The sequence below is a fragment of the Streptopelia decaocto genome (genome assembly GCF_964273445.1).
Source record: "Streptopelia decaocto genome assembly, chromosome: 10".
Taxonomy (NCBI): Eukaryota; Metazoa; Chordata; class Aves; order Columbiformes; family Columbidae; genus Streptopelia; species Streptopelia decaocto.
Window position 1 is genome coordinate 157,892 of NC_138665.1, and position 55,094 is coordinate 212,985.

Sequence of the window (55,094 nt, forward strand, 5' to 3'; positions counted from 1 at the left end):
GAGCTGCCTGTCTGGCCGAGGTGGGCGCGGGGCTACAGAACCCGGCGGCGGCACAGCGATGGCGCTGTCTGTCCCCCTGGGCCCCGCACCGCTCCGGGCAGGGGCGGCCCCGGGCGGGGGTCGAGGCGCCTCCCCCGCGCCATGTGTCGCACCGAGCGGCGCGGCACGGCGGTTTGAAGTTTCTCACCGGCCCTCGTCCGCGGCACTGGGGCCCGCAGGCCCCGCGGTCGCCGCACCCCCCGCAGTGCCCGGCCCCGCAACCGGCCTGCTCCGGCCCGGCCGCCTCGGGGGACCCGCCCCGCACCGCCCCAGCGACTGACAGCCGAGCCCGGGGCTGCGCCGCCCCCGGCCCCCGCACGGGCCTCGGGGACCGGCGGCCCCGCAGCGCCTTGGCACGGCCCCTCTGCCGGTCCCCGGCCCCTGTCTGTCACCGGCCCTGCTCACGCCGCCCTGGGCCGTGCCCCGGCTGCCCGGCCCTGCCCGGCCAGGCACCGCCCCGCTGCCCTCTCCTCTGTCCCGCTGCCTCAAACGGGCAGCGCTGCCTGCGCCCTGTCTCTCCGCCGGACCCTCGCTCCGGCCTTTCCTCGGCTCCGTCCCCCGACCCCGCAGCCCCATCCTCTCTCTCCGGCCCCTTGCGCACGGGCAGACCCGCCGCCTCCGCGACCTTTCGCTGCCGCCCGCCGGGGAGGCGGGGGGAGCGCGGGTTCCCCGTTCCTGCCGGCGCGGACGGAGCGGGGCTGGATCCTGCTCCCGGGCTCCGCGGTGCGGGGCCTGCGGGCGGAGCGTGCAGCCCGGACCTGTCCCGGCGCTGCCGGGTGCTGGAGCGTCAGGCTGGGTTTGGACCGGGGCGGTGCTGCGCCCGCACCGCAGTACCCCGAGCCCATCGTGAGTGCTGGAGGGGCCGGCTGGGTCACCTCCCCGTGCCCGTGGGGATCCATGCTGCTCTAAACCCCCGCGGTGTTGTGCTGTTCAAGGGAGTGTGTCTGGCACCGACCGCTCTGCTCCAGTGGCCATTTTCTCCCCAGGATTTGGCTTGTCAGACAGCAAAGTTTCTTCTCAGCTCGATGTCCAGGGCCCTCCAAAGAAGTGGGCTATCCCACAGGGCACAGGCGACTGTGCTGTCCCCCCGGCTGGCACCTGCACCCTGCTGTCACCTGCTGCTGCCGGGAGCATCCTTCTCAGACTCAGCAACAAACCTTTCCTCTACCTGAGACAGGGAAAATCATCTTACAAAGGGATCAAGGTCTGATTTTGGCCAAAAAGGCCACAATGGCCGCGGGCAGGAGATGGCACATGGCCCTTTGGGGACGCAGGCACGCTCGGGGAGCGGTTCAGGGCGCGGGTCTGCAGACAGGATGGCGCTGAGTGTGCGGGTTGGGACGAGGTTTGGTAACTGCAGACAGCGCTGCAAAAGGTGAAATGCAAGGGGCTGGCAGCACGAGGTGAAGGTGGAGAGCAAAGGCTAAGCTGAGGAAGGCTGGGAGGGAGGAAGCTTCCTGCAGGGGGGAATTAGTTTCTCCTCCATTATATTCATACCTTCTCCTACCTGTTGCCTCCAGACAGGCTGTGGACAGAGAAAATGCTCAAAAAAGTGTTTTGGAGGCTGGGTAGATGATTAGGAAGCTGGGCTGGCATCACCTGCAACAAGCGCATGACTGGCCCCAGGCTTATAAGGAACTACCTTATTTGCACCTTAGTGCAATTAAAAACAGACCATTTGAGTAGTGGCCTCAACCCATCCCTGCAGGAATTGCACTCGGGGATGTATGGTCCCGGCCAGGACACGCTGCATCCCACAATCATATCCTCTAACACCACTCTGCTCCTTCCTGGTTTATTTAGAACCTACTAATGCTTTGACATCTTCGGGATGGGATAATTTGCACCCAGGGGCTTCGAAGGGTGGTGCTGAAAAATTCTGTGGCTCTCGTGTTAGTGTTCCGGGGAAACAGGAAAGCCTGGGGAATAAGGAGCATCCCTCATGGGGGAGCGTGATTAATCGGACACCAGTCACGGATTAACTTGCAGAAAGGCCAACGTGAATTATCTATCAATATGTCCTGCAAAAATATGATTGGGAACACCCACCAGAAATGTCTCAACAGATAAAAGCCAGGCTGCCCGCATCTCAGGGACACAGCCCCCGGAGCCTACCTGGGCACAGGCAGCGCGGGGTGGGGGGAACCCTGGGCTGCTGCCTGGGCGCCTCCCCGCCCTGCCGGCCCCGGCAGCGCGGCCCCTGCCCAGCTCCGCGGCTCTGGTGCCACCCGAGTGCTCTCTGAGGGGCTGTGTGTCCTCTGCCGGCCGCGGTCACCGCAGCCATCAGGGCTCTAGCACTCGGCTCTGATCTGGCCTACAGCCAATGTTGCTGCGCCTTTTATTACTACTGCTTCATTTTGTTTCTTTTTATTTTTTTTTAATTATTATTATTTATTCTGCTCATTCCCTGTGTTTTTTTGGGGCAAGGTCTGCACTACTCCTCTTTCCACAAGCCAGAAACAGAAACACGTTGGCTAATGCACCCAGCCAAGCTGCAATGCTGCTGGTACATGGCACGCTCCACTCACTGCCAGGCTGCGGGCAGGGAGATCTCAAACCCTTCTCAGGACCATTTGGGTCTCTCTGCCCAGCCCCAAGCAGCTCTCCACATCTCCAGCTGGGCTGGTGGGCCAGGAGGTGCAAATGGATCTTTCAGGTTCAGTGGGGCATCTCAGAGCCTTTTCCTCCTGTGGTGGCAGCTGGTGACAGCGAGGATGGCTTCATGGCGCCACCAGAGGAGTGATGGGGGTGATACCTCACGTTTGCTGCAATGCCACGTCCACCGCGGACAGACAGATCACCTGATGTAACGCTGATGAGATGCATCAGCTCTGACTACAGATCTTGTATTCTCACTTTCCGCAGGCCAGCCCCACGCCAATGGCAAACACCTTTTGCACCATGTTTGAAGGTGCAGTTAAAGACGACAACTCTTTTGGAGCAGCTGTCTTCTCCGCCTGCCAGCTCATGCCTGTGGGACGGAGAAGAGTGGGTAGGAAGGCCATGAGTCCTCCTGGGGCCAGGCTCCTGCATGCTTTTGTACTGCATGGCCTGTCTTCCCCCAGCTCCCCAAAGGGGCTTGCACCAGGGACTAAGGAGGGATGTGTGATGGAGTCCCACCTCCTGCATGAGAAACTGAATCTCTTTGTTATGAGCTCAGAGGTTGAAATTTTGAACCCAGCCACTGGGGCTAAAACAATGCTGCTTCTGTGTTGGGAAGGGGATTTCATGGCTTGAGGCTTTGGATTGCTTCACCGTGGACCTTCCATGGGGAGCTCAGGGCTGGGGTCTTCCTTCCCACATTCTCCAAAGGGCTTTTTTGGGACTGGCCTCTGAGCTGGCTGGAGAAGTGAGACATTGGCTCCGGTGAGCATTGCAGACAGGAGTCTGTGCTGCCTCTGCTGCCCTTCTCCACAGCATCCCCAGGAGAAGCTCTGGGCTGGGGTGACACCACCGATGAGTGAGAATTTGGGATCATGGGGTAAGGCGGGAAGGAACCGGACTGTGCCTGGGAGCTGAGGAAGAGCTGGCAGCTTGGGCAAGAGCAGGCAGGATAGAGTGAGAAGGATTCAATGGGTGAGCTGAGCTTGGGGTGCCTGAGGAACCCCAGAAAAGAGGCAAGGAGCCCAGCGGGCTCCTCTCCAGCCCCTTCCAAGCCTCTTGCCCCAAGACCGTCACACCAGTTTCCTGGCTCCTTTATTGTCCGTCCTTCAGCCCTGACCCCCCACATCCAGCTTTGGGAGCTGCTGAGGGCTTCTAATAGTAACCAGAGACAAAGAGCTGGTCTTTGTAACACACGTTCCATCTGGCAGCCTGGAGATGCTGAAAGCACTGCCAGCAGCCCCAGGGATGGGCAGGCTGCATGGGGGCCTATGGCCCCCCAGGAGCTGAAGGCTGGGACGGCCACTGATGCCCAGCCACAGTCACCCCCTGGCACCCTGTTGCAGCTCCCCACCGCTGAGCCACAGGGGTAAGGGCTGCCGTGCTCTGCTCGGGGACGCAGGGAGGACCCGGCTGCTGTTGCTCCTGAGCGGGGAAGCCCCTGCGGAGGCTCAGGACTGGCCTTGGCTCAGGGCAGGACGTGGGCAGACAGAGGAAGGTCAGGCGGGGAGCTGAGGTGGTGGAGTGGGGAGCACAGAGGGCGCTGAGGTGGGGAGAGGGGTGCAGGCTGAACCGGCCCCATGTGTCCTGCAGGCATGAGCATGTCCCAGCAGTGCTTCCGCGCTTTTGTATCATTGTCTTTGCAGCCAGAGCTCACTTTTAATCAGGATTTCGCTGTGTGCAGAACGAATGGCTGCGACCTCTGCAGTAGCTGTGTTTAAATGAAGGTTGCTTTTGTAGCACTGGCCAGGATACACATACAACACAGCCGCTTGCCATGAGGACATCTGTCTGAACAGCCTCCACTCACCCCTCTCAAACCTGCCTCTTTGGGGACCCTCATTTTCCCCCTGGAAGGTTTTTGGTGCAGTGGCTCTGCTGGGACCTGGCCAGGGACGCCCCAGCTCTGGGATGCTGCTGGTTTGGGGCTTGGCTACCTGGTTTCTCCAGGTGTGGGGTACAGCGCGGTACCCTGCCCCCTGCCCCTGACATCCCTCCCTGGCCCTGATGTGCCCAGCACAATGCTGTGGGAGTTGCAGGGTAGAAACTGAGACAAAGTCATCGGGGGCATATGGGGACTTTCCCCCCCTCCTCCCCAGGCAGCTGAGGACAGACAGGGACGTGTCGCACTCGGGAGACCCAGAATGACATTACATCATGACCCAAGTGACCAGGTCCCCACCCCAGATGGGTGACAAGGCCAGCAGCTGCTCCAGCCCCAGAGACTGTTTCAAGCCAGCAGCTGCTCACATCCCAGCACATGTCACCGAACTTAGGGTGAGAAACAGTTGGGTACCACCACATGCTGCCCTGGAAGCTGTGGACCCTGGCCACTCGTCTCTGTGGGAGCGGCCCTACTGTGGGTGCAAAGGTCCCGGCTACAGCACCTCGGCAGAAATCTCTTGCTCAGGTTGTGCGTGTTGGATACAGCATCTCCATGGAAACCCTCCTGCTCAGGCTGTGCGGACTCAGGAGATGCCATCTCCACGGAAACGCGGCTGTGGCGGCTGTGCAGGCTGGGGATGCGCTGGCCGGGCACGGGGTGCCCACGGTGGGAGAGAGTTGGGGTGCCTGGGGTGCTCCTGGCTGCGGGGTGACGGAGGACAGCTGGGTGCACCTCTGAGACTGAAGGTGCTCCAGGAGAGCACGATATGGAGCTCAGGCCACCCCTGTTGCTGGTACAGGGGCAGGAGGGACAGGGAAATTGCAGCGAGGACTCCTGTGCCTAAAATACTAACTCAAAATCTGCCTCTGCTACCCCATTCGCTCTGCGCTGTGCCAAGCAGAGCCTCCTGCCTCCACCACCTCACCCCATCTCTCACCCCAGGGCTAAGTCAGGCCCGTTCTGGGAAGGACCGTTTCCTGCGCTGTGGGGGCCAGAGGTGTTCGAGGACATGGAATTCCACCCACCCCAGTGATCAAGGGTGCAGGTCACCCTGACAGCCGTGAGGGCCCCATGGTGGCCCCAGCGCTCACACTCGCATCCCACGGCACAGGAATCCAGAGGGTCAAGATTTCACCCTCAGAAATAGCCCAGACAAAATATTTTACAGGTTATTTATAGCCTGCTCTTACATTAAAAAACAAAACAGAACAAAACAAACAACTTTTATTTGTTGATTTTAAATCTGCCTTTTCCTTTCATTCAGCTCCCGCTGGTCGCCCGTGATGGCGGGTGCAGGAGCCCGGCTGCACAGGCAGCTCCGCAGTGGCTGGAGTGGCCCTTGGGCTCAGGCACCGGCTGTCCCCGACTGGGTTCCTGCCCTGGGGGGACTCAGGGGAAGACACCGGCGGTGGCTGTGCCGCTTCCTTGGCACGGCCCCCGCCCTGGGCGCACGGCGCCGGAGGCACAGCCGCACTGCAGCACCGCGCGGCCCGGCCCGGCCACCCCACGGCGTCCTCTCCCCGGCCCAGCGCCCGTGCGTGCCGGCCGGGCCGCGCTGCCCAGCCCGGGAGCCGCCGCCACCATTCATGGCCAGGATTAGCCACCGCTCCCTGCTGGCACCCGGAGCAGCTCCGCCGCCCTCGCCGAGGCTCCCGGCTCTGTAAGCCTGGCTTTGACGTAGCCCAGAAAGTAGGCCAGTAAGAGCAAACTGCAGCTGCTGGCAGCTCTCTCAAGGGACGCGGTGGCCGTGCGGATGGGGAAGGTGTGTATTCTCACACCATGGCTCCCCAGGGGCTGCTGTCGCTGAGGAGGCAGCCAGCAAGGAGCAGGGTTTTCTCCCGGCACCAGAGCTCCTGGTACCCACTGACTCACACCTCATGTGGCAGCCGGAGACCAGTCCTGCCGCCACACCGGGACGGGAGCCAGGCTGGAGCAGGCCGTGGGAAGGGCAAGGATCAGAATGGGGAAGTCCCCACGGGGAGTGTCTGCTCCATGCCAGGGTCCTGTGGGGCTCCCTGGCCCATTTCTGCCCTGCCTGCAAGCAAAAATCCCCTGCAAGGGGCTCCCCAAGCCACAGCTCCTCTCCCCACTTCTCCCTGCTGCCCCAGGAGCTGCCAGCAGACGTACCCAGCGCCCCCTTTTCCTGCAGCAGTTTGCAGACCTGCAATTGTTTTTTCATTCAAAACAAACCCGCAAGCACTGATATTCTTTGGCCCAGCAAATTTATTTCTGCAGGGAAGTCAGAGGGACAACCATTGCCCTTGATGCAGGAGCACAGCAGCTCTGGAGGAGCCTGTGCCGGAGTGGGCAAGCTGGACCGGCAGCCTGGAGGGGCCAGCACAGCAGCACCAGTGGCTCTGCTGCACCTCAGCCCTCCTCCAACTCACCCCCAGCAGCTCATGCTGATGCTTTCTGGGTTTATTTTTGAAGGATCTCAGATACTGGAAGCCCCAGTTCTAGCCCAGTCCAACCCAGTGCTGCCCTTCCTCGCAAGATGAGGCACATCCAGCTTTCTGGCTTGAAGCTGTCCCCTCCCAACAATGGCTGAGCATCAGCCACACTCACACTGCAGGACCCACCAGCCAAATTCATTGTGAGGCAGCCTCTGGACTGGGCTGCATGTCAGCGGGTTCTGCTTACTGCTTCAGGTGGTCTCAGCTATAAACCCGCCTGTTCCACCAAGGCCTGAGCTGGTTTCAGGCCCAGTGGCCTCCGTCCTTTGCAGGGTCATGCACTGCGCTGGTGCCCCCATCGCCCCAGCCCCGCAGGGCGCTCGCTCCCGCTCTGGGGAAGCTGAGGAGGTCGCAGCCCAGCCTGGGCCAGGACGAGCCCCCAGCGGGCTGCATGGCCCCCCCTCGGGGCTGCAGGGGACACCACACACAACAGTGGGCACAGCGTCCGGCAGCAGACGGCCCTTTGCCATTGGGTGGGTCAAATGTGGGGACAGAGGGGTGCGTGGCGCCCCCCGTCCTTGCAGAGTCAAACAGTGGGACACCGCTCTGAAACCCCTGGTCCAGGCCTGAAGCCAGCTCTGATCTGACTAGTACTGGACCTTCAGGCCTCTCAAGACGCTTTCCAGCCCAGGTATTCTGAGCAACCCAGGGCTGGGAGCTGGGCGAGGTGGCCCAGCCACTGGTGCATCCCATTGAGCCCAGCCGGGCACCATCTGGGACTGGGCAGGAGGCAGAGCCCTGGGTTGGAGCAGATGAGGAAGGGCCCCCACGAAGAGGGACAGGGACAGTGGTCCCACAGGGGTCTGGCTGGCCCCAAAAACTGGAGCTGCAGGGGAGCCTGGGCTGACTGTGAACAGGTGGAGGGGCAGGCAGAGGGGCTGCACACACCCCAAGCGGGGCACTGCCTTCCCCCGGCTGCAGGGCACTTCAGCTTTTACTAAAACAAACCAGAAATCCACCCTATGGCCTGTGACAGCCCCGGGGTCCAGGGGCGAAGGCTTCCCGTGGCTTTGGGGAAGACAGGGCAGAGGGAAGCTGGTCTCGGAGCTGGGGCACCAGCCCAGCAAGGGGCTCTCCAGCATCATGGCACAGAAATGCTCTCAGCTTCCTTTTCTTTTTTTTTCAGCCCGGCCTAAATTAATACAATGCAACCACGAACCTGTCTGCAGGCAAGCGCTGTCAGGGTGCTGTGCAGGGCCAGCAACATCCAGCCCAGGTCCCTGAAAGGTCACGGTGCAGGCAGAGCTGGCGCCCACAGCAACCCCCACCTTCCCCCCCGCCCCGGGAAGAGTGTCAGAGCTGGCGCCCTGTGTGGTTTTGGGGTCGGGATCGGGGAATTGCAGGGCACTGACTCTTCAGCCCTGTGGGTGCCTGTGCCCCAGCCCGGCAGGACAACCCCCCCTGCCCTGGTACCCCCTGGCTCCAGGGCAGAAGGGCGACCACGTCGGCTCCCTGGGGCCGGCTGGGGTGCCAACAGCGGAGGAGGCGTCTCTGGTGAGGGACGCATTTCCTGGCAACAGCAGCAGCTCCAGCTCCTTCGCTGGGGCTGGGCAGTGTTCCTCAGGCTGGGCACGGCACATGGAGAGACCTGCGGCCTCCCCACCCCCTGCTGTGTCACCATAAGCCTCCAGCCCAGCCTTCCACCAGTGCTGGGCACACCGAGCACCGGGCTGTCACCTCGGAGGGGCGGGTGGGCAGGGGGGCTGGGCGCAAGAGCAGAAGAGGCAGACGTGGGCAGGAACAGGGCAGGGTGGCTGCACCGGGGCAGCACCAGCTCCCAGCACGTGCAGAACAGCAGCAGCACCGCACAGACCCATTTTCAAACTAATCGGGTTTATTAGAGCTGAGCAGAAACTACCCTGGAGCCGCAGGCGGACCTGAGGAGCAGTGCCCCACTGCCAGTAGCGTGAGAAAGCCCCTTTAGCCACGATTTAAAAATATATATGTTAGTCTATTAAAAAATGGAGGTATGAAAGAGCAAAATCCCAGGGCAGGCAAAACCCAGCCCTGCCAGAGCACTGGTGGCTGCTGCACAGCTCTCACCCCTCCCTCCCAGACCTGACCAGCTTGTTCACATTACACCAGGCCAAGCCCCACAGCTCCCGTGGGGCTGAGAACAGGCAGGAGGGCACCAGCTGTGCCATACCCGGGGCAGCCATGCAGACGGCACAGACAAGGCAGCCCGGAAGTTTTATTGTGGGGGAAGCAGTAGAAGGTACTGGACAGAAGCCGGAGTCTCCCCCAGTTCCTCTGCCGGCTCCAGTCCGAGCATCAGAGCCACAGGGGCACAGAGCTATCGCGCTCTCCCACGTGGGTGGCGCAATGGCTGCCCTTGCCCCTTGGGCACAATTTCTAGTGCTGGCTTGGCTCCATTGCCAGCTGCGGTGGCCGTGGTGGGGACATCCTCGGCAGAGATGGGCTGGATTATGTGGCCTGCTCGGGTAATGACGCGGGGTGCAGTCAGCTTCTGGAAGGCACGCTGTGTGTTCCACGTGGGGCCCAGGGGTGTCTGGATGCTCTGCTCAAACTGCTGGTGCCTCTCAAAGGGGAAGGGCAGCTCACTGACCTGCAACGAAACAGTGCAGTTGGGTAACTCCCCAGCAACCCAGCCCAGCCCACCAGGGCTGCTTTCATCCCAAACTACTGCCGACTCCCACTTGTCCAGGACCCACTCATGCTCCACTTCCAGTCCCTGCTCCACCGACTGCCTTGCTCCATCCCCTCCTTTAGCAGACCACAGGAGGGCTGGCACTGCAGCAGCAGCCCTTAAGGGAGCAGTCCAGAAAATTCCTCCTCCCTCCATCACCCTGCTGGCCTTGGGGCTGTCAAAGCTAGAAACGATGTGGCTGGCCAGGATGACAGGCAGGGATTCAGGATGTTTTGGGAACTGGTCACAGGAAGGTTCTGGGCCAGCCTGGGTGCTGGAGCACTTGCTGCCGCTGCTCACGGAGGCAGAGTATCACCTACCTGATGTGCTGCTGCATGGATGTTGCGCTTCTCGCTCATGATGACATGGGGCAAGTGCTGGTCCTTCCTGGGAGGCGCCGGAGGCGGCTTGAGCAGGAACCTGCCAGGCAAGCCAAGATGTCAGAGCCCGGTGCGGGGCTGAGGCACGTTGCTGCAGCTCTTCTAGACCTACCGTTTTATTTTCTTGGTGCTGGGCTTCAGTCCTGTGCCTCCCCACTCGCCCCAGCCTGGCAGCACCAAGTTCACCGGCTGCGGCTTTGTGGCCTGCTCTGCCTTGCGCTTCTCCCGGCGAAAGTCAGCCACCACATCATCCCCAGCAAAGGCCTCTGTGATGACACCTCTTTGGTCAATGCCACCCTCCTGTAGAGAAAAGAGTCAGTCCTCTGCAGTCAGCAGCACCCTGGGACCGAGTGGGAGGCCTGTCCTGCTCACCTCCTCCTCCATGACCATGGGCAGGCTGGGGCACTGAACCTCCTGCGGCTTCCCAGCCAGCACAGCCTGCAGGCTGATGATCTTCTTCTTGGCTGGTGGTTTCTTGGCACACCCGTCCCCAGCTCTGCCTTCCTCCTGCTGCTGTACTTGCTTCTTGACTCTTGTGGCCATTGGCTTCTCCTGCTCTTCCACATGCTCCTCAGAGGCCAAAGCGTCAACATCTGCCATTGACTGCACCCGGCGCAGCTGCTCTGACAGCAGGATGTCCTCCTGGGCCTGGGGAGGCTGCTCAAGCCCCACGCTCGCCTGCTCCTCCTCAGCACAGGTCGGGTGGATGGGGCTGTCCCCTGGCAATTCAGAAACTGCCTTCCTCTCATCAGCACCTATGCATGAGGCAACAGGTGAGAAACAGCCACCCACGAGCAGGGAGGGAGAGAGCAGGAATCAGGCCCACAACCCACTTCCCTCTGCCCAACCTGCAGCACACCAGACCCGCGCTGCCTGGGGCTGCAAGCTCCTCACCTGGTCCCTCGGGGCTCCCTGCCTGCTGCTGACGCACATTCCGCTTCTGCGCAAAGTCTTGTAGCAGAGCTTCCTCCTCTGACATCTCCTCCTCCGACACCTCCTCCTTGCTCTCCGCAGCACCAGGCACTGCATTGTCTCCAAGACCCTCCTGCACCTCAGGCTCTTTGACTGGGCCACTGGGCTTGCCCAGCATCCAGGGATTTGCTCCCCTGGCACCCACAGGGACGGTCACTGACGCGAGGTCCTCCTCAGGCACATCACCTGGCTCATCCTCAGGCAGCTTCACCTCCACCTTCTGCATCAACTCTTTGCTCTTGGCCAGCTGCTCCTGCATGGCCTTGCGGGCCTGGAACAGGATTGAGATGTTTCTAACACAGGTCAGAAATAACACACTCTCTCTCATTGTCCCAACTCAGCTGTATCCCCCTTCCCCAATCTGCATTAGAGACCTTATTGTGGTATTTCAATATACAAAGGCTGCTTCTAAGACAGATACTTTTTACCAAGGCCTATAGTGACAGGATAAGGGGCAAGAGTTTTAAACTGAACGAGGGTAGGTTTAGGTTGAACACAGCAAGAAATGTTGCACAATGAGGGTGGTGAGACACTGGAACAGGCTGCCCAGAGAAGCTGTGGATGCCCCATTCCTGGAAGTGTCCAAGGCCAGGTTGGACAGGGCTTGGGGAAACTTCATCTAGTGAAAGATGTCCCTGCCCATGGCAGGAGAGTTGGACTAGATGGTCTTCAAAGGCCCCTCCCAACCCAAATCCTTCTGCCATTCTGTGATCTCACCTCCAGGTCATACTTAGCCATAATGGCCTTGGAGCGGGCCCATTTTCCCTTGTTCTGGTGCTTAAGACTCATCCGCTCCTGGAGGCAAAAGGAAGAGAGAAGCATCAGAAAGAGCACTCCCATGAGCGGGGACTTCCCAAGGTGTCTGGGAGAAGCAGCACCTGCATCCTGAGCTGCTCCAGCTCCTCCAGCCTTGCCAAGGCAGCCTCAGGGTCCGACTTGTGCAGCAGTTCAAACTCCTTTAAGGCCTTGCGTCTCTTGCTTTTCTTCAGCACGCGATGGTACCTGCAGCACAAGGGCAGAGGGCCAGGGAATGAGACTTCAGGGTGCTGGGGAGGCCTCTGGGAACGCAGCGCTGTTTTGGGCAGGTGGCAGCCTGCCCAAATGCATTGCAGATCCCAGGAAGGAAGGCCCGCTCTGCCCTCCTCCATCTTCCACCGTACCCACACACTGGACAGGGCGGGCTCCAGCACCAAAGCCAGGACTGAGCCCTCACCCCTCGCTCCAAGGCCAGCAGTGGCAGAGCCTTACTTCTTGCTCTTGATCTTCTTCTCTCGCCGAGCCTTGGCTTCATAGTAGGACTGCACGACCCGAGCCTTCTGCAGCTCTGCCCGCCGCTGCCGGGCCTGCCAGGGAGCACAGAGTGAGGACAAGCACTGAGGAAGAGGCTTCCAGAGCCAGAGCACGGCCCAGGGAGGGAAGCACCCACCTCCTCCAAGCTCATTGCCTGCAGAGAGGCTGTCTCGTCTGGCGTCAGGAGCGGGTCTGTGACAGGCTGCTGTGTCTTGTGGAGCAGTCCGAAGATCTCCTGCTCCAGGGGAGTTCGGGCCTGTTGGGACAGAACAGACACAGCAAGACCATGATGAGAAAAGAACTGCAAGAGCCAATGCTCCCACAGACATCCCCAGCCTTACTGATGCCTCTAGCAGGTCCCCAGACGAGCGTGTCCCCCTCCTCCTGGGCTCAGGGCATACCCTGCTCACAGGTCCCACGCAGCAGCCCCAGGCTCGCCGTGGGGCTGCCCAGGCACCCTGCCAGCCACAGCACCACAATTCCTCCCAGGGGAAGGAAACAGGCTTGCAGGCGACAAGCAGTGCTGACCGGGCAGCATCGGGCAAGAAGCAAACAGCAGAAGTACCAGGCCACATGACACCACGTCCCACTGAAACGGAAAGGGACCTTTGTGCAGGTGACCGTGAGCACTTGGTAGCTGGGAGACCTCGCAGGAACGGCAGCCAGCAGCACAGCTCCCACGACAACTCACATTCAAAACCAAAAGCATCCTTCTTTCGTAACGAAGATTTACAGATATGCAAAGATATACAGCTTCGGCAAATCAAAACCCCCTCTGCCTCAGCAGAAGTGGCCAAAGGCTGCCAAGGACTCAGCCCGGGACAGGGAAACAGCAGAGTCAGCCCACAGGTCCAGGGCTGAACAGCTAAAAAGAGAAGAGGGGACAGAGCAGGCTCCAAACCCTCTGCTCATGCCTTAGTCGGCCTTTCCCCAAGAGCATTTACACATCTACTATGCGTGAGGAATGCAGAAGACTTCCCTTCTAGTATTGCTAAGCTCAGTGTGTCCAGAGCCTCGGCTAGAGGAGGGGCCTTCCTCACACCTTTCTCACTCCTCCCAACGCAGCCAGGAGATATTGAGCTGTCCCAGACAACCCCTGGGAACTGTGTGACATGTGGCAGCACCCACCTTCCATGCTGAAACCACTTGTTCCAGGGGGACGACTGTAGCGATCTCCTGCTTCAGAGGGAACACCAGCTGCTCTGCCCGTCGGTTCTGCAAAACTACCTGCTGCCATTTGCCCACATCTTTAGAGGTCCGGACATAGGCAGCTTCCCTCACAACCTGCAGGCAGGGGTGAGAAGGGAAAAGGATTAGTAGAGAAAGGCTGACGTAAAGAACAAAATCCAGTCCGCATCAGAGGGGAGCAGAGGGGCACACAGCGACTAAACCCTCCTGCCTCCTAAGGCCAGAACTCTCTGCTGCCTGCACAGGCCCACTCACCCGCTTTGCCTCCTCTTTGCTGAGGGGAAGCTCCACTGCCTTTTTCTGCTTCACTCTGGTCAGTTCTTTCTTCACGCTGCTCAGGGTGGATTTGGGACGGATGGGCTCCAGGAGCTCGGACAGAACCAGCTTCTCCCCAGTACCTGCACAAGGTCCCACAGGTCAACATAGGCACAGCACTGCCAAGTCAAGGGGTTGCAGCTGCATTCAGCCCAAAGATCCGGGGCAGACACAGTGAACGTCAAGCTGTCAGCTGTGGGCGGGCAGTGCTGCCCCAGTCAGACAGCAGAAGCTCTGCTCAGCCCCATAGAGATCTCACCTTTGCAGCTGACATTGAACTCGGACACCTGCACACTTGCTTCTGTGCGCTCTGCCAGCTTCCGCCTGCAAGAAAAGAAAATAAATGCAAAGACTCCTCCTGGGCCCCCTCACGTGCTTCTTCTCCAATCTGCTGCTAGAGCAGAAGCGCCAGTGGCAGCGGGAAAGGGAACCAAGTGCTCTCCCACCCGTCCCCTCTCCATGCACTCCTGTGTGGCCTCGCAAGGGCAGTGTGGAAGAAACACAGCATCACTGCTTCAGGAATCGCGGAATGTCAGGGGCTGGAAGGGCCCTGGAAAGCTCATCCAGTGCAATCCCCCCATGGAGCAGGAACACCCAGCTGAGGTTACACAGGAAGGTGTCCAGGCGGGTTGGAATGTCTGCACAGAAGGAGACTCCACAACCCCCTGGGCAGCCTGGGCCAGGCTCTGCCACCCTCACCCCCAACAAGTTTCTTCTCAGATTTAAGTGGAACCTCCTGTGTTCCAGTTTGCACCCATTGCCCCTTGTCCTGTCACTGGTTGTCACCCAGAAGAGCCTGGCTCCATCCTCCTGACACTCCCCCTTTCCATATTGATCCCCAGGAATGAGTCCCCCCTCAGTGTCCTCTTGTCCAGCTCCAGAGCCCCAGCTCCCTCAGCCTTTCCTCACACGGGAGATGCTCCACTCCCTGCAGCATCTTGGTGGCTGCGCTGGACTCTCTCCAGCAGTTCCCTGTCCTGCTGGAACTGAGGGGCCACAACTGGACACAAGATTCCAGGTGTGGTCTCCCCAGGGCAGAGCAGAGGGGCAGGAGAATCTCCCTCGGTCGTGCCCCAGGGCTGAGCCACAGGAGCCCCTCAAACGCCCCGCACTCACCGCTTCCGTCCGGAGAGCTCACTGACCGCCTGCAGGAGCCGCTGGTGCCGCCTCTCGCCGTCATCCTGCCCCTGCACACGGGGACACGGTTACAGACGCCGGCCCAGCCCGAGCCGGCGCGGAAAACGGGACAGCCCGGCCGGCACTACCGGGAGCGGCGTCTGCTCCCCGGTGTCCCCCCGCCCCACCCCGCCCGGCCAGCGGCGCCCCCGGCCGGGCCAGACCGCTCTGCAGTGCGGCCGCCCCGGGGCGCAGGGGACGGGGGAGCGCCCAGGGCTCCGAATGCGGCGGCAGCGGCGGCCGAGGGAGCGCGGCCTCGGCCCGCTCAGCCCGGCCTCGCCCCGCTCGCCTCCGCCTCGCCCCGCTCGCCTCCGCCTCGCCCCGCTCGCCTCCCCCTCGCCCCGCTCGCCTCCGCCTCGCCGTCGCTGCCGCTCACGGCCGCCTCCACGCCCAGCCAGTCCTCCGCCATCGCGCCCCACGCCGGGCGAGCCGGAAAGCGCCGCGCCAATCCAGCGCGACCTCGCCGGAGAGCGCACCACTTCCGCCCGGACTGCCGCCGCCAGCCGCCGCGCTTCCGCCCTCCCTGCCTGACGTCACGGTTGCCGTGGCAGCGGGGCCCGGCGGGCAGAGGCGCCCGGGCCCCGGCACGGGCTCGCAGCGCGGACCGAACTTTCTGAGCCAGCGGCCCCGCGCAGCTCCGCCCCGGGGCGCCGGGGAGCTCGGCCGGCCGCAGTGGCGGGAGGCGTGGCCGCGAGCGGCACGGGTGTCAGCGGTGTCACCCGAGGACCAGCGCCCCGCAGAGCTTCTCCGTCCTCCCCCTCCTCGTCCTCCGCTGCCTGCGAGTGCCGCTCCCGCACGGGGCGCCACGGGCGGGCTGTGGGGCCGGGGCTGCCGCAGTGAGCGATGACAGCCCGGTCCTCGAGCCTTCCCCGTCTCCATGGCAACCGCCGCGGGACAAGTTACTTGTTTCCCTCCCGGACCTGAAGCGCCCGGGGAGCTCGGGCGGGGGCTGCACCGCGGGGGCTGCACCGCGGGATCTGCGGCAGGAGCCCCTGGAGCGGCGCCGGGACAATCCCGTCGGGGTTTCATCCCGAGCCCCGCTGCCTGTCCCGACCCGACCCCGGAGCCCCCGCCCCGTTCGGCCCGCCCCGCCGCCCCGGCGCTGCGCCCCCGGCCACGTGCCGGGCCGGCCCCGCCCCCCCCGCCGCTCCCTGTCCGCACCGGGGCGGGCGGAGACCCTTCGCGGAGTGACGTCGCGCACGCCCAATGAGAAGGCGCCGAGCGGCGGGGCGGGGCGGTGGGCGCGGAGCGGCCAATGATGGAGCTGGCTCCGCCCCCGCGGCACGCGGGGTGTGGCGGCCCCGCCCGCGGCGCTGGAGGAGCGGAGCGAGCGGCCCGGCCGGCGCTGCCCGCAGCGGCGCGGGGTGAGTGCTGGCGGGGCGCGCGCCGCTTCTCTCCTTCCTTTCCTTGTTCTCCTGGGCTCGGGTCTCAGCGCGGGCGCGGGGCGGGCCCTGCCCTGCCCTGCCCTGCCCTGCCCTGCCCTGCCTTGCCTTGCCTTGCCTTGCCTTGCCTTACCCCACCCCGCTCCTCCCCCCACTCCCCTTTCCTCCCGTGGGGCCCGTGCGGGCCCGCCCCGCCGCTCCCCTCCCGCCGGGCGCTGCCCCCGGGGCTGGGGGTTTCCCCGGCCGCGCCCTGCCCGCCCCTCTTCCCGGTGAGTTTCCATGGCGACGCCCCTCCCGGGGCGCGGGGCCTTTCCATGGTGACGGCCGGCCCGCCGCCCGAGCCGCCGCCCCGCTGCTGAGGCCGCTCTCCCTCCCTCTCCCCGCAGCCCCAGCCGAGCCCAGCGGCGCCCCCGATGATGCTGGGCGTGCGGGCGGCAGAGGAGCAGAGCCTGGACGTGTGGCGGCTGCCGCCGCCCCAGTGACGGCCCCGCCATGTCGGTGATGGTGGCGAGGAAGAAGGTGGTTCGGAAATGGGAGAAGCTGCCGGGCAGGAACACCTTCTGCTGCGATGGCCGCATCATGATGGCTCGGCAGAAGGGCATCTTCTACCTGACGCTCTTCCTCATCCTCGGCACCTGCGCCCTCTTCTTCGCCTTTGAGTGAGTTCCCCGCGGCACAGGGATGGGACCTGGTCAGGGCTTGCCTGCCCGGTGGCTTCGGGAGAAGGTGACAGAGGAGCCTGGCACGGTGTGGCTCTCTCAGACAGGAGCTGCTTCTTCACCCTCAGCACGTTGACCCCAGAGGTTTTGGGGGAGGACGGGCCCTGCTGGAGCTTTCCCCCAGCTCTGCCTGTGGCGTGATGCTGGCTCCTCACCCCTGCCAGTTGTGCTTCCGTCTGTTTGGGACTCACAGTCCCTTGTCCTGAGCACAGCAAAAGGGGATGAGGGTTTGGGGTGAGTGTTCTTTGCCCAGGGGTAGCTGCTGTGCAAGGGCGCTGCTGTTGCAGACAAGGCCAGCAGGGCTGAGCTTTTATCCTGGCCTGCCAGGTATGTGTGCAGCCCGCATCTCAACCTGGTTAGGGAGGTGACCCAGCTGGAGAATTAAAAAAGCCGGGAGCTTGGAGGCAGGGAGGTTTAGCACTGAGCCAGCTTGCCCTGCAGCTGCCTGGTCGCTGGGTGTTGCAGAGTACTGCACTACAGCAGAGCCTCCCATGGGCTGAAGCTCTGGTGTTTGGAGAGGATCTGGCCAGCCTTTTAGATCAGCTTGGCAGCCTAAAGACTCGCAGCCAAAGTCTTGGATACTGATAAAAGAGCAAGACCTGCCCCTTCGCCACAGCTCTGCCCTGTGAGCTGGGTTGCGGAACAGATCTGACTTCCAAAAAACCCCAAAACAAACCCCAAACAAAAAGGAGGAAAAGGCCTGTGTTTGCCTAATTGCTGATGTTATGGAGAGGGGGCAGGGTGGCCCTTTTACCTTCTTTAAGGATGAGCTTTGATCAGCTAAACAACCATGAAACTTTCCTTCCTCTGTATCCATCAGCATGATTGTGTTGTTTTGGGGGAGGTGAAGGTCCTAAACAGTGTTGGGCAATACAAAAGCTCCTTAGGCCAGGAAAGCAAGCAGAGGAAACTCCTCACTGGTTAACCCCTGGCTATTTCTCCAAATACAAAAAGCTCTCAGCTGCTGGCCTCTGAGACATCTTCCCCAGACCAGGGAATTTGTCTCAGCTTCCCCTGGCCTGGCATTGCTCACCCTAGCTTCTGTTGTTAGCTGGCAGCCTTGGAAAAGGCTTTCTGGAACAGTCTGCCAGGGCTTTCCACATCCCGACAGCAGTGATGAAGTGGCTGACATCGGTTCTCAGTCAGGTATGAGACTGGTTTTTCTGCTCAGTCGTCGTGTAACTTTGGAGGCAGGTGCCGTACAACCGTAATGGGAAGTGTTGGGGTTCCCAAGTGTGGAAATCCAAAATTAACCCTGACTTGGTCTGGATCCAAAGGTATGAAATGACACAACTCTTTGTCTTGTTGTTTGTTTCGTCCTTATCTGAAAAATGGGGGCAAGATTTCCTGCCTTGCAGGAAGAACTAATAAGCATTACTGCTCTAGAAATACTTATTACTGCTCCAGAAACAGTTATTACAAGGGAGAATTGCTCTTGCTCCCTGTGGAGCCTGTCCTTAGCGAAGGAACACAGCCACATCCCGCTCGGCCACGTTGCACATGGCACAGCAAACCAAAGCTGCTGCTGCAGTCCCTGGCCGTGTCGGCAGAGCCAGTGGCAGGATGGTTGGTCTGGCTGTGGGTGCAGCGGGTACGTGACTGGAAATTCCTGGGGAAGCCCCTTCCCCTGCTCCGGGAGGCCTGAGGAGGGGTCGCTCATGCTGAGACATCCAGGCTGTGCCTTCTGTGCAGAGCTGGAGCGTCTCTGTGGGGCCATTGTCCCAGGGGAGGCTTTGCTGGGAGCAGAATAGTCTCTGAATTTGGGTTAAATCAGCTGACTGGTATCGGCTGGGGAGATGGGGAGAAGTTTGAGAAAATCCAAAATATCCATTTGATGCTGTGAACGCACAACACCTTAATGTTTGAAAAAGATGGGTTTGTTTTGAAATTGTTTGAGGACTTCTGAATTTGGGATGAGGTGAAATGTTGCCTTCCCAGCCAGAAACACTCCACGATGTTTCTGTTTCATCGCCCAAGCTGAGAAGAATAGCAGCTTGGTTGCTGAAGAGCTCCGCTTACCCTATATGCCTTTTGCACGCATTAGGGTGCTTTTGCATAAGGGTCTTGGCCTTGATCTTTTTGCTGTGTTATCTATTCATTTCAGCTTTTGGCAGATTCTTGGGTGTTTGCATGGAAATTCCTGGTTTCCTCCTTAAAGTTTGTGCTACAGAGAAATTATTCAGGTTGCTAAGATTGGGGTTTGGAGAGAAGCAGACTGTGGAGGAGTCCTTTTAGCTGTTGTACGCTTGCTGCAGGGGTGCCAGTGGACGCTTGTTCGTTCAGCTGAATCACTTGCGCAGTCACACCTTGCCTAAACAAGGCTTGGGGATGCCTGAAGCCAGAAGATGTCTCGCTCTGCCATCCGAGCCAGCGCGGGTTTGATCCTCGCCCTCCAGGCTGCTCTGGCTCGGCTCTGATTACAAGCACTGTTGCTGGAGAGCGAGTGGTGCCTGGCATCTCATGTCATGAGATAAGCCACTGCGTTTCTTGCTGAAAGAGTCCTCCCTGGCTGTGAAATGACAGCCTCTCTGCTTGGGCTGCTGCTGGGGGTGTTTTTTCTTTCCTCCAAGTAGCTCTGATGCCATCGGCTCACCTGCTGTATCTCCAGTGGAACGGTCTGAAGCCACCTCAGCACCCCGTGTGGGAATTTTGATGGTTTTATCCCCTAGACGGCAGGGCTGTGCTCTGGAATTGGGTGAGTCTTTCCAGCCAGGAGCGAACAGGACCCAAAGGCTGATGGAGCAGTCAGTGCCGTACCCGGAGATGCGACTCTTCCCTGCCAGGTGGAGCAGAGGCCCTGGCGCTGTGCTGGCTCCGGGGGAAGCTCTGCAGTGCTCAGAGTCCTCTGGCCAAGGGCACCTCCCTCACCACCACCTTGGCAGAAAGCAGCTCCTGCTGCTCAAGAGCTGAGGTCCCCGCAGGATCTGAGGCCTATATTTAATTGGGTCTACTCCGTGACCATAATGTGTCACATAAAATGCTGTTTAATATCCTCCTGGCGTTATTTCAGACACTTATTGGGTATGTCAGCTTTTGTGAGAGGACACTTAGTTGTCTGACTATGCTTGTGGTGTTTGAGCACGAGAAGCCAGGGTAAAGCACTTAGTGAAATCCGTTTGGGAATTAAGACGGTGGTATGTTGCATCCTCTCTCTGGCTGCTGGGAGTTTCCTCGTTGCAGTTTGCTGGTGTCTGTGATGGCCTTCCTGAAGGGACAGTTCTCCGTGCTGCTCTGCAAAGCAGTGCAACAGAGCTGGATTTCTTTTGTCTTCAGCTTTTCAGCATGAACATTCAACATTTGTAAATGTTACAGGCAAGATAGCTCCTGCAGTGCCAGGCTCCTGCGTGCGGAAGGGGGCTGCTGTTTGCTTTTCCAATAACCAAGCGTGCTTATCGCTTCTTTTTTTCTACTTTCTTATCTCTGTAGAGATTAAAATTGCTTTGTTTTCTGATGAGTTGAAAAAACTATGATTGACCCTTCATGTGACTTAATATTTTTTTTTCTCCCAACCCAAAGATCCAAGATTTTGCACTCATAAAGAGATGCTTCTGAGGTGTTTTTTGCCTCTGGTCAGTGCTTTTTAGTAGCTACAGTTTCTCTCAACAGGGGTGAACTTGTTGGTATCCAGAGTCCAGCTCATTTTGCTCGTGAAGGCGTGTTTGTGTGTGAAGTGGCTGCTCCTGGGTGTTTGAATCGCGTGCCCTTTTTCTCGTACGTGGGCTCCTGTTCAGAAGGCCGTTTTGCTCTCCCTGCAGCGTGCGTGTCCTCCCCAGCGCCACCGCTCCCCACGTGGATCCCGCGCTGCGCCCTTGCCTGTGCAGAGATTCGAGTGTAGCCGGGAAAAGAGCAATAACACCAGCGTAACCTTTCTGTCTCCTGCCTGAAGTTGGTTGCAGCGTTGGTTGGGTTGGGAGCACGTGCCGGCAGTGGGGCCGCGCTCTGAGCGGGTCTCTAGCGCGTGTTCTCGGTGTCGCCATTGGCAGACAGGGAGAGTTTCTGCGGACGGCTCCGGTTCCGCGTGAGCGCCGGTTGGGAAAGGGTCCCGAACGCGCAGCGTTGCAGTGCAGGGCTTACCCAGGTGCTCAGGGCAACTGTTTCCACGCTTAGTGCAGGTACATCAGCTTCTGGAAACTGTCCCAGCTCTGGGAGATGTAGGTGACAGGAAGGGCCCTGGTGGGGGCCAATCATTTCGTAAAGATACTCTGCTTTGCTGACATTTGGGACAAGTACCTGGTGTGGTTATGGGTTAGTTTATGGAAGTAGGTGATTTGCAAGTGAGTTGTAAATTAATTATACGCAGAGCTTGCCCTGAATCCTGGAGGAACCTGGCTGTGAGATGTGCTGCCCGATGGCCATGGCTGAAGTCCACTTCCACCATGGCTGTTTGTTTTCCCTTTCTGCCAGAGCTTTGCTTAACATGCTGGTTACAACAGACCTTCTGAAGTGGTCCCAAAATAATCAGGCTGTCCTTGCACCATAAACTTGTGGCACCTCCCAGCTGCTGCTTCTTGCTGGTCCCCCCCTGCCATTCTGATGATGTCTTTGTTTAAGCTGTTCTCACCCCCAGTCCCCTCCCCTGTGACAGTGAGCTGTGATAGTGCTGTTATTGTCTGTTATTAGATGACAAAATGCTCAAGAACACAGATATTGCACTGGGGGTGGAGGAGGAGCAGCTATGTCCTTACATGCCAACAGTATGTCTCTGTTGACTCTCAGCTTTCCCAAACAAAAGATCTTTAAAATGTCTGTTACTTAGTGCTGTAAATGAATAGCTGAGCGTAATCGTGCTGTAGACCAGGCACAGGCTGACGACTCCCCAGCACTAGCGAGTACCAAGTCGAAACCTCACACAGCGGCCTTACCTGTTGCTCAGCCGTTCTGGGCGGCGCTTGGCTTTCCGTGCCGCGGCAGATGCGCTGGACACGCTCCCCAAAAGACGCCTCCTCAGAGCAAGGCTCTGTCAGCACGGGGAGGGACGGGCTGCACTCGGTGTCTGGTCCCCGGAGGCTTCAGCACAGGGCGGGTTTATCTCGCTCACGCATCTGTGACCTCGGAGGGGACCAGCGCTGCTCCCTGCTCGGCCCCTGCTGTGCTGGGCGCGGCTGAGCGATGGGGCTGAGCATCCAGCACAATGCCTGCGCGTTTGCTTCGTGCTGGAGGAACGACGGCAACAGGACAGCGGCTTTGTGGAGCAGGCATCCGTCGTGCTTCGGTGAATGGTGTCTGAAGGAGCTGGTGTTACTCCTTCCTTGTGTGAGTTTCAAGGTAGCTTTTCCACATCAGACAGGAGAGCAGACATCTGGTGTTCCCTGGGGCTTTGGCCCCCAGCCCACCCACCAAGCGGTGTGACCGGGATCGCTTCTCCCCTCTCCTCAGCTGGGGCCCGAACCTGCCTTGTGCCACGTGGGAGATGGATGGAGGAAGGGCTGGAGACAGCCTGAATGGCAGTGCCACAGGAGCAAGCATGCACTCACCTCTCATCTCCTGAAATTGCAGGCTCTTCCCGCTCCCAAGCCGCGCTCTGCGATGCGGCGGTATCAATCTTGCGGCCTGTCTTGCTTTGCCACGGGGCTAGCTGCACCCCGAAGGGCAGGTTTCCCTACACAGATGGGCAGGAAATGGTCAGCAGGGAGTGTCGCGTCCCACAGGCTGAGCGAGCACCACACGGCTGCTGCCGGCACTGACCCCCTGTGTTCTCGTGTGCGGCTGTGTGAAGCTTTTGGGTCTGTTCCTGTGAGAGTACACCTGGCACTGATCCTGGGCTTGCAGGTAATAAATCTCTTTGCTGACAGGACACTGAAGAAACTCATAAGGTGTTAGCACAGTTTCGGCTCAACTGTGACACAGTTCACAAATCCATATTTTAAACCTGTGATATGTTCATGTTGTTACAACAGTTATAAAAGTTGTCCTGTCAGCTGGACAAGGGTCAGGCTTTGGGGCAGACCGTGCCCAGCTTTTAGAAGAATAACCCCATATTCCTTCCGAAAACGAGATGCAATGTTTGTTTAATCGCTGAGTGACTTGCAGCTTTCTTTCTAGACTTTGCCCTTGCAAAGAGAAAGCAAAGTTCTCTTAGGCTGCCTAAAGACACTAAGCTCAGCCCTCTGGCCTGGCTCTTCAAGTGTAGGCAGGACCCTGCACGTGGATGACTCTTAAGGGTTGTGTTGCTTTGAGTAACTGCAGAGTTCGTAGTATCTAAAATTAACAATATTGATGTGTGAGACAGTCCCTGTGCATTGCTGTGAATGCCCGGTGTTGCAGCTGTGGCCCAAGCATCCTGTAGCTTCAGCACACAGCCCTTTCTGTACCTTGTCACACACAGGGGACAGTCGTTGGAGTCAAGCAATGGCAAATCAAAGCCTGGTGAGCCTTCCTGCAGCAGTGGTGGCCTCGCAGAACTCAGTGCTGCAAAGGAACCAGCTGGGGCTGGAAACTTTATTGCATTTGGAGAAGCTAGGGGTGGGAAGGCTACCCAGAATTAGATATGAATGTTGTAGAAATCACCTTGCTTAGGATGACAAGTCCCCTGGGCAGGACGATCCCACGCCTTTACCGCTGTGGCCTTACGCTTTCTCGGAGAGCAGGAGTCTGGGTTGATCCAGCCCCTGGGGCTCGCCAGACAGCCTGGGGCCTGCCGTGTCGGAGGAGCCGTGGGAGCAAGGCATGCGGCGGGCGGTGAAACGTTGCCCAGGTGTTAGCATTTGGGTGGGATTTCCCTTAAACCACAGGAAACCTCCATAGGAACTTCACCACAATGTAAGTGGGGTTTGCTGAAGGAATCGGGGTGAAAATATCTTTTCTTTCAGCCCAGTACATCTCTAGCCCATAACTTAAGTACAGGCCTCCTGCGCGGCCCGTGCTGCGGTGCCCGTGGAGACGTGTCTGTGGGTGCCCAGAAGCGAGACGATCTCCCTGCTCCCTCTGCGCTGCCTCCGTCAGCGGGATTAGGAGCATGAATTCCTTACGGAACCTTTCTGGATTTGTAAAGCAGCCCAACCTTATGCTGTGTTACCTCTTTGGAGCTGGGGTTGTCTTGGGTCAGGAGCCTTTCTACTTAATTGGGAACTTTTGAGTCCCTTACCTCTGAAAGGTCGAAGGAAGCCAGACGTCTTGTTGAGAATCCATTCCTGAGAAGCACAGGATGCAGTTAACCCCTGGAAAGCAATTGTTGTGGTACTGGAAGCTGCTGCCTGTTTAGGGGACAGCCAGAGATTTCCGCCATTGCAATGCGCTTCCACGCGTGCCAGCTCTCGGACCAGCCCCCGGGTGCTTCTCCTGGAGGCTCGGTCCGTCTCTTGGCAGCCGCCCGCAGCAGGTGTCCTCTAGGCAGGATCCCTCTGGCTGCATGGTTGTACTTCTAGCATTGCCCATGACTGAGCAAAACAGGAGCTGGAAACAAAAATTCTGCAAAGTATGCTGTGCCTGGTTGGTTAGAAACATGGTGGTGTGTTGATGGTGGCTGGTTGTTAGAGCTGCTGCGGGGTAGTTTCCCTGTGGTGCTGGGATCAGAAAGAAGTGCTGAACAGCTTCGCTTCTCCAGCTGTAACCAGTGTTCAGAATTGTGGCCTCTGGTGCCCTGCCAGGCTTTCAGGTCCTTGTGCTGGTCTGATTCACCGCCTCCCGATGTCTCACTGCAGGTGTCGGTACCTGGCGGTCCAGCTGTCCCCAGCCATCCCGGTCTTTGCAGCCGTTCTCTTCCTGTTCGCCATGGCCACGCTCCTGCGGACGAGCTTCAGCGATCCCGGGGTGATCCCAAGAGCCCTGCCTGACGAGGCAGCCTTTATCGAGATGGAGATTGGTGAGTGTGGAGCCAGCTGAGCTGGTGATGGCTGGAAAAGCCTCTGTATTTCTGGCATATCTAGAGGCTACATGCTCTGCAGAGCCTTTCTTCCCAGCTGGCCCTCCAAAAGTGAGGATTGCCCCAAATGGGGCATCTTGCTGCCTGCTGGCTAATTCTGCTTGGCTGAGCCTCAAAAAGATGGTGCAGTGTACCTGTTTCCCTTTCTGGGAACCTTTTCACATGCTGTTTTCTGTCTTGCAGCTGTGTACATGCAAACTCAGTTTGCTTTTGGGAAGGGGTGCAGGGAGCTTGGTGTGGGCCCTTGATCCTTGCCCTTGATCCTTCAGGTAGAGAGGAAGTTGGGTGGATGTGGGTCTGTACAGTGACACCGCCCCCACTGGCCCCTCTCAACGTGTCCATGAAAGCTCTGGCATCCCTTCATCATTTTTCCTGCCTCCAAGCTGCCAGGCTGGCTCTGGGCCGTGCAAGCCGAGCTGCAGCTGCTGGCTCCAGATCCCACCTGTAGGAAAAGCGGGGAGCTGAGTTGTCATTCTAGGCCTGTTGTGTTGTAGCAGCAATTCTGACCTCTGCTTGGTTCTCTCTCTCAGAGGCCACCAATGGGACTGTGCCGCAGGGTCAGCGCCCACCCCCGCGGATTAAAAACTTCCAGATCAACAACCAGATAGTGAAGCTCAAGTATTGCTACACCTGTAAGATCTTTCGTCCACCCCGTGCCTCTCACTGCAGCATCTGCGACAACTGTGTGGGTGAGTAGAAGAGGCCACGCCTGCACCAGGGTGTTAGGTGGGAGTCTTTGGAAGAGAGTGGTTGAAGATCTGCACCTTGTCTTGCTCTGTATCGGGTCTCTCGCTGCGCCTGCTGAGCGAGTCCAGAATGGTGTTGTGTGAACAGATGGGGACAGTCTGCCTCATCTCCAGGAGCTTGAGACTTGCTCAGAACCTGAAGCCAGATGGCTTGTCTTTGCCAGTACTTCTTTGGCAATAACTAGGCTAACAAAAGTCTAATTTGTCTGTGTAAACATGCAGTCCATTTTAGAGTTTCATGGAACTGCTGGCCTTGCTGGACCGGAGGGTTCCAGCGGAGAGCCTTGTCTTGTGTGAGAGCAGGTCCTTGCATCACCCTGGGGGTTCTGCCATTATGTTGAGTGCCCCTGGTTTTTGTTCCCCTTGCTGCATAGAAGCTCTCTTTGCCCCTTTGTGTATCATAACTGGCTTGTGTTCAGCATCCCTTCTCAAGGCAGAAATCCAATTCTTTTGGATCCCTCTCCTCCTTTGCAGGTTCCAAGCCATTTGAGTGTTTATGCAGTTCCTTGAACCCTTTTCTATTTAGTCTAGTACAAGTAAGGTGGCACATGGGTTAGACAAGAACTTCAGAACCACCAGGCCTTCATCTAACCTGAGTGCTGCTTTGGTGAAAGCTTTCAGAAGACTTTCATGGGGCCAGGCTCTTAAACACTATCTTAATGTGCAGAATGACTCATTAATAAAATGGTTTTGCACTTTCTTACCTGGCCTCCTCTTCTGGAAGGGGACTGTAATATGGGACCTTGAGTTAGCAGAGGGTTGGACTTGATGGCCCAGGGAGTCTTTGTCAGCTTTATAAATTTTGGAGTTCAGGGCACAGGAGTGTCTCCAGGCACACAGGACTGTGCTGGAGCAGCACTGATCTCCATCTTCACTTTCCTAGAGCGCTTCGACCATCACTGTCCCTGGGTTGGCAACTGTGTGGGGAAGAGGAACTACCGCTATTTCTACCTCTTCATCCTGTCGCTCTCACTCCTCACCATCTACATCTTCACCTTCAACATAGTCTACGTAGCACTGAGTGAGTCTGGCTGCAGGGAGGTGGATGGCTGGGCTGGCTAAGGGTGAGAGGGGGCTACAGGTGGTGTTGCAAACCCAGAAGTGCTGAAGTGGGAAAGGGAAATGGACTTGGTGTGATGTTCCAGAGGAAAAAAAGAAAAATCTCTCTTGTATTGCCAGAATCTCTGAAGATTGGATTTCTGAACACGTTGAAGGAAACACCAGGGACATATCCTTAAACAGTGCGGAGTGGTTGTTTTCTCCAGAGCTGGGGATTAGTGTGAGCTGCATTATGGAGGACCTGGAGTCTTGATGCCCAGGCTTTTCTGGGGAGTCTTTCAGGACCTTTTCCCCCATGATTACAAGGCAAGGAGCAGTTTTCTGGCTTTTGGGAGGAGGGTGAAACAGAAAACCATGTCTAGGAGAAGCAGAGAAGTTAGGGTAGTGTGCCTTGGGGTAGGGACACGGCTTGGCTGGGACTGTGCCCACTCTGTTACCAGTCCTTAACTGTTCTCACTGTACTGGAGGTGCTCATCTGTTTCTTCACCCTGTGGTCAGTGGTGGGGTTAACTGGGTTCCACACCTTCCTGGTGGCACTGAATCAGACAACCAACGAAGATGTAAGTAGAGTCTTTCTGTTCCTCTGAGCCATCTCCATTTCTCATCACTTCCTCAGTGTATCATGGCTGTGTCTGTCTTGCTGCCATGTCCTGTGGGCTAAGACAAGGGCTTCATGGGCTGGGGGCAGGTGTTGGTGGAACTTACCTGAGCTTGTGCCCTGACTATTGCAGATTAAGGGGTCCTGGACTGGGAAGAACCGTGTGCAGAATCCCTACAGCCATGGCAACATAGTGAAGAACTGCTGTGAGGTGCTCTGTGGGCCTCTGCCCCCCAGGTGAGCTCTTGAGGGTAGCCCTGCAATTCTTGCCCCCAGAGCCCAGAGCGGGACCCTGGGGAACTCCTTGCTTGGGTACAAGACCCAGCTGCTCTTCTGCTGGTGCTGTGTGTGTTGAGGGCTTCCAGAGGTCACTTGCAACAAGGCTGAATGTTCTGGGGAGGAACTTGTTCTGCCTTCCTTGCGTACCTTCAGAGATTCAAGCTGGCAGTGTGCTACCTGTCACCGTGTGCTTGGGAAGCTGGTAGAGGAGTGTGTCCCCTTCCCTGGGGCAGCTGATGGAGCAGAGGCTCTTTCCAGGGCACTTGGCTCGGTGGGCTCCCACTCTCAGTACTGGGCTGCTCACCAAGGGGCTTGGTTTGCACAAGAGGAACACGGACACCGTAAGCTGGGCTGTGCGCAACCTGCTTTGGAGAGGAACCCCTTCCACCCAAGTTTGTCTTCCACCGGCACTTTTGCTGCCAGGAAAAAAGTTGGCCTTGGAGGAGGTGTGGGTCTCTGATGTGGTTCTGTTCTTGCAGTGTCTTGGACAGACGGGGCATCTTGCAGCAAGAGGAGAGCACAGCTCAGGAGGAGTCATGCCCACGGGGACCCACGGCGCAAGAGCCCCCCACTGGCAAGGGCCCTGGGGGGCAGGCAGAGGAGAGCAGCACTCAGCAGAAGGATGGCAGCCTTCCTCACCCGAGCGCTGTGAGTGATTCCCTCTAGGGAAGGGCTGAGTGGGCCGTGCCTGCTTGGAGTTACTGGTGCTTTGGGCCAGCAACAAGAAAGCTCATAGTGTGACTGGGCCGGAGCAAAGCAACGGTTTGGGCTTTGCTGAGAGGTTGCTGATGACAAGCCTGTTGTGCTCTGGCCCTGGAAACCAGCATCTCTCTGGAGCTAGGTGGGAGGGTGCTGGGCTCCTCTGACTCCTGGGTAAACCTCAAAGCAAATAGCGGCTGACTGGTTTTGGAGATGTCACTTTTGCCGTGAAGGTACCTATGGAACTGAGGAGGGGTGGGAGGTAGCAGCCACCTTGTTTTGGCCTTGAGTACAAGCCGAAGGGTTGGTCCTGGCAGGGATGGGGTCTCCATCCCTGAAGAAGGCCATTGCCCCACTCGATATGGCCCTGAGCAGCCTTTTCTGTCTTTGAAATTAGCCCTGCTTTGAGGATATGGTTGGACAGGGGACCTCCAAAGTCCTCTTCCCACTTAAATTTTTCTTTGAACACAGTGGGAAATGGTTGGGCCTGCTCCTGCTTGGGCATGAGCTGCCCAGCAGTCCAGACCACTTCTGCTGGAGCGGTCTGGTGCTGCAGATTTTCGTGAAGCTGCTACTTTGCCTGTTTGATGGCCCCTCGTTTCTCCTTTTCCCCAGCACAGCTGAGACCTCAGCCTGGTGGAGCTGGAGGCAGGGCAGTGTGGCCAAGTGTCTGTGTGCTCAAACAGATGCTCTGTATGGGGTGTATTCATGCAAGTCACTGCTTTCTTCTCTCTCCAGGTCCCTGTGCCATCCCTGAGCAGTGCTGAGGTGCCAGAAAAGCAGCAAACGTCTGGGGAGCTCCCGGTCCCATCCCAGGACACTGGGCAAGCAGAGCACTAGCCTCTGCTTGAAAGGGAGAACTTTCTTGTTTTGTCTAATCAAAGCTGGAAGTGATTGAGGAGAGGAGGAGATGGGCTGGATGGCAGGCAAATGATTCCTCATGGCCATTTTGCTTTAGTCATTATTCACCTTGATGTGCAGGCTGTGTGGGCTGGTGCTGGCCTTGCATGATGTCAAAGGATAACAAGCACGAGTGGCCCGCCTTGGTCACTGGGCATTCACCACCACTGAGGCTGGTTTGCCTGCGGGCCGAGGCAGGACCTCTTGCTCTGCAGGTTGTCCTGGATGCTAAATCCTGGCTCGGTGGCTGGGGCTGTCCCTCCGTCTGGCCCTGACTCTCTGACAAGATGACTTGTGGTCAAGCAGCTTGGAAGCAATGTTAGGGTCAGCCTGCTCCCTACTGCTGAGGAATCCTGATGGGAAGGGGAAAGCAATTTATGACAGTAGCATCCTCTCTCCCCTCCTCCCTCCTTCCTCTAATTTGTGGCATTGTTTTATTGGTTGACGTGGCAGGGGTTGTCAGGAGACATTTTGGTGCCAAAAGGGCCAAAACAGCCAGGAAGGTGTTCTGCTGGCAACGATTTTTAAAGTAGCTTCCTTACCGTGTTCCTTATTTCACGTGACTTAGCTGGTGTGGGAGCAGTTGTGGCCGGGGCCCTCCTTGCCATCCTTCCCCAGGGCTCACATCTAACCAGGGGCTTGAAGGAAGGAGCAGGACAGCCCCATCTTCCTGCTGCTTGCATCTACCCCACACTGGCCCCAGAGCGGTTGTGCAAGGGCTGTGTGGAGCTGCAGGGGAGGGCCTGGCTGTGCCTCTGGCTCTTGAGCTGGTGCTGGGGCTGCATTTCCTCCCGCCCGCCTGCCCCGAGCACAGCTGTTCCCTCCCCTTGCCTGCCAGGCTGTGGCACACTGCTGGGCTGCTGCCCTGCGGAACCCCAGCCCTGATTCTCTGTCATGCCACCCTGTCTACTCTGCCTTGTCCCGCGTTTCTCAGCCATCCTTGGCTGGCTTTCAGGGCACTGAATCTTGCCGGGGCTTTGCTGGCTGTCCTGGGACTGGCTGTGTGGTGTCAGCTGTCTGCACCTCCTCTGCAGAGCAGGGAGGAGGCGCCAGGGACACCTCTGCTGTGACAGGGCTCCTCTTCCACTCCCACGCCCCGTGTCCTGCGCCTGGCAGCTGGGCTGGGAACAGCCTTGCGTCTGCGGGGTCCCCCGGAGCCTGCTGATGTATGGAAGGCTGGTTTGTGTTCTGGCAGCTCTCCATCCTGTACTGCAAGTGCTGGGTGCTTTTGTGCCTCCCGTGGTGAGTGGGTGGCAGGTACAGGATGATGTCCTGCTTCTTTCTCCATGATGCTCCTGCCTGGCAGCGCGAAGTTGCTGCTTCTCCTTCCCTGGCTGCCTGGGGCTCTGGCAGCAGGTTCACAGTTGCCCTGCAGCTGCCCCTGCGGGCGCTTCCCAGGGCAGGAGCTCTGGGCTCCCACTGTCAGCGGGGCTGGAGCCACCTGGCTCATTGCCAACCTGCCCCCAGGCCTGGCCTGTTCCTCTGGGGCAGGGGCTTCCTGGGACAGGCCCCAGGCTGCGGCGCCTGGCCCCACGCACGCCCCGCCAGTGGTGGGACCACTCTCTCCTTGCCCACCCACCCCAACTTGCTACTGACCAAATCTCAAACTCCTTGTGAAAAAGTGTATTTTTTTGTTTGTTTGTTTTACTGATCTGTTTTCTAAGGTGATGTCTCGAGTGCTGCCTGCTCGGACCATCATGGGTGCTGACTGCACCTCTGGTTCCTGTCTGCTCTGTTCAGGTTCTCTGTGAAGGAAGTCGGGGGTAGGGTGAGGGTTGGGGGGGTCTCTTTTTTTTTTTAATTTTATTTTTAAAACAATGAAGGAAACTTAATTGGTTTGCAAAATGGCTGAGCTGTAGCCTCTGCCTCTGTCTGTGCCTCCTCAAGCCAGCTGCCTTTTTCCCCTTCCCTCTGCCTTTCCAGCCTCTACATCTCACACTTCCAGCATGTTTTATCTGTGTTGTCTTATTTGCGTCCTGCTGTCCCCCCAGGGTGGGTGGAAGAGGGTCCCGCTGGGCAAATGCTGCAGCGTGGGCTGACTGGGTGCAGCTGGGGAGCATCTGGGGGAGCTTGCAGTTCCCTGCAGCTGCTGCTCCCTCCCTGCACCTTCTTGCAGGTGGGAACCAGGCTGAAGGCTGGAGCCAAATAGACTTGCATGCTTTTATTGGGACTGAGCACAAAGGAGCAAACTGGGTGCCCAAAGGCTGATGCTGCAGAGCAGGGGCTGGCCGTGTGCAGCAGTGAGAGCTGGGCTGAAGGGGGCTGGGGTAGGTACTCCCAGCTGGGGACCAGCCTGCTTGGTTGGATTGCCCCATGCTTCCATATGGCTGCCTTCCCTTACCTGCTGCTGCCCCAGCTCCGGCTGGAGGCTCTGGGGGCCCTGCCTGGGCTGCCGCTCCCCCGCCCCTTCCTGGGGGCTGCTTTGGGGGCACCTGGCAGTCTGGGAGGGGCTGTGCAGCCTGTGCCAGCCTGACCCCCCTGAGCCCATCTGCCCGTGGGGCTGCAGTGCAGCTGCTCCAGCTCCCTCTTGTAGCCCCCCTGGCCAGGCCTGGTGTCAAGGTGTGGGCAGCCTTTGGGGCTCCCCTTGAGCTGCGGGGGGGGGCTTGCAGTGCCCTTCTGGGCTGCTCTCAGCTCAGCTGAGCCTTTCCCCCTACAACCCAAATGTCCCAGTGAACCTTTCCCTGCCTACACTGGCGGAAGGAAGGCGGTGTGGGTGTCCCCCGATGGTGTGGTGCTGGGCTTGGTGGGGCCTCTCACACCCTACTGCTCAGCACAGGGTTTACTCCAGCCCCATCTGCTGTGGACCTCCCTGTCCTTGCAGGTTCCTGTATATTCAGCACAGCAGATGAGAACTCTAGGAACAGCTCTTAAAGCTTTGGATAAAGTGGGGCAAAACCAGGCCAGAGACATCTCAGTGGGGAGCGCGGTGCCCCAGCGTGCCCGGAGTGCCCATGTCTGGGCAGTGGTGCGAGGCGGCGCAGAGCAAAATGTCCTGGGGGCAGCAAACGGGGCAGCCTCTGGGGCTGGGAGCTGAGCTGCCGGCACCCTTGCAGTGCAGGGCATCCGCACCAGGGCGGTGGGGCTCACCCCTTTCCCCCGTGCGCAGCCATCCCTGCCAGTCCAGACCCACAGCCAGGGTCCAAGTGGGAAGCAGCTGTGGGCTCTGCTCATGGGCTCAGGAGGACTCTACCAGGGAGAGAGCCTGCAGCTGCCCCTCCGGACCCCCTAGCTCAGCCTCATCCCGGCTGCTGTCTAGGGTCTCCGATCCCTCGAAGCAGCCCGAGTCCCGGGGAATGTCTCCCTTGAGCTCCGAGGGTGAAGGCTGAGCTTCAAAGCTGTCACCTTCCTCTGGCTCGCTCGCTGCTGGGGGAGATGAGATGTGGCAGGAGCAGACAGCGAGGCTGCTGACGGGGCTGCCTGGTGCGTTACCAAGGGCAGCACGGGCTGTCTCCCCCTGCCACCCCTCCCAGCTCTTACTGTCGTAATCCAGGAGGAGCTCGGCAGCGGTGAGCAGCTTGGTGCGGTGCTGGGGGTCCGTGATGTTCAGCTCGATGAGGTGGGTCTCCCGCAGCTCCTTGAAGTCCTCCAGGGTCTGGTAGCCGTTCAGCAGCAGGGTGGAGGTGTGCTCCTGGGCGGGAGGGCAGCAGAGCGGTGAGCTGAGCACAGCGTAGCTCCCCCGAGCTCTCCCTGCCGGGCCATTGCTGCCAGCTGTAATGGCTCCTGCCTCGGTGCAGATCCCTGGCAGGCATCTGCCCGAGCATCATCCAGAAAAGCCCCGTGTTTCCCCTCTGCCCCCTGGTGGTGCTCAGACACGAGGTGGAGGGACCCGTGGGGATGTGGGGCAGCGAAGGGCTGCTGGGGAGCTGAGGGTGGTCCTTCTGCTGGCACCCTGGGCTTGTGTAGGTACCACTGTCCTCCCACAGGCTCCCGTCCCCTACCTGCAGGTTGATGCGCTCCAGCAGCTCGTGGAGGGTCTTGGGCTTGAGCCGCTTGCTCTTGCCAGGGCCCCGGCTCTTGCGGGCAGGGGCTGACTCCTCGGGGATGATGTCCACGTAGATGAACTTGAAGGAGCCCACCCTGTTGTTGAGCAGCCCGGTCCAGGTGCCCACGGGTGGCTTCTCAATGATGCCGATGATGTCCCCTTTCTGGGCCGAGGGACATGGGGGTGAGGGTGGGTGTAGGCTTGGGGATGGCTGGGGAACACTCCCTCAGGGGTGTCCCCAGCCACCCTCCCTCCCCAGGGCACGCGCCCTGGTCCTGCCCTTCTCCCCAGCCCCGGGTTGGCGGTGATGTGGCTCACCCGCAGTTTCAGCGAGTCCTTGTCATAAGGGCTGGGTGTGAAGTCTGTGTGGACGCGGGCACGACCGCAGAAAGGGCCGGTGTAGGCTGGGCCGCTCTCCTCCAGCCGCAGGCTCTCCCGGTTGCTGGGGCTGGAAACGTCGCTGCCTGGGGGGGACAGGAGTGGGGTCAGGATGTGCCCGTGGATTGTGGCGAGGGGCCCGGGTGCTGCCAGGGCCAGGCTCACCGCTGGACAGCTGGCGGCTGATGGACGGGTGCCCGTCTTCCTCCATCTCCAGGTAGGACAGGGGCAGCTTGTCATGGCTCGGCTCCTCTGTGCTGCTGCCTGGGGACAGGGGGCACAGGGACCCCTCCTCCTCCTCCATGTCTCCCTGCTGGGGGGAGCAGGGTCAGGCCAAGGGAGGGGGAGTGGGGAACCACCCCCAGCCTGGGCCCCTGCTCACCTTCCCCTCAGCGAGGGCTTTCACAGCCATCCTGCCCATCTTGCGGTTCATGGTGCGGGAGATGACGGCCCGCCACTTCTTGCCCAGCTTCATCCCGCTGCTCCGTGCAGCATTGTCAGCGCCGGTGCTGCTGGGCTCATCCTCGGGGATCTGCCGTTGGGATGGAGAGTGAAGGCAGAGCCCGCCCGCCCCCCCGGGCAAACCTCAGCTGGGTCACACAAGACTCTGGGGGAGTGAGACCCCAAATGCTGCTGGTGCTGGAACCCCTGGGGCTGCCCCATGGCACATTGGCCATTAGAGGACCAGGAGTTTGGGGGAACAGGCTCTGAAAAGGGCTGTGCCTGGTGGGAAGGTGGTCCTGGGGGAGCAGGATGTGGCAGGGGGTGCTGTTGCCCTGCGGGGGTCGGACACTCACGTTCTCCTCCAGGTTGAACTCTGTCTCGCTCGGCACGGGGGAGCTGACTTTGGACTTGGCAAAGTCCTTGAAGCTGCTGGAGCGCTGAAGGGAGAGCTGGTGGACACAGAGAGAGGTGAGGGCTCCTCCCTGAGCCCTCCTGCCCAGCTCCCACTCTCCTTTCGGCAAGCCGGAGCAGACCCAGGGTGACACTGATGCTTGAAGAGTTTTTTGGCTGGCACAGCCTCACCCTCCCTGCCCACACTCGAAGAGCCATCATGTGTTGTGAGCCTCACAGGGCCTGGGATGTAGAAACCCAGCGTTGCTCTCAGTGCACGTGCAGTGGCTTGGCATGGAGTTCCCAGGGCCGTGGCTGCGCCACACGGTGCAGCTGCCGGTGAGCAGCACTGGGAGTCTCTGCTCCGGCACCCGCTGTGGCTGCTCCAGGGCCGAGCCTGGCAGCGCTGCGTGGGAGCAGCCGGGACCGCACCGTGCGGCTGTCGTGGCACACGAGCTGAGTGCTTGCTGGGAAAACAAAGGGGCTCTGCAACACAGCCCCTCTGCTCAGCACCCCCCTGGAGCCTTGCTTGTCCTGCTCCTGTACCAGCCGTGCCCTGGGGCAGCCCCTCCCTTCCCTGCAAGTGTCTGACAGCTAAAGGCTGTTTTCAGCATGAGTGCTGCTGTGACCCTGACTCTGCCCTCATGTTTGGCTCCAAGGCCAAAAGTTGCCCATGTTTTTTGCATGCAAACATGGTCCCATAGCCCACATAACACCTCACCAGCAAGCTCAGTCTCACCTTTGTGCCAAAGACACCGATGTGGGGTTTGGATTTTGGTCCCAGTGCAACCCTCCACCTCTTCCAGGCTTCCCTGTGTCCCCTGCCTGTCTCTCTGGCTCTCCTTCCCTCCTTCCTCTCTCTGTGCCCTCAGGTGCCTGTCCCATGTGGGAAGTGTTTCCCCGTGCTGGGAGCACCCTTGGTGCCAGCCAGGGTGCCCCCATGGCCACACAGTCCTGCGTCTCCCTCACCCGGGATGCCCAGCACCAGCACTGCCGTGGGAGCTGGCTCGCGTGCCGGGCCGGGACAGCTCAGCGCTTGGCCGCTGGCACGCTCACAGTTCACACCGTGGTGCTTGGTTTTGCCTCCACTGCAAACACAATCTCCTTTCTCAAGTTACTCTACCCGCCCCAGGATCCTGCTCGCACTGGCGGCTGCGGCACTTCCCGGCCCCTGCACCGCCTGGCCCTGCTCACACACTGCCCTGCACCTTCCCCTCCTTCCTTTTATCAACTTGACTGAGCATCCTTTATTACTCGGTTTTGCCATTTTCTTATAGAGGGTTGGTTCAGACGAGGGAGACCCAGGTCCATCCGCACCGTGGCTTTACTTAGCATGAACAGCTCAGCTGGTGCGTCCATACAGAGGAGATGCCGGCGGTTTGCCACACTCCAGCCCAGCAACCCTGAGCCCATGAGACCCAGGTGACTTGAATGCCTCAGGTCTCTCCCCCTGCATCCTTCAGATGAAACAGCTCCCTGTCCATGTCCCCCACAGCCAGGAGAGCTGCAGCATTGGCAGCTGCCCTGGAGCTGGAGGAACCAGGAGTGCAAGAGCAGCTGTGGAAAGCCTGGCTGCCAGGCCCCCAGGGAGCACGGCAGCGAGGGGGAAGTGAGAGCAGCAGCTGCGGCTGGGCAAGAGCAGGGGATGCCCGGCGGGCCCACTGGGTCACCCCCAGCACAGGGCGGGGGGCTTCACACAGATTTCCCCCAGGAGCTTCCCAGCACAGAGGAGCGGCCGTGGCCTGCAGCCCTGCTGGGATGTCTGCGTGCCGTGGGCAGGACCATGGCACCAGGCACTGTCTGTGTCCCCCACCGGTGGCTCCAGCCCTCCAGGTGGGGTGGCATGGGATGGCGTATGGCCCGGCTGTGGCAGCAGCTCTTTGTGAGGCTACGGTGCTGGCAGCCGGTGCTGCCGGTGGCTCCCAGCCCTTGGCACGGCGCTGCTGGCGGAAGCCACCAAGGCACGTGACGGAGCTGCAGCCTCGCGCTACCTCGACCGCAAACACCTTGCTGTGCAGGCTGGGAGCTGCGCGCTCAGCACCGCCGCCATCCCCCTCTCGGCAGGAAATGGCAGGCAGCCACCCACACTTCAAGGAGGGGGAGCCACTGCCCCCCAGCAGAATCCCATGGGTCCCACCAGCACCCCGGTTTGCACCCACGCTGAGCCTGCGGGTGTGGATCCCAGCGGGCTGCAGGGCGTGGGGCAAGGTCAGGACCACGCACCAACACGGTCACGGTGGCCAGCAGTGGCAGGCGCTGACTGCTGGCAGTGCTGGCCCCAAGCCCTGTGGGACTCAGCCCCACATCTGTCCCACATCTGCCCCAGCCCCGGCACCACGTTGTCCGTGCTCGGCATCCCATGGGCAGCCCAGACTCAGCTAGTGCTGAGCACACATGGAACCCTGGGCAGCTGGACACCACTGGCGCTCACCTTCCTGTGTCCTGGCTCCTTCTCACCGGCGTTGGAGGGCTTGCGGCGCAGCATGGTGCTGTGGCCGGTAGCAAAGGTGCAGCGTTTGGGCAGCGTTTGGCACAGCACGTACCGAAACGCTGGCACTGGGGCCGGGAAGCACACAGGAAGCCAGCGGTCACATGAGAGATGCTCGTAGCGACGCGGCTCAGGGTGGCTGGCGGGTGCGCAGGCTGGGGCAGGAGGAAGGAAACCCTCCACAAAGCTGCTCCCCTGCCCAGGGCCCCTGGGGCGGGGTGCCTGCCTGCACCCTGCCACCCCGCTGTGATGCTGCTGCCGCTTGGTGATGCTGCTGGTGGGCACCGCGTCCCCCCATGCAAAGGTGAAGGTTGCCCCGCTCCCTGTGCCCACGCATTCTCCCTGCCAGCGCAAGATGACCAAGCCCTCTGTGTAACACTGGGTCCGGGATGTCCCCTGCACCCACAGGTCCTCCTGGCCGGGCGTTGAGCCCAGTGGGACGTTGCCATCAGCACCCCGCTGCTGGCACCCACGGGCAGCCGAGATGGCCCTGGTTGGGCCAGCTGACCTGAACCGTCTTGCTTCAGTTCCTCCATCTCTTGTCCCGAGAATTAAAATCTGCCTTGAATCTGCCTCCTTGCTGCCGGTACTGGCTTGTCCAGCTCAGGGCAGCGCAGACAGCATGGGCAGAGTCATGTGTGGGACCCAGGGCCATGTGGGGCCAGAGCCCAGCCCCACAGCAGGCAGTGAGGCGGCGGGCGGGCTGGCAGCACGCAGGGCCGCCGCGGCAGGGAGCGGCCGTGCGCAGGCACCCGCCGGTGTTGCTCATGTTTAATCACAAATGAGCAAGTAGAAAACAAAAAAAAAGGAAGTGAGCGACAAGGAGAAGAAACAGCTACAGCAGAGAAGAGGCTGGCGTGGGGCCAGCACAGGGTCAGGCCTGCAGCCCAATGAGCAGCGTGGAGAGGAAGGATGTGAGGGCCAGCATGCCCGTGGTGGCGGTGGCGGTGGTGGCGGCGCTGCCCAGCGGGAAGGGCTCCGTGCTCCTCTGCAGCCAGCGGTGCTCCTCCTCCAGCTGCTGCCGCTGCAGCTCCGGCCCCACGCGTGCCCGGATGGTCTCGTAGTAGGTGTTCAGGTACCTGATCTGCGGCCAGGCGTCACGGGGAACTGGGGGTCTGCCCCAGCTGCCTGCACCCCGTCACTGCCCGCATCTCCCTTGTACCCTCTTGGCCCTCCCCATCCATTTACCCTGTTGCTCCTCTCCATCCTTCCCTGTCCTGGCCCCATTTACCCACCCTAACCTCATACCACCATCTTGGTTTTCTGCTACGTCCACCCCTCAGCCCCCTTCGCTCTCCCTGTACCTGCTCCGGTGACAGGAGGCTGAGGTCAATGAGGTTGCGGTCATAGGGCACCAGTGATACCACCTCGAAGGTCAGGAAGGGCTTCTCGCCGCTCTGGTGCTGCCGCAGAGAGGTGGTGTTGGGGGTGCCCCCACCCCTGGCCTGGTGCAGCCCACTGGTGCCGTGCCACCCCTGCAGCCCATCCCCGTTGCACTACCTTGGTCTGAGCCTCCACCACAAGGGCAACATCCTCAATGCGGATCCCAAACTCGCCGTCCTGGTAGTAGCCAGGCTCTGGGGGCCGGGAAGGTGCCTGGTGAGTCCCAAGCCCAAGCATCTCCCCCAGCCCACCCCACCCTAGAGGGGCCAAGAGCTCCATGTCTCCTCCCTGGCCAGACTCTACTGCCCAGGGACATCTCTGAGAGCCCAAGGCTCTGGCCAGAGCAGTGGGCACACGTACCAATGGAGGTGAACATGCCAGCTGTCAGCGGCACGTTGTTGGACTGGAAGCCCACGGGCCCTGCAGGGGACATGGGTGGGTTACAGCTCCTGGAGATGGTGTGTGCTGTGGGGACAGCTTGACAAAGACCACAGCACCCTCCAGATAGGGTGACATCTGCCCACAGCAAGAGGCTCAGCTGGGCCATGAGAAGCCCCAGATGGACCCCTGTCCTTGTCCTTTCCTCCACAACTCAGCCCATGTCCCCTGTGCTGGTGCTGCAGCACCTACACTCATGGACTGAGAGGAAGTTGCCGATGCCATGGCCAGTCCCGTGGCCATAGTTGAGTCCCACGTCCCAGAGCGCCCGGCGGGCAAAGGACTCCACCGTTCTCCCTGGGGAATGATAAGGTAGGACAGGGCCAGTGAGGTGAGGGCTGTCCCCTGCCCTCCTCCTCCCCATGCCTGGGGGCCTGGGCAGGGCTGAGCTGCCAAACGCCTGTCTCAGCACCCACCTGCCGTGTTGGACGGGAAGACGAGGCGGGACAGGTCAATGTTGCCCATCAGCACACGGGTATAGGCTTCCTACGAGGGGCATTGCAGGGGGACTGAGTGTGGTGGTACCTGCATGCCACCCACGGCACATCCAGCCCTGTCTGGGACCTTGGTGCTGAGTGACACGGGGGGACCTGGACACTGCAGGGGGCTGCTGGGTGGCGTGGCGGGACTGCTACCTTCTGGAGTGGGGTCGGCACGCCCCAGTGCACAGTCCGTGTGATGTCTGTTGTCCCATCGCTGCAAAGGGGGGACACGAACAGAGGCAGTGAAGCACCAGTGCTGGCCTTGGAGCCCCCTGCCACCACGTTGCAGCAGGGGCATGGTGCGGGCATGGGGGGCTGTGCAGTGCTGGGCGGTCCAGGTTAAGAACTACACACAGATATTGCCCGCCGCTGTCCAAAAGGTACATCTCATCCACAGACAGCTTCTGGCTGCTCCTGTTGGAGGGGCTGCGAGAGGAGGGGGGTCAGACCCTGCTCCCAGCCTCCAGTTGCCCGCTCCCCACCGGGCCATACCTGTAGTGGGCCAGCGCTGCGTTGAGCCCGCTGGCAGAGATGGACTGGAAGCTGGGCCCGCGGCTGTGCTCCTGGGCCCTGGAAGGCAGCAGAGAGGGAGCTGCGGGGGCTGTCTGGCTGCCCTGCACCGGGCAGGGGGGGCCACATCAGCAGTACTGACTGGCGGAGCATGTCGATGTGCTGTGCCCCCGAAAACTCGTCCACCTGCCCCTGAGGGACCATCTTCTCCAGCCACAGCAGGTGCTGGATGACAGCCACCGCGTCCCGAACCTGGGGGTGGCACAGCAGCAACAGGGGAGGGGGCATCAGCACCCCGCTTCCCCCAGCTGCCCCCCACTGCTGCTCAGGACTGCAGGGACAGGGACAGCCCTTACGTGAGCGGCTCGCAGCATCTCCTGTTCCTTGACATTTTTCACAGCCTTGGCCAGCATGACGGGGGAGTAGCTGTCCTCCAGCAGCTTCTCCTGCAAGGGCAGGCTAGGGGTGACATGGCCAGGCACAGCCCCCCACCCCTTCTGCCCCAGGGACAGCCATGGCACCCCCTGCACCCCCATGTCTCAGTGGCACAGGTCCGTCCCCGAGCCCAGCAGGACCCAGGTTACCCACGGCCCGGCTCAGCAATGCCGGTGCTATCTCCGGCATGCGGTGGTGCCCACCTGGGGGATGACACCGTAGAGGCCGTAGGTGGTGTACTGGGTGCCCAGCCAGATGGTGACATTGCCGTGGGCATAGAGGCGGAGGTGGACAAGTGCCTGACTGTAGTCCTGCAGCTCCACGCACAGCGGCCCCGGGCAGTCTGCCCGCAGGGACAGCTGTGCCGCAGCCGTCAGCCGCAGCTTATCCACAAACAGACTGGGGAAGGAGGCGGGATAGGGTGGGCACAGCTGTGGGGTCGGCCTGCTGCCCCTGGCTTCCCCCAAGCCTGACCATGTTGTTGAGACTTCGAAGGGGGCTGGCTGGGGGGCTCAGAGGGGATGCTGGGCTGGGGATGGGGGGTTGGCCTCAGGCTGTGCTGGGTGAGAGGGTGCTGCACCCCAGGGTGGGCTGGAACGGTTGAGGCTGGACCTGGGAATGATGTGAGACTTGGAGGGGACAGGCAATGAGGCTCGGCACTGCAGGATGTGATGGGCTCTGGGTAAGGGGCCAGCCGGGCTGAGGGAAGGGTCCCATGGGTGCTGGTGCTGGAACAAAAGCAAGGAAAGAGCCCCATCTGTGCCCTTTGCCTGCAAGGAGATGCCACCTACCTTATGCTGGTGTTGGTCAGCAGGGTGTAGGCGTAGAATACAGGAGTGTAGGGGATGTCATCTCCACGGAGGTTGAAGAGCCCTGCCAGGAATGAGACCTCTGAGCCTGCGTCTGCCAGCTGCCCTCCTACCCCCAGGGCTCTGAGCCCATGGCTCTCACCACGGCTCTCACCACGGCACACACCATGGCTCCCACCATGGCTCCCACCACGGCTCCCACCATGGCTCCCACCACGGCTACCACCACGGCTCCCACCACAGCACACACCATGGCTCCCACCACGGCTCCCACCACAGCACACACCACGGCTCCCACCACAGCTCCCACCATGGCTTCCACCACGGCTCCCACCACACCACACACCATGGCTCCCACCACAGCTCCCACCATGGCTCCCACCGTGGCTCCCACCACAGCACACACCATGGCTCCCACCACAGCTCCCACCATGGCTCCCACCATGGCTCCCACCACGGCTACCACCACGGCTACCACCACGGCTCCCACCACAGCACACACCATGGCTCCCACCATGGCTCTCACCACAGCACACACCATGGCTCCCACCACGGCTCCCACCACAGCACACACCATGGCTCCCACCACGGCTCCCACCGCAGCACCTCGGCTACTCACAGGCTGTCTCCTCCAGCCCTGACAGCAGCACAGCTGTGGGCCGTCGAACGTGCTGCTCCATCTGCTGCCGGATCCCAGCCACCTTCTCCTGCCAGCTGCTCCCTGGAGGGCAGTGAGAAGCTGGCTCAGCTCAGGGACCACCACGGATCCCCAGGCTGGGGGCTGCTGTGGGTGAGCATCTGCACAGCAGCCTCAGAGACAACGATGGTCGTACCTGTGAATGCTGCCGGGAGGCTGTAGATCTCACCGGAGGGTGGAGGGGGTCTCTGGTCACCCCACGCTTGATCCACAAGGTTGGTCTCGATGGGCAGCAGGGTCCTGCCAGAGCCATGCAGAGCTTGGCTGTAGCTGTTCCAGGTGTCTGAGGTGGCAGGGGAGCAGCTTACAGTTGGGGGCACCTGGCAAATCCACACCCAAGAGCTGCCCTCATGTTGGGAAGGGTCACCCTGTGTGATGGCCAGCCCTACCGATGGAGAAGAGGAAGGGGTCCAAGCTGATATTCCCCCCAACAGGAACTGCCTCCATGATCCACAGTCCTATGGACTCGATCCATGCTGCAGGAGAGAGCTGGGTGGCACCGCAAGGAGCCAAGTCCCGGACCACACTGAGCCCAGACGAGTGTGTCCTGGGGGTGGGAGGATGCAGCAACCCCCCAACCTGCCCCCCACTGACTTGTCCTCTGCAACTCCCAGTTGCAGTCCAGCTGCCGCTCTGCCTGGGTCCAGTAGCGGCTGTCGGTCCAGAGCGCGGCCTTGTCCTGTGTGACCACACCGGTGCCTGGGACAGGAGTGGGGGGTCAGGTGTCACCTTTCCCCCCTCTCCAGGTGGCCAATGGGGACCCCCAGGGATTCCTGGCCTGACCTCATGTGTTGAGCAGGACCATCCCCTGCCCTGAGGATCCCCAAGGATGGGGACCAGCAGGCAGCTGGGTGCTGCCCCCCCCGAGCAGGGAACCCAGGGCGGCGAGGATGCTCTCACCTGCAGAGCCCGTGAAGCCGGTCAGCCAGCCCAGCCGGGAATCCCGCTCCGCAATGTACTCACTCTGGAGCCAGGGGCAGAGCCGTGAGATGCAGCTGCGTGCAGCGGCCGGGGACCCCGTCCGCAGGGGCGCGAGCAATCTGCTGCCTTACCATGTGGGCGTCCGTGGAGGGCACGATGTAGGCATGGACACCGTGGGCTCGCATGGTGCCCCGCAGAGCAGCGAGCCTTGCTGTGGTGTTGGTGGCAGTGGATGGCAGGTACTGGTGGCACAAGGAGACACGTGCTGGGGGGTGCACACCAGCTGCAGTGGCGGGACTACAGGGGGTGACCCCATGCGGGGTGTCTCAGAAACAGGTAGGGCTGGTCATGGTGGGGCTCACCGGTGGGTCTGCAGAGCAGTTCCGGACATCAGTCCTGGTGGAGACAGCCTGTGGTGGCTGGCCTGCAGCACAGCCTGGGGATGTGGGGACACCCTGAAGACTCAGAGTCCTGCTCCAGCCCAGAGCCAGAACTGGGGCAGCTGTGACTCTTGACCCCAGCCCCAAACATGAAGCCAGACAGTTTGGGAGCTTTTTTGCAAAAAACAGTGTTTCTAGCCCCAGGAACAGTGGGTGAAACCCAACACCATTAGCCAGCTCAGGAGGAAGTAAATGCTGCCAGGCATGGCCAGCGCTCATGGCACGCCTGGGGACAGGCTCCGGGGTGCAGTGGGATCATCACACGGTGCAAACCGTGCCTACTGTGCCTGGGAACCAGGGAGGTGGTTGGCAGAAACCAGCCTTGAGCATCCCTGCCACTGCGGCTGCTGAAGAACCTGGCTGGCAACCAGGGATGTGCCCTGGCAGGACCTGGCCTCTCCCTGCTGCTGCTCTGCACCTGCTGCCACCACCAGCACTGCTCTGTCACCGCTGCAGTCTGTGGGCAGGGACCTGGTTCTTCATCTCGGACCAAGGGCACCAGGCTTGGGTCCATGGGGCAATGGGAAAATGGGGCACCCTGAGCAGAGTGTGGCCTTGGGTGCCTAGCTGCTGTGTCCCTGGGAGCTGCTCCTTACCCGTCACCACCCCAGAGCTCATCCCTGGGTCAGACAGGTAGCATTAGCTCCTCTCAGCAGCCGGGCTCCCCTGGCCTGGGGCAGTGAGGCAGGAACAGCAGCACAACCAGTCTCCCTGTGGGCAAACCCACCCTTGCTTCACCCAAAGCTGTGGTTCAGACTGCTGACATCCCACGCTGGGAGCAGCCTGGGTCCTGGGGGTTCCCAGGATGTGGTGTCCCTTGGAGAGCCTACCCCACTCCCCAGCCCAGCCCCTCTGACATACCGTGGAGCAGGAGCACCCAGGCTGCAGTCCACTGTGGGAGGTGCATGGCTGCTCTGGGGTGCCCAGGGGATGTTTCCCCAGTGCCTCGGGTGAGAGGTCCCTCCTCCTGTGACTTTGCCCCAGGGGTGGAGGGATGATGGATAAGAGAGTGAAGGCAAAGAGAGTCAGGGGGAGAGGGGGCAGAGGGCAGTCCTATGCATTGAAAGTGAATCGTGCTGCTAAATAAAAGTAAACATCAGCACGAAGTCCAAAGATCCTTCCAGAGCAGGGCTGGGGCTGTGCCAGCTCAGCCTGGCACATCTCAGCTGCTCGGGGTTAAAAGCAGAGAAGAAGGGGCTGCTCATGCTCTGCTCCTCTGTGTCCCCAGCAAAACCTCCATTCCCTGGAGCTGTGGAGGGCTGACATGGAGGCCCCTGGGGTGAGGGCGCAGAATCCTCAAGCCAGCCCTCTCCTCCAGCAGGACACAGAGTGGTGCGGGGCATCCTCCTGGGCACGGCTGCAGCGGCCCCCACCCCAGTGCCCGGCGGGACCCCCAAGCTGGGGCTGGCAGAGACCACTGGTGGGAGCAGGTGGAACTCCATGGCAGTTGCCGAACAGCAGAGCTGTCATGGGGAGGCAAAAATGTTCTTCTTCCCTAGAGCTCCAATGTCATGAGCAGGGCTGGGAGCTGGCCATTGGCAGGGCCAGTGGGGAAGCCAGAGCACCGATGAAACACCTACCCCCATTTTTGGCTCCTGCAGATGACTGTGTGCCCATTACACATGGTTTTGCATCCCCTGGCCATGGCTGGGCCCCTAATATATTTACATGACTGTTCTTCCACTGCAGCTCTAGTAATGTGTTCGGCAACCTTGCACAGACAGGCTTTTTACCTCGGAAAAGCCAGTCAGCACGGGGGACCTCGTCAGTGCCCTTACCATCGCACCTCTGTGCCTTTGTGCCAGGCACGGGCACCTCTGCGCCCCTTTGTTGAGAAGATGTGTCAGTATCCAGTGGGCGTGAAGGAGATGACCACCCTCAGCAGTGAGCTCTGAGCTAGCCGGGGATGCCTATGAGCAGGGCAAAGTGTTGGGCATGGGAGAGGAGCAAGGAATGGCACAGGCAGCATTATGCTCACTGATGCCTCTGGTCTTCACGCCGGCTGTGGGTCCCACGTGCCTGCAGACGCTTTGGGTGGTGCAGGAAGAGCCCAGGTGCTCTGGGGAGGACACGAGGCTCGCTGTGTCCCCCTGGACTGAGCGATGCCAACCACAGTCCCCCAGGGGCTGCAGAAGGAGCAGAAACGAATGCTGCTGCGGCTCCCGCCCGCTCTGCCCGGTCCCTGTCCACAGGCAGAGCTGGGGCGTCATGGGGAGCATGGGGACCCTGCAGGACACAGACATGTTGTCTGAAAGGAGTGTGGAGAGATGGGGCGACAGCGCGTGTGGTGCTGGCATGCTGGCTTTTCGCTGGTGTGGTTAAACAGAAGAGGGACCGAGCTTTGGAGAGACAAAGCTGAACGTCTGACCCCACCTTTGCCATGCAGATGTGGGTTTCTGGGAAGCAGGAATACGTGTAAGGCCTTGAAGGTAAACACAGGTTAACTTCAGTGCTAGTGAGAGCACATGGTCTGCCTAATGAAATGCAGGAATAATAAACCAAGAGTGCATTAGTGGGTCAGGTTGGAAATCCTGGCAAAGGAGACAATGGCAACATTTTAGCATTGAGCAGCCTTACGCAGTCAGAGCCACATTTGATGGCAGCACACACAGGGAGAGGAGCACGATGGTGGCAAACAGACCAAGCTTTGCCATGCCAGCAGGGTACCAGCCGCTGCCCACAGCAAAGGCAACAGGGCCACCAGTGGCCACCTCCAAGGGCTGGGAGCCATTATCTGCAGGAAGAGCACTGTAGCATGTGCCCTTTGTCCCACCAAGCCTGTGAGCGCCGAACCGCCGGGACTTCTGCCTTGCTAAAAACCTCATTATGTTTGTCATAATGAGCATTGACCCCAAGGCCTATCTCATTTATTGTACATGTATTTCCTCTAACTGCTTCAGTGACTTCTCTGTGGTTGTTGAAGAGAAAGTCTGGCTGAGGGACAGCCTTGTCATTGGCAGGCAGTAGAGATGTCCATCCATGGGTCAGACACAGACTTTCAGGGGAGGATGCACGTCCCCACCCAGGACAGGGGCACCTGGGGGAGTCCCTATTGGACAGTTGCTCATCACAGACTAAGCAGGTCCTTTTCACTGGCTGGGGTGTCCTATGGACCTGCTGCACCACAGGATGGGCACAGCATCACTGTTGGAGCCAGCTGACCCTGGGCTCTGTCTGAGGGTACAGCCAGCTGTGTGGCACCAACACGTGTTTGGAGGAGGGTAAAACAGAGATGTGACCAGGTGAGGTGCAGGGCAGGGACAGGAGGTGCGCTGAGAGCAAACCTTGGGAGAAGGGTGGAAGGACCTCACTGCCATTGCAGCAGGACCTTGTGCTTGGTGGATGCAAGTTGCAGGAGACCTGGTAGGTCCTGTGGTAAATGAATAAACAGATGTTTTACAAACAAACCTTGAAAATGTGAGAGGTCCTTCAGGAAACCTGTGCAGCAAATCGCTGTGACTCGCAGTGGGATTGGCGGAGGGGAAGCCTGGGTTGTGGCGGCTCCGCAGGGCTCCTGCCACCCTTCTGCTGCCCCCTCCCTCCTGCTTACAAGACTCTCTGCCTGGCCAGACCCGTCTCCTGGGGTCTTCTCCAGCACTGGGCTGTGGGTCCCTGCACCATCTCACACCAGCTGTCTGCTTCCCCTGCACAGGTACAGCCACGAGGATGGCTACAGACAGGCCAGGGGTGGGAGCCGTGGGTTCCCTCAGTGGCCATGGGCTCCCTCATGTGGCTCCTTCCAGCGGCATCTCATGACCTGTTGGACAGCCAGTTTCCAACCCATTTAAAGTGGCAGAACCTCTGTGGTATCCTTTGAGGCTCTTGGCCAGCAATGGGAATCCTCCATCGGCCCCAGGACACCTGCCCACCACAGGCCCTGGGCCACGCTGTTGTCCCAACCTCGTCCTCCCACCCCCAGCCCCGCTTTTGCTGGCATGAGCCTGCTGGTCAGCTCGGAGGGGGCTGGGGCACGTCGTTCCCCCTGTGCACAGGCACGATACAGGCAGAGACGTGGGGCTCATAGCGCTGTGCCCCTGGCACACCCCCGTGGGGCTGGAGACCAGCTCCGCTGTGGTGTGGGGCCGGGCCCCTCCCGCCCTGTGCCCCCGAGCCACTGGCCGTCCAGCAGCGCTGTCTGTCCCGCGGCTCTGTCCAGCGCTGCCACTGCGGGGGCTGGCTGCTCCGTGCGGCCACTCCAGCTGTGTCACCGCAGCTGTGTCACTGGGATCTTGCTGGCCACGAGGTGGCACCAGGACTGCGCCGTGGAGATGCACAGAACCCTGTTCCCCTGTCACCTCCTCCACACACCCCGCCCCTCGTCTCTGTCTTGTCCCCTGTCCCCTGTCCACCCGCCCGGTCCTGCCACAGCCCTGGCGCAGTGGGGGCCGGCAGCAGCAAAGCCTGGTGGTCCCTCCCGCCCACCATTCTGTTCCTGAGGCCTGATACGCTCATATCATGAATGGTCTCAGCTTGCCTGTGTCTGGTGTCACTCTCTGGTCCCCTGCTTGGAGGAGTCAGGGTGGATGGGGGGAGTGGGCGATCCCCTACCCCAGCAGGGGCAGGACATGGACAGGAAGGAGGGGGATGAAGGGCAACACCAAAGCTGCCTGGAATTGTTATGGCAACACAAATTTCTCGAGAATATGTGATGTGGTTGCTGTGGTGACAATCAGGCAGCGGTTTGCTGCCATCTCCCTAATTAGTGAAATGTGCTAATGATGCTTCCATCCTCCCTGACGGGTCCCTGCCCAGTGCCAGGATGGGGGCTGCACTCACAGCAGTGCCCAGCTCCTCTGTCCCCTGCCTGCTGGCTGCCCCTCACCACACAGCAGCATGCCTGGTCCCACGCAGTCTGCACGGTGACAAGGGTGTCCCCTCACCCCTTTTTTCCAACCCTGAACCCAACTCTGCAATGCCAACCCTGATGCCAACTCCCCCACGCCACATCCAAGAGACAGGGCTGAGACGGGCCTGTCCCACCCTGTGGGTACAGCGGCACTGTTGGCCCTGTGGCTGCACGTCCCTCCTCCTCCTCCTTGCCCAGCACAGGGGGTGGCACCAGCCATCCCTGGAGACCCTCAGGGCCACATGCCACTCTGAGCAAGCCAGCGTCAACAGGACGAAGCTCATCGGCCGCCACACGTCCGGTGGGGCCCTTCTCTCCCGCGGGAGGTTTCCTCGAAGACGAGCTGAAGGAAGGCTTTAGGGGGACATCCTCCTTTTGTGGGCTATTGTTGGCCTTCCGTCACCTGCAGAGGCTGTGGGGTGACTCAGGCCGGGGTGACGTTCCTGGCAAACAGGACGTGGGTCAGTGAGGGAGGGTGTGCGCGGCCATAGGAATGCGGAAGCGAGCAGTGGCACGGGGATGCTGCCACAATCCCTTGTGAAGGCAGCACCTGCCTGCCCTGAAGCCCAGCAGGTGATGTGTGCCCAGGGGGCTGGGCCGTGGGGGTCCCCGCTGCACCCCAGAGCCTGGCAGCTTGCCTGCAGGGATGGGGATGCAGCTCCAGGACACGAGCTCATGAGCTGAACCTCCCTGGAGGATCACCCCGTTGTGGGGGTGAAAAGTGCTGGCTGGGAGCCCAGGGCCCTTGGCCAGGCTGGGCGGGGCAGGGGGGGCACAACCAGCAGGACTGGAAGAGGCACAGGGGGTGCAGGGTGCGACATGGGCACCACACACCCCCTGTAAGCTCCTCCTCACACCCAGTATGGCCTCTTCCTCGCAGCCCACACACCCTGTAGTTCCTCTTACAGCCCCCAGCCCATCCTCACAGTCCAACACACAATCACCTTGTCCAGTCTCTCCTACAGCCGCTCTCAGCCAGTACAGCCCCTCCTGTACAGCTCCCCACACAGCCTTAGCATCCTCACTTGGGGAAAATTAATTTATTGCCAATCAAATCAAAGTAGGGTAATGAGAAAATAAAACAAATCTTAAAATACCTTCCCCCTACCCCTCCTTTCTTCCCGGGCTCAACTTCACTCCCGAATTCTCCACCCCCGCACCCCGAGCAGTGCAGGGGGGTGGGGAATGGGGGTCCGTTCATCACACGTTGTCTCTACTACTCCTTCTCTCACACTCTTCCCCTGCTCCAGCCTGGGGTCCCTCCCACGGGAGACCGCCCTTCACGAACTGCTGCAGCGTGGGTCCTTTCCAGGGGTGCAGTCCTTCAGAACAGACCCCACGGGGTCACAGGTCCTGCCAGCAAACCTGCTCCAGCCTGGGCTCCTCTCCCTGGGGCCGCGGGTCCTACCAGGATCCTGCCCCACGGGCTGCAGGGGAAGCTCTGCAGGGGTGCATGGCCTCGCTGGCAGCACCTGGCTGCAGGCAGGGCAGTCCCCAGGCTGTGGGACGCTCAGCTCTGCCATTGTCATCCACCACGACACCACGTCGGCAGCGGTACCCGCACACGTGGGTCGATGAGGGGCTCCGTCAATGCTCAACAGCACCCAGGCTACACAGCACCGGTGCCCACAGCCTGCACCTCTGCGCACGGGGGGGGCAGGTGCTTTAGCCCTTGCCCTGGCCCAAGTGGTGCAGAGCTGGGGGGCTGCAGTGCCCATCCTGCAGCGACGGTCTGTCCCCCTCCCCACACAGGCAGTGGCACCCTTTCTGTGCCGTCTGGCAGAGGGGGCTTCATGCCCCCACCCCCCCCGGCAGTGGTTGGATGATTTGGGGGGGCAGCAGGGTCAGAGGGGGCTTCGGGTGAACCCCTCTGTGGGCACCAGCTGACCTGGGGGACAGAGGGGCAGGGTCTGCCAGGGGCAGCGGGCAGGACAGCCTTCTGCCCCCGTGGGTGCCTGCGGAGGGGGCTGGCTGGAAGGGGGGCCTGATTCAGGCAGGGTACGGGGTCTCAGGGTCCCAGGATTAGGCGGGGAGGGGGTCTCCCAGGCTGGGTAGAGGATCCAGGGACCAGGCTGGGAGGGGGTTCCTGCAGCCTGGCTGGAGGAGTTCCAGGGACAGGACGGGGAGTGGGGCATCCCAGAGCCAGGCTGGGCAGGGGTCCTGGGCCAGAATGACAGCAGTGCTGAGGGCTGGGGGCTGGGGTGGGTGCAGGGGTCCCACAGTCAGGGGGGTAGAGGGTCCTGGGCCAGGCTGGGAGGGGGATCCCGGGACAAAGCTGAGGGGTGGTCCCAGAGCCCTGGGGCCGGGGCCCGCCCAGAAGGGATGCCGGTGGGGGGATCATCTTTGGGGGCGGGAAGGGGGTGTCCCGGGAGGGATGCGGTCGCTGGGGCGGGGCTGGGGGCGGACACCCCCCCGGGGGCCCGGCGGCCACATGACCGGGCAGACGGCGGGGCCGGGCTGGGCTCTCACCGCCTACAAATGCGGCTCCCCCGGAGCGGGGCCGCCACCGCCGCCTCCGCCGCCGCCTCCGCCGTCCCGCAACCCCCCAGCATGGCCGCGCCGCGCTGGCTCTGGGCGCTGCTGCTGCTCTGGCTCTCCCTGGCCGCCGCCGGTGAGTGCGGGACCCCGGGCGGGGGCAACCCCGGCTCCGCGCCGTACTGGAGGACCCCCTCCCCGCCCCCCTCCCGGTCCGGCGTCGCTCGATGTCCGGGCTGGCACCGGGGGACACGGAGGGGACTGTGGCCGGGTGACCGTGTGCTGAGCAGGGCTCGGGGGGACTGGCACCCCCTGCCCGTGCTGGCCGGGAGCCACTGTCGCCGGGCTGGGGAGGACAAAGCGTTTTTCATGATGCCAACAAACCCCCCCTGTCTGTCCGGGCAGCGGAGCAGAACAACAGCCATCCGAGGGCTGGAGAGCTGTCAGTGTCACTGCCTCCGGCTGCCGGAGCACACCCCACCTGGTGGGTGGCAGCGTGGGGCATCGCCGGGATGCTGGCACTGGGAGCCTTGCCCTGCCATGCTGCCACCGCGGGCCTCGGCTCGCTCCCCAGGCTGCGCGCCCTGTCCCAGCTCAGCAGGGCGCTGCCACCTGTGTGCGGATGCAGGGCTGGTGGTTCTGCGACTGCTGCCGCTGCCGGCGCGTCTCTGCCAGGCGCCCGGGGAGCGGGCTGCAGGGAGAGGCCACTGCCCGCGAGACGGGACGAGCGTCTCGGTGGATCGTACATTGCTGGCAGGGAGAGGGGCACAGGATGGTGGCTTTGAGGAGAACTGGGAGCCAAAGCCTGAGGCTGCTCTGTGTCCCTCAGTGAGGCCAGTGGCATCAGCGCACAAGGTGGCCGTGCTTGGCGCAGGTGGCCTGGCCGCCTCGGTGCAGGAAGCACTCAGCCGGCGAATGGCTCCTGCTGGGGGCAATTCAGGAAGCGGGCGGCGCTGCCTGGCCCTGCCTGCCTTGGGCCAGGCGGCGGGGAGTGCAGGCAGGCCCCGCAGCATCCCCATCCCATGTGCAGGGTGGGGGCACCAACTAATGCTCTTCCTGCTGTCCCCAGGGCCACTGGGCCAGGCGCTGGATGGGAAGGATGCAGAAAACAGCCTCATCCGAACCCTGGTGCGGCCGCAGGCTGCGCGGCGCGGGGCCGGGCACCGGCCGGGTGGCTGGCGGAGGTACCGGCGGCCCCGACCCCGGCTTTCCCACAAGGGCCCCATGCCCTTCTGAGGCAGGTGAGGAGCAGCAGGGTGTGGGGGGACACAGGGACATGCGATGCTGCTGGGAGGGGACTCACACATACCTGGGTTTGCTCTTGTTGCAGGGTTGCCACCAGTCCTCCAGGGATGCGGCTGCCGTTCTCTGTCCTAGCCTGCTCTGCACATCTTCCAGCCCTGAGCGCAGGGTCCCTGTGAGCCCTCAGCTGGTGTCACCTCCTTCCTGCGGCTGTCCCTGGTGGCGCTGGCGCCGTGGGTGCCTCCTGCCTCCCTCACCACCCCTTGGGGCTGGCTGGGAGAGGGCTGCCCACGGTGGGGCTGGGTGCTGCCGTGATGCCCCTGTCCTGGTGGGTGTGGGGCTGCCCTGGACATCAGCTCACCAGGACCCATAGGCTTTGTGCAAAGCACTGTGTCACGTGGAGGAGCTTCTCTGCAGGGGTCTGTGAGCTCCTCTGGGGCTCCTGCCTCATCCCTGCCAGTTGCCCACAAGCCAGGGTGAGCACGCAGTTTGTCCTGCTGGAGTTTCTATTTATTCCCATGGTGCTAACGCTGCACCCTGGGTGAGCTGCCCTCCCCTCCTTGGCAAGTGTGAGGTCCCCTTCCCTCTGACAGACCAACTCCTGGGCACCCCCAAGGCAGGGGGTGTCCACTCAGGACACAGCGTGGGGCTCTGGGCCCCTCTGCCTGCTCTGCACCATGGGGCGGCAGGAGAATGGTGGGGCACTAGGGTCTCTGTCAAACACTGACACGCCAAAGTTGGGGCCCTTGCTCTGAGTGCTGCTGGGTGCTGTTGTTCATGTTTCTTGTGTTTGTAAAGATTTATTATGTTTAAATACATCTTTATAATAAAGAGTTATGATGACAGTAAACCCTTATTTTTGCAGGTGTGGGCACAGGTTGCTCACAAGTGGGGAGGCCTTCCAGGGGCCCTCTGCTCCCCCCGGCACTGCCCGGTGGTGGCTGGGGGCCGAGGCAGCCCCTTCCCCAGCCTCGTGCTGGCAGAGAAGATGCCCAGCAAAGGGAGAAACAAGCCACAGGGCTGCCTGGCCCATAGAACTGGGGAGGAGGGTAGGAAAATACAGGAGGTCAGCATCTCCCAGGCTTGCAGAGGGGCTGGGTGATGGAGGTCGGGGTGCTGGGAGGTGCAGGGGTGCTGGTCCCAGCCAGGGCAGCATGGGGTGAGTGGCTGGGGACCCTTGGCCCATGGAGCAAAGACCCTGGCTGCAAATAGGGTTCTGGGCACACCTGTCTTTATCTCCTTCTGGGATTGTTTTTTCTGCTCACCTGAATTCCCCTCCACAGTGGGCATCAGCTGCATGCTGAAGGGTTGAATGGTAGTAAAGGCTTTAAAAGCAGGGAACAGGGTGGTGAGACAGGCTCTGCTACTGAGGGGTCATGGAGGGATCCTTCATGCCTGGAGGAGGGGATGTGGCCCAGCCTGTCCCCCGGGTACTGACAGTGCCTGGGTCTGGGGACTCAAGCAGCTTGTTAGCTGAAGCCTTTGCTGGAATAATGGCTTTTGTGGGGCAGTTTCCACAGGGAAGTGCTGGTGCTCCTGCCCTGCTCCTGTGGTGCTGCCGTTGCCTTGGTTACCAGCACCTGTGGGTGCTGGGTGAAGCCAGGCGTGCAGCACCCGTGTCTGGCAGCGTGGTGCCAGGGCAGGGAGGAGGGTTTGCGCCCAGCACGGCCCTGGCAGGGGGAGGGTGAGGCTGGTGAGACAAGCGAGGACCATGCGGCAGCCCTGGAGCTGCCCCTGCCAGCTGCTGAGCTCCCGGCCGGGATGCCGCAGCCGCAGGTGAAGGGCAGGCAGCTGCCCCAGTGCGGCAGGAGGGTGGCCCAGACCTGGGTACGGCTCTCTCACTGGTCCCATTTGACGCTGCTGCCTTCAGGCAGCCCCAGTGACTGCCAGTTCCCCTTCGTCCCCCCAGCCTGACCCCAGCAGCCCTGGGCAGCTGTCCCACAGCTCCACACACAGCTGCAGCTATGGGTGCCTGGTACCTGGCACCTCCATCCATGGCATCCCTGTCCCTGCTGTCCCTATCCATGGTGTCTGCACCCCTGGTGTCCCCATCCCCATGAGGCTCTGTGCAGGCAGGAGCCATGCAGGATGCAGTGGGTCAGGACTCAGCAGATAGAGACTCCCTGTAAGACCTTGCAGGTGGGTGGGGGCTGAGCCCTGCAAGTGATGGGACCCCCCTGGGACAGGACCTTCCCAGCCAGGACCCCTGAGTGAGGCAGTGCCCATGCAGGGCCCCCCAGCCCCATATTGTTTGCAGGAGGCCACCCACAAGTGACGTCCTCAGGTGGAGGGCAGCTCAGCCCCAGCAGCGTGCGGGACGGCGGGCAGGGGAGCACGGCAGCCCTGGGGGCACGGGCGGGCAGGGCTGGCAGCACCAGCGGGGAAAGGGTTAACGGGGCCACTGAGGAGCTGGGCGGAAAGGCTGCAGCTGCGGGGCTGGGAGCAGAGCCGGGGGAAGCAGGGCTGGGCCCAGCTGGCCTCCATTAGCTCATCCTCTGGGACCCGGGAGGGATGTGCTCCCCGGCCACACGCCAGCGTGCTCCCGCCACGCCGCCCATCCACGCCGGCCATGGCGGCCGGTCGCCCCCGTGCCCTGGGGAGCCGCTGCCTCTGCCCCTGGGGCAGAATCGGGTAGGTGGGCGAGGGCAGCCAGCTCCCTGTCCAGTCCTGTCCTGGCCCTGGCTCTGCTGTTTCCAGCCCCAGCAGCCACTGGCACTGCAATGGGGAGAGGATGTGGTGCCCTGGCCACAGCCTCTCTATCTGACTCCAACTCCTGCTCTGGCTGCCTCAGGATGGTGGTGGCAGGGGTACCTTTCCTCCACTGCCACCCTGCAGTGCCATTGCTACTGGGTTTGAACTGGGAGGGCTCTCCCCCTGCACCTCAAATTGTCCCTCAGCACCAATGGCTTGGCCCCCCACCAGCTGCAGGCAGCCAGCACCCTGCCCGCGACTTCCCACGGGGAGGTTTGCTGCCTGCACAGGTGCCGGCAGGACAGGCAGCCAGTGCTGCCCAGAGCAGACCGCTGCAGCCCGGGCCGGGCCAGGCCAGGCAGCAATGCCCTGCTGAGCATCGCCCAGCCCTGAGCACGGGGCTTTGGGCTGCAGCCAGGGGATGCACAGCTGAGCCCTGACCCCAGCCCTCCCACGCCAGCCTGGAAGGAGAAGGCCAGGGAGGACCCCCGGTTGGGCTGTGGCCAGCGGGTGCCGGAGGAAAAGGCTCCTGGGCCAGGAGACCTAAGGAATCTCTGGCTTTTCCTGGCCTGGCTGGCTGCCCGCAGGCAGGTGGGAGGCTCTGGGCTCTGCCGTGTTCCCCGTGCACCATGTGCCACGGCAGCTCCCTCCTGCGCTGCCTGTGGTGCCCGAGCCCCTGCACCGCAGCAGGGAGCAGCGGCAGAGCAGGTGCCGGGCAGTGCCGGGGACAGAGGCGCGGGCAGAGCCGGCAGCGGTGGGCAGGCAGGAAAGGCACTGCTGGAGCAGCATCTCCAGCTCAGGGGCAGTGGCTGCTGCAAGCGCTGAGCGGGGCTTGGAGCCAGAGGGCTGCAAGG

The 55,094-nt window shown here is 61.0% G+C and overlaps 4 protein-coding genes across 6 annotated transcripts; 1 reads left to right on the forward strand and 3 right to left on the reverse strand.

Annotated features, from left to right (window-relative positions):
- Positions 1-8,800: 8,800 nt before the first annotated feature.
- On the reverse strand, positions 8,801-16,002 carry UTP14A (UTP14A small subunit processome component). The gene is made up of 14 exons (XM_082061825.1): positions 15,296-16,002; positions 14,887-14,957; positions 14,030-14,094; positions 13,711-13,853; positions 13,396-13,551; positions 12,404-12,523; positions 12,226-12,320; positions 11,856-11,979; positions 11,695-11,772; positions 10,900-11,248; positions 10,378-10,760; positions 10,118-10,305; positions 9,946-10,045; positions 8,801-9,544 (listed from the first exon to the last, which is right to left on the reverse strand). Exons 1-14 carry the CDS (start codon positions 15,353-15,355, stop codon positions 9,272-9,274), a joined length of 2,205 nt encoding a protein of 734 aa, XP_081917951.1. The 5' UTR covers positions 15,356-16,002; the 3' UTR covers positions 8,801-9,271.
- Positions 16,003-16,225: 223 nt separating this feature from the next.
- On the forward strand, positions 16,226-29,735 carry ZDHHC9 (zDHHC palmitoyltransferase 9). Its single transcript, XM_082061861.1, has 10 exons — positions 16,226-16,310; positions 16,715-16,987; positions 24,688-24,848; positions 25,439-25,597; positions 26,538-26,675; positions 26,834-26,880; positions 27,169-27,273; positions 27,445-27,548; positions 28,070-28,238; positions 29,028-29,735. Exons 2-10 carry the CDS (start codon positions 16,821-16,823, stop codon positions 29,127-29,129), a joined length of 1,152 nt encoding a protein of 383 aa, XP_081917987.1. The 5' UTR covers positions 16,226-16,310; positions 16,715-16,820; the 3' UTR covers positions 29,130-29,735.
- A 1,197-nt stretch (positions 29,736-30,932) lies between these two features.
- Positions 30,933-37,001, reverse strand: SASH3 (SAM and SH3 domain containing 3). Of its 3 annotated transcripts, none has more exons than XM_082061860.1 (8): positions 36,815-37,001; positions 34,347-34,442; positions 33,932-34,081; positions 33,715-33,859; positions 33,490-33,635; positions 33,128-33,334; positions 32,667-32,817; positions 30,933-32,552 (listed from the first exon to the last, which is right to left on the reverse strand). In XM_082061860.1, the coding sequence occupies exons 1-8, from the start codon at positions 36,866-36,868 to the stop codon at positions 32,365-32,367; spliced, it is 1,137 nt and encodes a 378-aa protein (XP_081917986.1). In that variant the 5' UTR covers positions 36,869-37,001; the 3' UTR covers positions 30,933-32,364. The 3 variants fall into 3 exon arrangements, with proteins under 3 accessions (XP_081917986.1, XP_081917985.1, XP_081917984.1); XM_082061859.1 differs by having other exon boundaries at positions 30,933-32,549; positions 33,715-33,862; positions 36,815-36,999; XM_082061858.1 differs by having other exon boundaries at positions 33,715-33,862; positions 36,815-36,999.
- A 720-nt stretch (positions 37,002-37,721) lies between these two features.
- XPNPEP2 (X-prolyl aminopeptidase 2) lies at positions 37,722-43,893 on the reverse strand (the record flags this gene model as incomplete). The annotated part of the gene is made up of 21 exons (XM_082061549.1): positions 37,722-37,955; positions 38,176-38,274; positions 38,372-38,448; positions 38,615-38,674; positions 38,885-38,989; positions 39,109-39,178; positions 39,328-39,388; positions 39,529-39,600; positions 39,667-39,744; positions 39,827-39,936; positions 40,041-40,130; positions 40,323-40,518; positions 40,911-40,992; positions 41,548-41,649; positions 41,762-41,908; positions 42,015-42,101; positions 42,220-42,324; positions 42,526-42,589; positions 42,678-42,788; positions 42,909-42,982; positions 43,848-43,893. The coding sequence occupies 21 exons, from the start codon at positions 43,891-43,893 to the stop codon at positions 37,746-37,748; spliced, it is 2,046 nt and encodes a 681-aa protein (XP_081917675.1). The 3' UTR covers positions 37,722-37,745.
- Positions 43,894-55,094: the final 11,201 nt, after the last annotated feature.

Bases quoted from the DNA above. Each gene is read 5' to 3' on its own strand.
- UTP14A (XM_082061825.1), bottom strand. From the start codon at position 15,355: ATGGCGGAGGACTGGCTGGGCGTGGAGGCGGCCGTGAGCGGCAGCGAC. The intron at 10,306-10,377 runs GTGAGCAGGACA...TTTTCTCTACAG, and splicing joins CCATGGTCATGGAGGAGGAG to GAGGGTGGCATTGACCAAAG. The intron at 9,545-9,945 runs GTAGGTGATACT...GTTTCGTTGCAG, and splicing joins TCCATGCAGCAGCACATCAG to GTCAGTGAGCTGCCCTTCCC.
- SASH3 (XM_082061858.1), bottom strand. From the start codon at position 36,868: ATGCTGCGCCGCAAGCCCTCCAACGCCGGTGAGAAGGAGCCAGGACAC. The intron at 34,443-36,814 runs GTGAGCGCCAGT...TGTGTCCACCAG, and splicing joins AGGAGCCAGGACACAGGAAG to CTCTCCCTTCAGCGCTCCAG. The intron at 33,335-33,489 runs GTGAGCCACATC...CCCTCGGCCCAG, and splicing joins AGGACTCGCTGAAACTGCGG to AAAGGGGACATCATCGGCAT.
- ZDHHC9 (XM_082061861.1), top strand. From the start codon at position 16,821: ATGTCGGTGATGGTGGCGAGGAAGAAGGTGGTTCGGAAATGGGAGAAG. The intron at 16,988-24,687 runs GTGAGTTCCCCG...GTCTCACTGCAG, and splicing joins GCCCTCTTCTTCGCCTTTGA to GTGTCGGTACCTGGCGGTCC. The intron at 26,881-27,168 runs ACATATCCTTAA...TTAACTGTTCTC, and splicing joins CGTTGAAGGAAACACCAGGG to ACTGTACTGGAGGTGCTCAT.